The sequence below is a fragment of the Dipteris shenzhenensis genome, chromosome 2 (genome assembly GCF_047967505.1).
Source record: "Dipteris shenzhenensis isolate YYH24624 ecotype China chromosome 2, Dip_SZ_1.0, whole genome shotgun sequence".
NCBI classification, from domain to species: Eukaryota; Viridiplantae; Streptophyta; class Polypodiopsida; order Gleicheniales; family Dipteridaceae; genus Dipteris; species Dipteris shenzhenensis.
Window position 1 is genome coordinate 44,090,331 of NC_141597.1, and position 72,089 is coordinate 44,162,419.

A 72,089-nucleotide genomic window follows, 5' to 3' on the forward strand; every position below is an offset into this window, starting at 1 on the left:
CATAAAGTGGCCTTTATAACATCATTTTAAGATTTAGAGTCTTTGGTTTTGAATTCAAAATCCCTAATTAGTGCTTGCCCCTCACGATAAAGTGCCCATTTTCATATTTTGCCTACTTCCTTTACTTTGGTGAGTTCACTATTTCGTTGTTTGAGCTAGATAGAATTGAGATGCTTTGATGTCCAAATCTTTGTATCCTTCAACTTATGTGTTTGTTTGAAGATCTTAACACTCGATGCCATCTCTCTAAAGTAGACTTGTGCTTATTTACCATCTTATATTATTTTTGTCCCATTCAACTTGTGTTATTTCTTTCATAAGGCATATGATTTTGTCATCTATGTCTCTCTCTTCATCCTAAAGACAACCATTCTGCAACCATTCAACGTGTAAGATCAATGTATTGTTCACTCTAGATTTCTTCTCTTACTTCAAAATGAAGATCATCTTCACTTGGACTAACAGACATAGGATCAACGATTGACATTGACAAACATTGTGTTTGTTGAGCGTCCATCCTGTGACCATGAAAGGGGATTACCCAGGATGCACACAGGAGCATTTTTAGCAGACATTCACTAAACGGCATCCCAAAGTAACAAAACAATTTGTACTTCTAGAAGAGAAATGCCTCGTCAAATACATTGCTGCTGCTACTTAAACACACACGGTTTTTCATCTCATCCACCCCAAATGGGACATAAAGATCCACACGAGACTGCATATCGTCCGGCCTGACATTCTTTGATACCATCTGGAAGTGCAGTTGTCCCATGTCCTTTAGACAATATCCCAGCATAACGCGATACGTATGCATTTTCTTCGATCTCAGTCCTCTACACATAATCACTCCACATGGAGGCCTCTTCTTATCCCAACTGATGAACTTCTGAATGGCCTCTGTTTTTGGTGAATTGAAGGCCAAACTACAATGCTAGGGAGGCATTACGACACTATACAACTTCAATTTTCTCCACCACTGACTGGACACTCTTTGCAGCTACTCTGCATACCATTTGCGAATGCAGATGATAGAGAGCCCCTCTACCGAACAAAGGCTAGCGATGCAAGAATACTACAAAGTTTTATTAACACCCTCTATTAGATTCGTATCCATGCCTTCTCCACCACTCCAATTGCCATGTTTACTACCAGCACCTTGGAACCTCCTAGTACCATCCATGGCCTTCCTCTCCCCCTCTTCACGAGCTGCAACCTGCATGCAAAGAGCGACCATAAGGCCTTGACCAACAAAACGATGGATTACACCACTGACTACAATTGTCAAGCTTACTTTTAGCACCTTGGAACCTCCTAGTACCATCCGTGTCCTTCTTCGCCCCCTCTTCATGACCTGCAACCTGCATGCAAAGAGTGACCATAAGGCCTTGACTAGCAGAACGACGGATTACACCACTGACAACCCATACCTCTCCTCCACTTTCGTATACCCTCCTTTGCCCATGCCATGCAATTCCTCCTCATCTCCTTCATGTTTCGTGTGAGCAAGCATCTTATCCTTCATCTCAACAACCTCTATCTTCCTTCCTGGCATCCTCCCTGTTGAAAACTACATCGCAAATGTGGGCGTAATTTTCCAACATCACGCTGTTTTAATACACCAAACCTCCTCGTTTCCAACTCCTCGTGACCTTCTAGTTTCATTCTACTACACTCACCTTAATTAGTTAATTTGCCTTTACCACCCCACTACCCTTATACCACTCCTCCCCCCAAACCTAAACTAATTATTAATACAACTCATTGGGGGGCCCTATTTTACTTTAGTACTATGGAGATATGTTGCATTTGTTAAATACTCTTTCCATAAATTCATGTTTTCCAATGCTTTCTATGTCCTCTACCTTTCTTTTGAGAGCTAAAACTTGAAGCTTGAGCTCTAGATCTACACCTATAGGTGTGAAATGATCCTTCACTTTGCTGGTGGGGGGGGGCACTACAATGGTCGACTAAGAGAGAGAGAGAGAGAGAGAGAGAGAGAGAGAGAGAGTCAATCTTCATGTTACTTGTATGCCTTTTACTTCAATTGCCATTGTCCCATAGAATTGATGCAACCATTGCATGCTTCCTTTCACTTATTGGAGGGGGGAATGTGTATATGAGTATTCATTATAAATATTCGATAGTAATGCTAAAATATGAATTTGAATAAAAGCTTAGTAGGGGAACATATAATGTGTATATCATAAACATCAATATGTATTCATTATAAATATTCAGTAGTAATGCCCAAAAGTGATAAATGAAACTTTATAAGCCACCAATCTCCTTACTCCTTGACCTTGTAAACTAAACCTCACTTGAGATAGAGGCTTAATCAACGTTGAGGCGTATGAAGTGGTAAGCTATGCCCACTTTCTAGCTTCTATTACTCTAAGTATTTCTTCTTTGGAAAGGGCCAAGGGTTGCATTTTTACATCGCATCATACCACACCCAAACCCCTTTTCTCTTGCTCCTCGCCACTCCTACAAGGCAAAGGATCTCCCTCCCCTTGTGTGTGTGTGATATATATATATATATAGAGAGAGAGAGAGACACACACACACACACACACACATAGAGAGAGAGAGAGAGAGAGAGAGAGAGAGACATTCTTCTTATTACATTTCTATCTTTTGATTCAATACTCGGAGTCATTTTGATAATAATGCATTCTTTTCACTTATAGGAGAATTATTTTTGACAACTTCAACTAAAATAATATCATAGAGAACTTCTGCTTGCTCCTTGACCTGGCAAGTAAACCTCACTTGAGAGAGGCTTAATCAATGTTGAAGTTTACGAAGTATCCTGGTAACATACATTGGGCTAGAGATTGTTGTAGGTGTGTGAATTAATTGCATCATATTATGAGTTGACATCAGGTTGTTTAGGTGTGTGATAGTTGTGCTTCTTATGTTCATGTCAATGTTGAAGTCACCCACAATGTATGTTGGAGTTGGTGGGGGCAATACCGAAAGTATTCAATGGAGATTTTTGAAGGAAGGTTTGTGGTCTTCTGCCAATGGATTTGTAGACGTTGAGAATTGTGAGGTTTTTCATTCCTTTGGATTGGAATATAATAGCAAGAGTTCAATGCAGGAGTACTCTCCCCTTAACAATTGAAACTCATCTTTGTAATATGTTGCAAGCCCTAGCCCTTGTTTTGAAAATGCAATGAAATTGTGGGAGAGATGTGGGATCTTTATGTGGCATGTGCAGTTCTTGCAAGCAAAAGATGTTTGTTACTAGAATGCTCTTACTTGAGAGATGTTAGCCTTTTGTTTTTTAAAAGATAGTGTTGAGGGATGAGAATGTTTTTTGTTGTATGTTCCAATGGAGAAGTCATGTTGTTGCAATGGCTAAGGGCAACTTGTTGACCTTAGGTTATAAATCCCTTGGAGCACTAAGATGTCCACCTTGATCTTTTTACTTTTGATTGGGTGTAGGGTCTGGATATGTGATAATGCAGTGTACACAAGGCCGTGTTATTTTATGTATGATGGGCCGAAGGCCAAGGAGTTCATTGAGAGGCCCTTGGCTCATTGAATGGTTTGTGTTGTTGCTAGTTGGATGGGGAATTGAGTGTGACATACTGCATTAAGATGGTTTTTACAAATTTGAAGCTCACGACTTATCTGATAGAGTGATGTACAAGTAGTCAGGGTGTTGCTTGAATGCAAGGAGTTGTTGATGTATTGAGTTTGGCTTATGATACGTGTCGAGGAATTAAACCCGAATGATGGGCAGCTTTCCACCTGCTTCCAAGTTTTTGAAAAGCCACATTTACGAGGCCATTGATGATGTCAAGACTGATAAAGAAAATCTCAATTATCATTGTAGGTTTGATGCTAATTCATGCATGAAATCCAACTATAGTTTTTGAGTCATTAGGGATTTTGATTGTCTTGATGTAAGTCTTGTATTGCACATATATAGCATCAAGAACATGAGAGTAGGATGTAGAATGTTGAAAACGTATTGAGTGCACTTGTCCTTTTCAACATTTGTGTAGAGACATTGTGCCACATTTTTCTTTTGGGGTGATGTTTGGACATAGAGCTTACTTCAGTGACTAATAAGCTATTGGTGTGCACACCGGTTCCTACCTTGTTCAAGGTGTCCAAAAAAACGTGTCATTTTTTATGGATTACTTACTTTAACTCATAGTATTGTATATGATTTCACTAGAATTAGGGTAGCATTGCTAGTGCTGAAGGTGCATTTGAGAAAATCCAAGAATCTATGGTGAGGCTAAAGTTGGCAAAAGTCTCCACAAAGAATGATATCCACACCTCTAAAGGGTTTTACTTGGTTGTGCTTGATTTTGTGGATTTGCATCAACAGTGTGATGAATGAGACTTCATAAAAGACAGGGAGCTCTAAATCTTTGTATGCAGTTGATTAGTGACACAAAAGTAGTGTGCAAATTCTCCCAAAATAAAAGAATCTTGCCTCAAAAGCTCCCTGATCTCTTAGAAATGATGTACATCGTATAGGTAGTAATGATAGGGCTGGATCATAGAAGGTTGCATCATGGAGTTGTCATCCCCACTATTAGTGGCAATTGGACTCAAAGCTTTCAAGTATGCAATCAAGGGACACCAAAGTTTTTCAGTGGCCATAAAAGTCACCAAAAATATGGGGTGCCCTAGCTAATGCACCATGGTGAAATGGTATTTTTTGAGCTTTAGCTAGTACTCAACTAATGTTCATAGTGTAGCAAGTTGAAGAAGTCGATGTTGAATATTAAGAGTTTCTCTAGGTTTGTGTCTAAGAGAGCATCTTTAACATACAAAGTTCTGCCTCTTAACTAAGCCTTTTACATGCAAACCTGTTGACCCCATGGGATAATGGAGCCGGTTCCTAGGATATTTTGCAAGATAAAGCAAAGACGAAGGAAAGGATGAGAGGAAAACAATGGAATCCTGCCTTGGCATAAGGCCCAAGTACTTTGTAAAATGAGAAATAGGGACAGTGGTAAGGAGAAATAGGGTTGGCCCTCCCTTCAAAAGGTGCTATGAATAAAAGACTAAAAGTTTTTCTTTTGTCTTTAGTTGTAAACTTGCAAGATTGAGAAATAGAAGCTGTCTCTCTTTATCAAAGGAGTGTTGTTTATGTTTCTCTTGCTCTTGCCTTTGTGAATGCCTCTCACCCCCTTTCCCCCTTCATGCTTCTTGTTTCCCCTTCCCTCTCCCAATTCCTCTCCCACTCCCTTCTCTCTCTCTCTCTCTCTCTCTCTCTCTCTCTCTCTCTCTCTCTCTCTCTCTCTCTCTCGTTCTTCTCTCCCCTTCTTCTCTTGAGGATTCACATCGCTACAACTCTGGAATCCATTGGTGTGACACTCTTGGACCACATGTGCTTGCGTTTCTCCCACAAGGAGTAGTAGGAAGAGAGTTTCCCTCTGCATCCCTTCAAGATCCCCACAACACTTGAGTCACCACTAGAGATTACACATTTTTGGCGCCGTTGCCGGGAGTTCAAGGTATGCTTTTTCTTGCGCATGCTTCTTCTGCTATCTCCCATTGCCAAGTGCTTATTTTGGTGTTTTGTATGAGGAATGAGCTAAAAAACTAGAGGGAAGTGAGAGAGATGAACGTAGGAACAAACTTGAGCTATTTTTTACAGATTTTTTAGGATTGAAGTTGTGAAAATCTAGGATTGAGTAGTTAGAATCATTGATAAACCTTGGAGGGATTCCCATCCTTCTGGGAAGGTAAATGATGATGATTGGGTGGAAGTTCCAAGGTATGGGGAATGACTAATAGTCCATTTTGGAAAGAAATCCTTCCATTTTGCTCCATAGTCACTAACTTTTTGTTATTTTTGGTTCCTTTTTGTTGCTTTGTGTTGTTTAGTAGGTAGGGTAGTTAGATTCAAGTCCCCAAGGACTCTAAACATTGCACAGAAGCCCCATAATCTCAGACATCCAAAAAATTCAGTCGGCCAAATAGTCTAGGAGAGAAGCGTTGCATTAATCTTAACGCAACACGGTGCATTATAATGCAACGCATGGTTGGTTAAAAATCTGGTGCATTATCGTTGACTCTACTATGTCAAAATTGACTTTGTTGCATTATCAGATTGACACTCTGACATCATCTGACATCCACTAACGGTCTAACACCGAATAGAAAATATGCTAGCTCGCATAATTAATGCACAAAATCTTGGCCAAAATAGAGGATGACCCTAACCCAACACACGTGGATTAGTAAGCCAATGAACCTATTGCATTAATAAACTTGTCATACAAGGGCAGTGTCTACTCTTGTACAAGAGGTTGTCATGATTGTATGGCAAGGTATAGTCAACCAAATGCAAGTACATTTCATACATCATGAAAGATACTGAAACCATAACTAAGACATCTTCAAAATAAGAATCATATTGGTTGTAGTTGAAACCTTTGTTCCAATCATATCCATTGGAAATCATCATGCAAGTCTTCACTAGGAGGGATACCAACTCTTCAAAGAGCAGACTGGTCATCATCTCCAAACTTATCACTTAATTCCTTGGAGAGGGAGATCCAGTGTCTCATGTAGAGAGGTTCGAGCAAATTTGGGAGACCTTTGGGAACATGGGTGACTTCAATAAGGTCAACGCATTCAGATTGAGCCTCGATGGTAAGGTAAGCCAGTGGTGGTATAGGGCTCTAAGCATTGAAGAGAAAATCAACTGGGAAGTATTCAATGCTCACTAAATTGTCTTTTATTTTTAGATATTGAACAAGGCTACATGTGACTCGATTATCTCCCATTTTTGTGTTTGACTACTAGAATATTTGTTCATCATGCTTCTAACATGTGAAATAAAGGCTTGCAAGGATTTCATTCAATGCTTTTTTTGTTTTGAGCACAAATGTATTTTCCTACAATGAAGTTCATTCTAGTACAACATATGGCTCACTTCATAAATGATCTCCATCCACTAGCAATGCTTCGATAACATCAATGGAGAGTTGTCATGGATGCTAAATGATAGGTAGTGTGGATTTGTGTGGCCTATTAATCCATCATCTCCATCTTAAAAGTGGCTCTATGAATGCTCTCTAATCTACCATCCTCTCCAAGATAGCCACTTTTGATTCTTTCTTTTGAAAACCTTTGTTTTTTCCCAATTCAATCTAGCATATCCTCCATAGTCAAAACATGCCTTGACTTTAACTCTCCAGAGATAACACCAAATATTTGGTATATGTCTTCGTGTGTGTGGCCGACAAGAAGAAAACCCACTTCCACTTCTTTGGATTTTTTCAAACCAACCAACCTAGAGCATAGACCAAATATGTATCTATGCTTGTTTTCTCTTTAGCAATTATTAGCTTGTATATGCAAGATGCAAGGTGAACATCCACATGCATCTTTGACCTTTCATATTGCCTTCATGATGGATGTCGCCACTTCGTTACTATCCTGTTGTGTTTAGGAAAACTATCAAGCCATACCCCACCAAATAGTCGATATCCATGTATCAATACTCCACAAGTGTGTCTTTAGTCCACTTTACCCTCCATTTTAGGTGAGGTGTGCCTGTACCTTGCAAATATTTTTGTGCTCTAATCCATGCCATCAATTGTGATGCACATGGACTTATTGATATTTGAAATAGTTTTCTCCCTCCACCACCAACATCATGCACATGATGTATCTGTGTGCTCACCATTTTAGATATCTTTCTCCGAGTTGATTCACAAATCTTGCATTTTGATGTCCTTTTCTTTGATGGCCTCTTAACATTGCAAAAGTATCCATGCCAAATTTATATAAGATTGACCTTGAAATTATGCTTTCTTCTCTATCGTGTAGAGAAGTGTTAGTAGTTCCAAGCACAACATTCTTTGTCATTCCCACGAAGATGATGTTGGCATACTAGGCTTCCATGCAACATTGTTTGTTGTAAATTGCGACAATGCATTGCCTTCAAGGATTTTCTTTAATGATGCAATTGCATTTGCAATGCTTCTGTACTGTTTAAGCATGTAGGCATTTCCATGAGTTTTATGAATCACTTTGTCTTTCATCTCTGCCCAAATGCTCCAAAATGGAACATGTCATCATCCAATTAATCACTGATATCCTCGATTTGCAAATGGCTATCAGATTTGCAAGTGGCTATCCCATTAGCCAAGTATTAATTTGAGGTTTATAGAGTCTTGTCTTCAAGTCTTGATGAGCTTGTTAAAGGAAGCAAGAAAACTCGTGAAGAATATGGTCGTCTATTGGCCCTATCTTACTCTAAAACACCCAAATGTATGGCCTAAAAAGCATCTTTGTAACTTTTCTAATGCAGAGTTTCCTAGAACAAATTTGAATGAAATTGATTTCCACGTTCTCTTTAGATAGCATTGCATGTCTCCTAGAATCAAAGATTTTTTGCCATCATTCATCGCCTCTGAGCACTCACATGCTTTCTTTTTTATAATAGTATGAGACCATTACCCATTCAATTCATTTCTCTTGAATCTAAATTATAAAGTCAAAAGATGAGTGGCCCTGAAAATTATTTGATGCTTTATAACATCTTGGTGCTACCCTCTTCACTGAGGACTCTGCTGGACTCTCTCTGGGTTTCACTGGTGGTCACCACTTTGCTGCTGGCTCTACAGACTGCTCTATTGGACCCTCTGCTGGACTCCCTTTTGGACGAAAATCTACTTTCTCTACTGGACTACGTGCTGGTCACTACCACCTTGCTAGACAGTCTTCTGGATACTCTTCTGGGCTCCATGCCCTGCTGGGCTCTCTGCTGGAATCCTCACTGGCAAGGATATTTCCCCAGGCACCATTGGTGAACGCTATGTCTTCAACAGAAAGGATAGTGATCAGTAGTTCCAGGTCAATGTTGAGGAGATGTGAGTGTGTTGTTGGAAGCTCAGTCCTTTTGGAAAGTTTACTTCTCTCTACCCCCCCCCCCCAAAATGCATACTTGCATCAACAATCCAAGGTCCACAGAACTCGTATCACTTAATTACAGTAAATTTCTTGCTGACCAAACATAAAATGGCATAATAATTCTAGTAAAAGCACATACTCTTTAAGATGTGCAAAAGTCTGCGAGTAGTGCACATAGTGCACATGACATTTGCAAGGAGGTAATATTGCCTGTTCTTAGTCATGTTTCACAAACAACACTTGGAAAATGATATTTGAACAATGTTTAAAACTACCACAAAATCCATGTTTGTCACAAGCCAGGTAGGTGAAAAAACGATTTTCAACCACAAATGATGGAATAGGCGGCATGGCAATCCATGTCAAGTTTAGGAAAGATAAATACTGGAAATGAAAACATTCATACTCAATTTCCTTGTAAAGAACAAAAATAACTAGCACAACTGCATGTTCACAATCCTCAACACTTCACATACAAGAACTTTTTGTTTAGGTCTCTAGGGACCTCTAAGAACCTTCAACTGCCCCATGTTGGTGCAAAAATTAGATTCCCACATAAGAGCAAGTCTTTTGTTTTTTCGCCATAGCACATAGAGCAGTTTTAGTGTTCTTGCAGGAACTCTGCTAAGCTGTCTCGGATTTCCTTTCCTTGGGGATCAATATATTGACAAATCTGCTGCTTGTATACCTTGTCGTGGTGTTCAAGCAAAGCAACACCAGCTAATAATTCATCCCCTCTATCTATGATAATGTTATGAAGTAAGCAGCAAACCAAGATTATGCGTGGAAGTTTGTGTTTGTCTGGGCGCCACATGACCCTGTGCAATATTCTCCATGTTCCTTTCAATCGTGCAAATGCTTTTTCAGCCATACTGGCAGCAGATGCATGCTTTTTGTTGTATGACACATTTGCATCAGTAAGGTCTTTATCCAGAAACGGTGTCAGTAGCCATGGCAGAAGTGGGTAGCCTACATCACCTGCAATATATTCCCGAACCTCTCGACCCGGAGACAATTGCCTAGGTGGTCCATTCAACCGCTGACCATTTTCACACAGCCGAAAGAACCCTGAACTCCACAGTAAACGAGAATCATTCATGCTTCCAGGCCATCCAGTCAGAATATCCCGGAATCTCATGTCAGTGTCCACAATGGCCTGTAAAACCATGCTGTAGTTATGCTCCCTATCATACCAGTCGCTTGATGATTCCACAGACGGCAAAGTCATAATAATGTGTGTCACATCAACAGCTCCACAGCAATTTGGTAGCCCGTTCTGTTGAAAGCCTGCTTTGATTTTCTCCATCTCTTGAATGTCAGGCCATTTCAAATGATGTCTACCCCTCTCCTCCATTGATTCCACAAATCGCCATGTCACCTGAGAAACTGTTGACTGACCCACCCCAAACTGTTCTCCAACTGACACTTGAGGATCACCTGATGCAAGCCTCCGCAATGCAATCGCGACTTGCTTTTCAACGGTAAGTAATCTTCCCTCGATGTTAATCAGACCAGATGGTGGCCTTGATACAAGGTCTTGCCTGACTAGAGTGCAAATATAGTCGAATGTCTTTCTAGAGACTCGAAAGAAACTTTTGAAATGGTCAGGATCGTCTTTCGAAAGCCCTGATAAACATTAGACAATCCGCCAACAACTTTGTTTCAAAATCAATCTCCAGCGTAGTAATCCTTTTGTTTATTGACTATAACCAAAAAATGATGATCACGCATCATCGTGCAGCAAAGTGCAGACGACTCTCTCTCTCTCTCTCTCTCTCACACACACACACACACACACAATCATGATCATGCATCATTGTGCAGGAAAGTGCAGACAATCCCCCCCTCCCCCCCCCCCCCCTCTCTCTCTCTCTCTCTCTCTCTCTCTCTCAGAACTGACAGCAGACATTTCTCAAACCAATCTTTCCAAAACTTAACTCAAACAATTAAAAAGTTCCCCCCATAATTCCTCATTCAAATCTGATTCCTGAAGTACAACGAATGCCTGCAATGCCTCATGACCACTAGCATATGTGTCTACAAAGATCCGCCTCCCTTCTTGCTAGAGCAGTACTGTCCTTTCGAAACACACTGACACAGTACAATCTAGCTATTCAAGAAAGGATCCACATGTTACAAACAATTTCACTCTCAAGCTCTAGAAAAGATGCTGTAAGTTCAAGACCTTGTCTATGCTCTTGTAGGCTGTGTTCAGTAAGGTGATTGGCCAATATCTGTCCTATCCCTTCTGTTGGGAATCAAACACTTCCACCCATGCGAGAGGGATGGGGGCATCTGCCTGGAGTCAAAGATCTCCTATAGGCCATGCAAAGAGAAGCAATAATCAAGTCCCAATGCTGACTGAATAAGACTAGAGATAGGCCATCCTCTTTTTGGCATTTTTGCACTATGAGCCTGAAGCAGCTCCGTATCTGTGAGAGGCATCTCAAACTGTCACATCATGTGGAAATTGATCATTGAAGGAACTTGTGCCCACATCTCCTGTCACGATCTGTGATGTATTCCTTTCCCAAAACCTTAGACTTATGGATGGTGGGATGAATGGACACTTGTGGACAGGCATGCCCTTTCGACTGGAAACTTCCTATGAGGCACAACTCTTCACAAAAGGTATATACTTTTGAAGAGGACACTTTCATTGTTACATTGTATTTTACCCTCTCACTAAGGGTCACACCCTTCACAAGGGGTACACACCTCTTCTTGCACATATCTTTTGGAGCTCAAACCTTTTCATGTGTGGCTCTGGCCTCATTGTATGCATCATGCACTCCAGGCATTTCAAGCAATACAATTATCCATGTTCTCTACTATCTCATAGTCTCCTTTCTGCTCCTTAGTACACCAATCATCTTAAAGTACTAGGATTTCTTACAGTGCTATCAAAGCAAAATTTGCTCCTGCCTATAGGAAATGCCCCTCATCTCCTAGCGCCTATCTGATTCCACAACTTACAATAGAAGGCATTCCACGCACTGTTCCATGGAAGAGATGGAGAGATGCAGTGAAATTCTTTTCACCTACTACCCCACATAAATTCCTAGTGGCCTATTTATCCCCTCACGTCACCAAATGATGTGAATGGACATGACTAGACTTGTGCCCCTTTGTGCGATTGGACTGTCCCGGTTCAAGGGACACATCTTTTCACCTACCAGACATACCTTGTCAATGAAGAGTCTTGACTCTTCACTGACGAGTAAGATGCCATTAGGTACCTTTTCACATTTAGCGACCCCCTTTCATGAAGGGCCATACCCCTTCATGTGATTGGTCACACCCCTTAGGGACGCCAAGCGTGCAAGTCACCTATATTAAGGGTCTCTAGGGTATATCAAGAGGGCATACTACACCAACTTCACCCAAGGTTCCAATACCTTACCCAAGGCAACCGTAACCTGCAAAACGGCCAACCCAACATCAAACAGGCTCCAATGCTTTGGAGCAAATCACAACTGGCCCCTTCCATTAGTTGTGCGATTTGCTTCGTGTATCTGCCACATTTCAGGCCTTATCCATCACCTGCAGAGTACCCACGCGCTGCATCCCTACATTGGCTAATCTACATCCACCAGGATCATCCAGCACAGTGCCAATCGGCCACGTCAACTCCTGCCCCATGCATCTGTGGTTGATGTCATTCTCTGTTCACTTGCCTATCCGCTTCAGCCACACCAATTGCTGTCATTGCACCCTGCAAATACTATGCTCTACTTGGCCTTGCAACCTCTACAGCACCCTGCCGTACAAATACTGCTTCTGGACGCCATTCTGATTCACTGATCCTGCCCACAGATCGTTGCTGCAATTTGCTGATTCAGGCTATCAGAAAGTGGGGAATCTGCTGTATCACCCTGCTGATTTCTCTGAGCGCATATTCCTCTCCACAGCATCACTGTAATCAGCTAATCATGCTCCCTTGGATTTCGACATTCAGGGTCCCTGATTTCGTTTAGGGTTTCCATCATCCTACAGTGCCTTATACGTCTCAAGAATGCCAATTCTGCTTTGATAGCAGAACCCTCTTTGGATCAAATTTCATTTCGGCATCACAATCATCAGTTTAGACAATTGGGACACTAGTTTCAAAGACACGATTTGACACCAGGACAGCACCTCCAGGCCCCTCACAAACTCAACAAAATGGCAGACATTACCTTATACCTAGATGAATCCAGGAACATTCCCAAACTCATCCTCTAAAAACACAACATAGTGCAGTTTCAATCTCACGAGAGTCACTCATAAGATTGAGAACCATAAACTCCATCATGCATAGCAGGGACTAGCTACTATGACATCCCCACTGACGTCATCAGCGCCCAACAGTGGGTGTAGACCATAGTATAAAAGTATGCTCTCACACATACAAATCCACACACCCACACATACTTGAGCATCCATTTATACAAAGTCTTCGTACTGAGTTTCTGTCGACACTCCGGAGGTGAAGGGCAAACTCAGCCATGACGAAGGCTAGCACTAAAGGAGAAGGCTAATCAAAAAGTAGTCCAAATCTCTTCATTCAAGCTACAACTGCTTGTGAAGTCTAAACGATTTCATTTTAGTCTCTCCCAAACGAGCATTACCTTATGCCAGGTGGCCTCTTTCCACCCTTTTCGAGGATTCTACATCACCATTATAATTTGCTGTTTTTCATAAACAATATTACAGCAAATGACCCCCCACCCCCATTAAGGAATCAACCTTCAAGGTGAAGCTCTCACCATCCCCTACAAGGACACGGGCATCCCCAATTACACAATATCGAGTTCGGATAGCTCGACCCACCTACTTGCGAGCATTTGCCACGTGTCACCTGCCCACCCGAGGATTTGGAACACATACTCTATTTGCTGCGTGAGGCACCTGAACACCACTATTTCCTCTGCACGGTTCAAGTTGTGTTCCACAAGACTGATGCTATAGATGACCTCTCAGTAGAGTTTGCTGTCCAAGAATTCTATCTGGCTCCCTCAGCCTCTCCAAGGTACACTCTTCCTCAATCAGCCCCAAGATATCCCCCAGAGCAGGGCTCCCCTTGACCAGGACATTTCATTCCATCTGAAGGCTCCCCTTCTCCTAGAAATTCTCCCCTTCTGACAGCAACCCAGTACTCTCCGCTGCGTCAGGCACCTCAACACCACTATTTCCTCCACACGTTTAAGTTGTGTTCCACAAAACCCAACGCTAGAGACGACCTCCCAATAGAGTTTGCTGTCCATCCCTGCAAGAATTCTATGCAGCTCCCTCAGCATCTTCAGGGTACACTCCTTCTCAATCAGCCCCAAAATATTCCCCACAACACGCCTCCCCTCGACTAGGACATTTCATTCCATCCGAAGGCTCCCCTTCTCCCGGATATCCCCCCCCCCCCCCCCTCTTCCAACATCAATCCAGTACCTTCTTGATCCATGGACCCTGTAATCGACTCCTATCCCTTCAAGAGCAGTAACACCCACTCCACCTTCAACAGCGTTACTCCCTTCAAGACCTCCTCTGCCCGAGCTTCCACGGTTGGTTCCGCCCTACCTTCCCTGCCCCATCCAGAATGAGCAATTGCAGGGAGCATCCCGGACCCTCATCACACAATGGTACAAACTGGAGCACAGCAACTCCTTGCTCTCCTCTCAGGAAATCCTGACATGTCGACCACACGATCACATGCAAACTCTCTAGTTGTCAATAAAGCAAATCTCCATATGTTTCTCAGCATACACAACTTCTTCTGCAACAACAGATCTCTCAACTTCAGGACAGCATAGCCAACCTCATCAACAAGGCTCAACAGTCACAAACCAGCTCATTATAGAGAAGGACTTGCCGCCCCTCGGCAACTACACGGATTTGATTCCCCAAGGTAGAGAATGTTGAACTCTGAGCTCTATATTGTTTACTTCAAGCTTCCAAAACTAAAAGAACTGACATAAAATTGCCAGAAGCCTATGTTGGTCAACGCAATCGCCGAACAGTTGACCAATGGATGCAATTGTACTTTGACATTGTCGATCTTATTGAAAGCAAGTAGATTTCCCTAACTGCCTCTTTATTGAAGGATAATGCATTCCTCTAGAGGCAAAGATGCCTTAAGGACGAGAAAAGTGCATTATATGGGAATATTTTGAGGTAAGCAATCCATACCTGCTAATGTGGATTTCCAAGCACGATCGAATTGGAGCAAACTGGACCTACATGTCCCCGTTCAACACATTGGTACTGAAGATAGACAGCTTGACTGATGATGATCAGCTTCATGCCTCCTTCTAAGGACTAAATCCCTAGTTAGGCATCCATGTACCACAACCGACATTGCTACTTATGCAGAGCGTATTTGTAACATGCAACGGTTAATGATCGTGTAATCGCAGCGAGACCTTCTTTAAACGTATTGTGAGGCATATCCATATGCACCACAGAGAGAGAGAGAGAGAGAGAGAGAGAGAGAGTTTTATGGTTAGCGAATTGTAGACGACACCAGATTGGGTCACTGTACCCACTGAGGGCCCCCTTCCCCAAATAGGGAAGAAATTGCTTTACACTTGCAGAACTGTGAAAGACAAAGGACACTCCTTCAGAGAGTCCTTCAGAGAGCACGGAATGCAACTCTAAGGATGACCCTTCAGCACTGAGAGCTGACCCACAAATGCTTGAGAAGAAACCCATTCTCGACCAAGGCCAACGCTGCCCACACCGTCAATGTAGATCACTATGCAAGGCTATAGAAGAGGCTTGTGCTGTCCCCAGGCATGCAGCAGAGCTGCGTGAGTGAGAGAGGTGAAGGGAGGATGGAAACTGTGTGAAAGCTGAGGGATGTGGAGCTAAAGAGAGCTGAGAAAGAGCTAAGAAAAGAGCTGAAAACTGGAAAGGAAAGCTGCTGAAATACAACCCCAAACCTCTACTCCAAGCCCGGGCTATGGTGCTCCATAGGCACCCTCCTGGAATCACCAAAGTGCTGCTCAGTTTGCTGCTGTCCTGCAGGGAACTTTGGAGGGGCTAGAGGCTGCTCTGGGCTGGAGACAGAGGCTGAATTACGGAGGGGAACTGGACGAGAAATGAGGCTGCAAGACCCCCTTTTTATAGGGGCTGTAGGGCTTGGTTGGCTGGCCCCAACCAGCAGTAAACGGCCGACCTGGTTGAGCCTTAAAGCCATCCCTAAAGCTGCCTAAGGAGGAGAGAAGGGAAGCCTATAAAAGGTGCCCTCCCCAGCCCTTTCCCTTTTACTTGAAGCTTGGTTGGCTGGCCCCAACCAGCCAGTCGGCTGGTTGGCTGGCTGGCTGGTTGGGCCTTAAAGCCAGCCCTAAAGCTGCCTAGGGAGTAAGAAGGGAAGCCTATAAAAGGGGCCCTCCCCAGCCCTTTCTCCTCAAGGGGCCATTCTAGGGCTCCTACCTTGGCTGCTCCTTTCCCCTTTACTTAGTCCAGCCCTTGGGGCCTTTCTGGGCTCCTCGCCTAGGCTGAGACCTAGACCTATCTAAACCCTAGATGGAAACACTAGCCTATTGAGTTCTCCAATGGGTACCAATGAACAAGGACTGATCTAAGGCTTGAGAGACTGACCTGCGTAGCTCATGCCTGATGATCCCTGGACTAGGGGGTCACAATGGGGTCATGGCATACGACCTAGATTCAAGATCTGCGTAGCTCATGCCTGACGATCCCTGGACTAGGGAGTCACAATGGGGTCATGGCATATGACCTAGATTCAAGATCTACTAGGGCGAGATCTACTAGCCCTAATGCTAACGAAAACTTGTACCCACTGAGGATCCCCTTTCCCAAATAGCGAAGAATTTGTTTTATACTTGGAGAACTGTGAAATACAACCGACACTTTCTCAGAGAGCACAGGATGCAAGCCTTTCTCAGCTCTCTTTAGCTCCACATCTCTCAGCTTTCACACATTTTTCTCAAGCTCCATATCTCTCAGTATTCCGTTCCCCCTTGACCTCTCTCACTTACACAGCTCCGCTGCATGCCTAGGGATAGCACAAGCCTCTTCTATATCCTTGCACAGTGGTCTACATCGACGGTGTGGGCAGCGTTGGCCTTGGTCAAGATTGGGTTGCTTCTTAGGCATTCGTGGGTCAGCTCTCAGTGTCGAAGGGTCATCCTCAGGGTAAGAAAAGAGCTGAAAACTGGAGAGGAAAGCTGCTGAAACAGAATCCCAAACCTCTATTCCGAGCCCGGGCTATGGTGCTATGTAGGCACCCTCCTGGAATCACCAAAGGGTTGCCGAGTTTGTTGCTGTCCTGCAAGGAACTCTGGAAGGGCTAGAGGCTGCTCTGGGGGAGAGAAGGAGGCTGAATTGCTGAGGGGAGCTGAATGAGAAATGAGGCTGCAAGGCCCCTTTTTTATAGGAGGCTGTAGGGCTTGGTTGGCTGGCCCCAACCAGCAATGAACAGCCAACCAGCCAGTCGGCTGGTTGGCAGGCTGGTTGGGCCTTAAAGCCAGCCCTAAAGCTGCCTAGGGAGGGGAAAGGGCAGCCTATAAAAGGGGCCCTCCCCAGCCCTTTCTCCTTTGGTTGGAGTGCCTCAAGGGGCCCTTCGGGGGCTCCTACCTTGGCTGCTCCTGCCCACTTTAATTAGTCCAGCCCTTGGGAGCCCTTCTGGGCTCCTAGTCTAGGCTGAGACCTAGACCTAGATAAACCCTAAGATGGAAACACTAGCCTGTTGAGTTCTCTAGCGGGTACTAGTGAACAAGGACTGATCTAAGGCTTGAGAGACTGACCTACGTAGCTCGTGCCTGACTGTCCCTGAACTAGGGCTCACAATGGGGTCATGACATACAACAAAATCACCTAGATTCCCACGACTGTTAGACCTCGGGTCAGCAGGCTAACATGGGCAAGGTTCAAAGTATAGTTACCGAGTGCCGACTTGCTTGAAAGCGGTGGAAGATTCTAGATCAAGCACCGTTTGCAGTTAAGGTGCAGGGGATTGCAGCAGATCAGCCAGTAGCAGATAGCGGCATGGCGCACTAAGCGCTACGGCTTTTAGAAGGCAGTTTTGCATAGTTAGAAAAGACGTGGTTGTGATAAGGAGAGCAGAGAGAGAACAAGAGAGCAGTGTGCCGAGTTCTCTCCCTCTCACCTGAGCTTGCTAGGTTAGGAAGCAGAGTGTTCATTGCAAACCGAGGTAGCTTGGTTGTAACAAAAGATCAATATACGTTGATTTCCTTTATTTATAGTCTTATCCTTTATGGTGTATTGCACTCAATAATTCTTTCCTAAGTGTATATGAACTCGGAATTCTCAAGTCATCATACGGTTCTCCTATGAACAACTAACCCCGAACTCTGAGTGTTAATGTTGTCACATGTTCTATCACCCTAGCATGTTGTACTTAAGATTGCAACAATAAGCATCTTCGCCGAGCACTACATAGAGCATCTTTAGTTAGCCACAAGTGAGTGAATCGAAGCATCAACATTTTGGCGATCTTGCTAGGGAAGGGTCAATTGAATTGCGAGTTGACGAGTTGTTAGTTCACGGGATCTAGAGAACGGAGGAGTAAGCTTAGTGGAGGTCAGTGAGGTTCATGCTGACCAATGACGAAGTGAAATAGTTGCTGGGACGTGTGGGCTACTACAAGAAATTTCTCCCAGCAGACCGGTCTGTGGGATACACAAAGTATTCGGATAGGTACTTGGATACTTTCTACCTTAGTCAATGGTTGACACACGCTCGGAAAGAAGACAAAGATACACAGCTAGGCGTGAAGAGTTCCTAAGCCAAAGAAATTAGCTACATCGTGGAGTTCAATGTCCGAAGGAGACTGGCAAAAGCATCAACTGTCCAACAAGAGCGACGAGCACAAGAAGAGAGACTCGGCCATGCTACCCCAGGGGTGGAAGTTAATTACTCTGCAGAGTCATAAGGACGGAATGCTGGTCATAGACTGAGGCGTCCCTGGAGAGTGGCAAATGAAGGTCCATCATGGCAAGTGATCATTTATCTATAGAAAGCTTGGATTTTGAGCAGATGGCCATTTCCTTTGTGTAACCTCAAAATAAACATGAAGACTTAGCTTAGAGAACGACTTCGACAGTACTTGACTATTATTCCAGAGAAATTCCGTTGAGAAAAATTGAGAAAAATATAAAGGAAGAAGGCCAGCTATAGCAGATGGCCGGAGAATCAATCAACAAGAAGAGTGGCATGCTTCTGGATTGCTATGGAGCAGCATGCCTATCCAATACTATTGGGATGACCTTGGCTAAAAAGTGCAAAAGTACTCCATGATTGGGGTTCAGAAGAGATGATCATTAAAACAGATTGTCAAGATGTATGCATTCCTACAAATCCTCGGAAGGTTCCGAGTAGTTGTTGACCAAAGAAATTTGAAGGGACAGATCCGGTTCCTCAAGATGTCGATTAATGGCTGATGAAATGACAAATCCTACCTGTGGGTTGAGATTGATATTTTTCAAGTGGCTGCAGATATCAAACAGAAGCTGAGAGCCAAGCAGATTGCTAAGCAAAAAGATCTCTTTCCGAGTAACTTCACTGAAGATATTGAAGGGAACGAGAGCTAGCTGAAATGTCGATGACTATTACCAAACTCGGTACTGAGCAGCTAGTACCAGAGCCAACACAAGAACTAAATCTCGAAACAGAAATTAGCCCTGCAATGGTAATTGTAAGTGCCAATCTTTCTTCCGAGCAACTAAGGGCTACAAAATATTGATTTGTCAAGTATAAGGATGTTTTTTCCTAGAATTACATTGATCTACGAGAAGTTTCTCGAGTTGTGTCAACATAAGATACCTTTGGTGCCAAATGCTAAGCCAATTCGACCGCAGAGGTATAGAATGAATTCCAACTATGCTAAATAGGTAAAATCTAAGTTGGATCAACTTTTGCGTGCTAGTTTTGTCTATGCTATTGATCGCAGTGATTAGTTGTTTGATGGAATCTTGGACCAAGTTGCAGGACATGAGATGTACTCATTTATGACCAATTATAATCATTATAATCAAATCACCGTGGCTCCAGAGGATCAGTCTAAGACTGCCCTTATCACGGAATGGGGTGCTTATGCAACCCGAGTAATGCCCTTTAGATTACGAAATGCCCCATCAACCTTCCAGAAGTTTATGGTAGAGACTTTCCGAGATTATCTCACTGAGTTCATTGCCATTTACTTAGACAATTTTTGTGTTTACTCGGGCAAAAAAATCTCGGGTTTCTTGAAAAGATATTTCTGAGATGCAGACAAGCGGGTATTTCACTAACCCTGTCTAAAAGTGTATTTTGTGTTCGAGTGGGCATATTGCTTGGTCATGTCATTTTTCCAAGGTGGTATATGAACCGAGCCAAGTAAGCTTCGAGCCATACAACATATGCTTGAGCCTCAAAATCTAACTCAATTGCGTTCTTTTGTGGGGTTTATCCGCTTCTATGGACGCTTTATCAAAGATTTTGCCAAGATTGTTGCTTCATTGTATGAGTTGACAAAGAAAGATGCCCAGTCCGAGTGGACTACCGAGTTGACTGTGGTTTTCTATGATCTTAAGAGCTAAGCAATGACTACACTCCTATTTTTAGGCAACCAAGGTGGGATGTTATTTTCCATATGCATGTAAATGCTTCTGGGTATGCCTTAGGCATTATTTTGGCTCAACCGGATGGTCAGCTAGACTATCCAGTATATTATTCCAGTCGGATGTTTACGCCTACTAAGTCCAACTATAGTACCACCGAACAAAAAGCTTTGGGGATGATATTTAGTGTGCAGAAACTAAGGCATTCTTTACTCAGCAATCCTTTTGTGTTTTATGCGAGCCATGAAGCATCATTTTGTCTAATCAATAAGACTGTTATTCAAGGGCGCCTTGTGCGTGGCTCAGCCGGATGGTCCGCTAGACTATCCAGTATATTATTCCACTCGGATGTTGACGCCTACTAAGTCCAACTATAGTACATCAAACGAGAAGCTTTCGGGATGATATTGAGTGTGCAGAAACTAAGGCATTCTTTACTTAGCAATCCTTTTGTGTTTTATGCGAGCCATGAAGCATCACTTTGTCTAATCAATAAGACTGTTATTTAAGGGCGCCTTGTGCATTGGATGCTTCTTCTCCAAGAGTTTGACTTTAAGATTATCCATATACCCGGGAAAACCCATGTAGGAGATAACTATTTATCCATACTTCATGCACCCGAGGATACTCAAGGAGTTACTACTAAACTTCTAGAAGCTGAACTCTTTGCAGTTGACTATTGTGAGCATGAATATGCCAGGATACATTTCCTCATACAATGCCTCATGACAAGCGTAGACAGAACCGCTTATAAGGTCACTACAAATCTTACTCCTTTTCGTATGACCTTTAGCTTGGAAGCAATTGTTCCCTTAGAATTTATTGTACCCAGTCTTCGTATTGCTACCGAGCATTATTTGGATGAGTCAGAAGCAATCAAGGGGCAATTGCAACAACTAAGCCACGTGGATGAGTTACGCCTCCGAGCAACTTGGTCACAGCAAGCGATACAGCACAGGAGAAAGGCATGGTATGATAGGCCTATTGTGCTAAGAATTTGAGGAAGGGTATGCTCGTATTATTATATAATGCCAAGTTGGGACCTCTCAAAATGAATTTCGAATTGGGATGGATTGGTGCCTACTGGTTAACTGAATTTTCTCCAATGGGACTGTTCAGCTTGAAGATCTACAAGGGAATGTATTCCCCAAGTTGTATAATGGAATTAAGGTGAAGCCGTACTAATCAATGAGTTTCTTGGTTAGGTAGGACTAGGATGCAAACTCCTCGGTCGACAATGCCTTGGTGAACTTTATGCCACCAAGAGGACCAGTTAGCTGTTTAGTGACATTGGAAGAGATGCATCGTATATCGACACGTGGCAGTTTAAACGTTATGGACACATTAATGCATGATAATCATGCCCAAAGAAAGGGAGACTCTACCCTATCATGTAGCCAGTCGTTTGACGGGACGTCCAATTTTACATCCCGTTTAGCTACATTGGGTTGGTCATCATCTCCATTTTCTTTTGCAACCTTCTACTGCTCTCATATCTTCATTGTTTACAATAGCTCTCTTCTTTTCGTCGCACCCAATAGTTTGCTATGCTCTCCACTCTTTTCTTCATCATTCTCATCTATAATCAGCTTCAACGCAGTCTTCATGGCTATGGAGAAGCGTAGGGAGCGATCTGATCGACAGAAGAGGCGAAGAGCACCTTCTCGTGTGCCGCCTCCAAACCCAATCAAGAACTTCAAAAACGACATCCTCAGAGGGATTTTGAAGAGCAATAAGCTCCTAAAGTTTGCGCAACTTCCATGGAAGTCTGAAATGAAGCTTTGATGGAGGAAATCTTGGATTCCTACGATGAAGACAATCATAGTGTCGTGATCGATGACATTCATGTCCATCTCAGCTAATTTGAATGCTGATCGGTTCTCCAATGGGAAAGAGCGCCCTCGTGAGAGTACTTGTTTCTATTTCGACCTACATGCAAGGTGGGAGAGAGATGACGAATGAATGGAATGTGGTAGAGAGAATGCAACGTGAGATTCACAATGAAAGGGTGATACCCTTTCACTAATGTCCCTTGAGATCACTCAAGTTCCATCTTCCCATTTACACGTACCCTTAGCCTATGACCCATGCATCTACCATTCAATGCACCTTAATGCACCCTTCCCTTCCTATTGCCCCTAGGACCTAGACACGTGTGTGCACATTTTTATTAATAGAATAAGTATCACATGTCCAAATTCGATGCCGTCTAAAGCAGTGGCTCCAGCTCAACTAGTCCTATCTACTCAGATGATCCACCGCCATAACAAATCGGTCGGTGTCTATCATAAATACAAATACATGTTACAGCATTGGCGTATAACATAATAATAATGTTTTAATGTCTACTAATCACAGATTAGTGATTTCTCTTGTCATGACACTCCCTCCTGCTTGAATGGGAAGAAGTCCTCTGCTGGATCCTCTCGTCTCTTTCTCTTGCGTACGCTTCTCTTTTACTTCTGCATTTGCATCTCCTCTTCATAATCTGCAAATAATCTTCTCCTGGTAGTACACGATCTCTTCTGAATCCGAACTTAAATCTCATCTTCAAGTTCTGGTTCCTCTTGATGCTGAATATTCAAAATGCAGAAGTACCACTGCAGTGCCTCTTCAGTATCTCTTCATGCTCAGAATCCTCTTATGAATACTTAGCTGCTGAAATCTCTTTACAGTAACCTGCTCAATAAGCTTAAACACATTCTCAACAAATTGGTCAGTATTAAAACGATTCTCTCACCCAAATGTTTTCATTGAACTAGGTAGACCTTGGCTATGGATGATTTTGCGATGGAGAGCTACTTAGTCTATAGAAACTATAGACCTTCAATCTTTTTTTCCAACTCTTCTATTTCAGCCCTATTTATCTTATCAGACGCTCTACACGAAGGAGAAAAATATTTATTCTCTGTCCATACTCTACAATGAATATGCCTACTCTCTATTCAGTTCACACATCCATACACAAGTGTTGGCTGAATGGATAGCATTTACTCTTGGTTCTATGTTCATCGTAGAGTCTTGAGATGAGGAGGTAGAAGCCTCACCCTCCTGCTTGGATGCTTTGCCTTTCCCTTTTACAGAATTGGTTTTGACAATTTTGGCTAATAGAGTAGGACATTTATGCCATGGATGCCCTGGCTTATGTTTCTTACATCCGAAACATTTTCCCTCCTTAATTAGCTTTTTCTTCTCATCGTCAGTCATGGAAGGAAATGGTATCCATCCAGGATGTGATTGGCTGTTAACATTTTGTACAATAGCTTTCTCATTTCCTTTGTTGAAGGGTTTACGCGGATTCAATTTCCTCTCGGCTATTTCAGCCAGCTTAGTGAGGTCCTTAAGCATGGTCGGGTTAAACATTTCAACCTCGTACCTTACTTTTGGGCTTAAGGCTGCTAAATACTTCTTTCTCCTATCTTCCTCACTCTTTTCGGGTAACTCTAGAGAGAGTTTCCAAAATCTGGCTGTAAAATCTGCATTACTCTCATTATCGAACTGCCTAAACCTCTCCCAACGAAAGGTTAGGTTCTCTTCATGCCTTGGTGGCATAAAAGTGGCTTTCAGTTGCTCCACGAACTTAGCCCATTCATGAATAGGCTCTTTTCCTGTTTGTGACAAGGACCACCACATTAGAGCATCCTTCTGCAGATGCAATGTGGCAAGAGCAAGCTTCTCTTGCTCGGTCTTTGTCTTGATGGGCAAAGTATAGCTCAAAATGACGAATCCAATTGAGGATTTTGTCAGCCTCCCTTGCCCCATCATATTTGGGGAACTCAATTCTCTCTCGCAGTTGGAATTTGGACCTCTTAGAAGGGGTACTCAACTCTTCATCCCCGAAGTTTAAAGTCCTCTTAGTCCCTAATCTTGTCATAATGGACTGCTCAATCATATTGCTAAGCTAGAAAATCAGCTTATCAACAGGAGTCTCCTCTCTTCCTCTTGCACTTGGATTATAATCCATGTGTACTGGGCTTTGAGTTGAAGGCGTGAACTCATCACCTTGTTCTTGACTGGTCTCATTTCTTCTTTCATTACGAAAGGAGAACTCCCTATCAAGAGGTTCTTGAAGGAGAGACTGCTGTAAATCTATTTGTGGGTTATCATACTCAAGATGTGTATAACTCTCACCTAATCCCTCCTCTTCAAGAGGGGGTGAAGGTGTTCTTTCTCTCTCTCCTTGGGGTAATGGAGGAAAGGGAATAAGTTCATTGTTATATGTCCCTTCCCCTTCCATTCTTTCCTTTTAGTAATACAAGAGAGAAAATGTCTTGCTGTAATTTCAAAAAAAAGAGGTTTATTTTATAGCAAAAGTCAAGTGTTGTAGAGTTCGTTTGGGCTACTTGTTTTGAGCGGATTGGAGCTCTAGATACTGTTATAGGGGGTACTTGATGGGTGGATCACCCCCTTAAAATCTTATTCCGATCTGACTTTCCGTTGGGGACAACGGGGGATCCCTTTTCCTCACCGTTTAAGGCTTTTAAGGGTACATTCACATTGGGGGGGGGGGGGGCGCAATTCACCTTGTGAGGACACACCATTCACCGTCCAAGACCAAGAATTTTCAGAAAAATCCCTTGTCTCAGAACCTCGGAGATCGGTCGGTCGTGATCCTCTTCCGCAACTTCTCTTGCGACTTCCGTCGTCCGCAACTGTCGCCCTCTTCTCGCCCTGCTCGTGGATCGTCACCGCTCTGATACCGAATGTGAAAATCCACACTTTTCGAGAATGCAAATGTGTGCAATGCATGCAGAATTTGAATTGGCCCTCCAATGGGGAAGAGCGCCCTCGTGAGAGTACTTGTTTCTATTTCGATAACACCTTAATGCACCCTTCCCTTCCTATTGCCCCTAGGACCTAGACACGTGTGTGCACATTTTTATTAATAGAATAAGTACCACGTGTCCAAATTCGATGCCGTCTGAAGCAGTGGCTCCAGCTCGACTAGTCCTATCTACTCAGATGATCCACCGCCATAACAAATCAGTCAGTGTCCATCATAAATACAAATACATGTTACACCATTGGCGTATAACATAATAATAATCGGCCAAGAACAGGAGCAAAATGACAAGGGTGGCAATGAAAAGGCCTAGGAACAAACATCGGAGGAGAACAACGGTAAGGGCACCTTCGAGGAGACAAAGCAGGAACAAACTCCAGAGGGGAACAGCGGCAAGGGCACCTCCGAGGAGCAGTTGGCTCAAGAGTCTGCAAAGGGGACAGAACAAAGTGAAACGCCCAGGGAGCAAAGGGAAGAGGAAGCTGCCGAGGGAATAGACAAAGGGAACACCAAGCAGCCCTCGCAGACACCCACCGAGAAGCAACCCGAGCAACAATATGGTAGTGCAGAGACTCAGGCCACCACAATTGCATTACCTTTGCCTCCCTCTCCTCTATGAAATGTGCCAAGTGTAGAGCCATTTTATCTTTATCACTTGCTGACGCAGAACAACTATCACGATTGGAATGCCACCAAAACCCAGTGGCAGATCCTAAAGGAAAACATGGTGCACGTGGCACAAGCCCTCGACAACTTAGCCAATCATTGGAACATAATCTCTTTCAGCAGATGTGGTACCGGGAGGAGCTAGCTAAGTTTTTTAAAGACCAAACAGCTAACTTGAGACAAGCCGAGGTGGATCTAACGACAGAATGCAAGAGTCTCCAGGAGCAAATGGATAGCAGGAGAGCGGTGTATGACAAGCTACTCCAGGAATACTCTCAGCTGAGCCAAACTCACGAGCTGAAAACAGACTTTGGCAATCTTCAGTGTGAAGACGACAAACTAAAAAACGATCGCTGCCAAGTCCCGGAACGAGCTCATGGGTGTTACAGGGACCAACATTCAGCTGCAACATGCGTTGACAAAGATGAAGAAAACAAGGGTCGACACAACACTCTACTAGGCTGCCAAAGCGAAAGTGGAGATGCTCGAAAAGGAGAACGTTTGGCTACAACAAGCAGCTACTGACACCGAAGAGCTAAGGGAGGAGAACACCCGATTACAGGCATAATTGGAGCAATATGCTCAACTTCAATCACTTATCCGTCTCCTCCAAACTCCAGATGAACGCTCCTGTAAGCTACCCCAAAGACAGCTACCAGACCAGGACGATTCAACAAGTCAGGCTGGTGTGCGCAAGCTCTCATAGGCAAACTCCCAGGCAAGTACCTCGAGATCAAAGCTCCTAGAAGGTGGAGGTACATCAGGGTCTAAGGGAGTAGAGGAGGTAACGGCCCAAGCTACTACTGCTTGATCCAGTGGGCCGAGTGAAGTCTAAGAGTATGGCCAACCAAACTTGCTGTGATTTTGTAGATGCCGCAATTGAAGTCACAATTTTAACAAACACATGTGATGTGGGAGTCCAGAGGGCCAAGCAGGCCTTGGATGCCAAAGTAATTTTGCGGAGGCAAGATCTTCCTAAGGCTATGCCAGTTCCCGAAAGGGCTTTGCATTCCCCTCGGCTTCTTTGGCTGTAACTCCACCTTTAATTTCCAGATAAGAGATAGAAACACTTGGCCAATGATCACTTGTACCGATACTTGAGCGCATTAGGCTCTAAAGACTTCTCATTCATGAATAATGTTTCCCAGAAACAAATTCATGAAAACAATCCATTATTCTCCTTGCATTGTCATACAAGGGTTAGATCTTCAAAAATTTATCAACACAAACGAGATACTTAGTCTTAATAAAACTGTTTCTTGGAATCTTTCCATATCCTCTTTCTTTGAGAATCCTCTCAAATCTTTCGAATGAAGTGATAAACTCCATACCGATACTCTTCCAAGTATTGTAAAGCTCAACTAGGAAGTTCCTTCGGAAATAACTGTGCATTGGAGAATATCTGTAATTCCATTCACTGATCTGGTGCTTCCTTATACATAAAATATCTTCCTACCAAACACTCACCGTGCTGGTCAAACATAAACTGGGAGGGTTCTCAAACTTTCCAAAAGGACATACAACTGACAGATGAACTGTAAAACTCTGTCGCTTTGGCCATAATAATCCATGAGAAACCGTAAGAGTTCTGTATAAAACAAATTCCAATAGAAACTATTGAATAATAAAATCCTAAAGAAAATACTGGGTCAATAGTGACCAAATAGAATCCCGTCATCATATTAAAAAATGTTCTTGAATATATCATGCGCCCTCATAAGAACTTCTGTTTATTCAATACACAATTCCCAATAAGGGAGCTGTGGAATGATAATAAAAATCCTGACTTGGTCAATGATGACCATATTCAATACTGTTATATAGAGAGTTGGTACTTGAGCATGTCATGCTCCACAAGAAAACGACAAAACTGAATTTCATAACTGAAACTCTTTTGGAACTGAGATAATATAACTTGGAGCTGGTCAATGATAAAATTCTGCCATAAAGAAGATCTGATATCTGAGCATATGATGCTCCATGAGGAATAACATAATTTGATACTATGTCTGGATATGATGACTAAATATCATAACTGAGATATATGATAACTGAGTATCATATGTCTGTAGTCTCTTGAAATAAGATAACTGAGTCATAATAGAGTCAAACCATGCTCATGACTGTTAACTGAACATACTACCCACAAATAGGGTCTGGGCTTGAATCCCGGAGATGATGATTACTGTACAATTAGATATACCATCGCTCTTAAACTTGGCCATGTATCCACAAGCCACCATAGTTTGGATATAACTTCAAAACTCAAAGAATATTAGAGTCCTGATCTTTGCATCACACGCACCTCTGTTCCTCATTGAAAAATACTTATCTTCTTTGGGGAAGATCTCCCGCTTATCTTTATCTTTTCCTCTTCGGCTTCTTTTGTAGAAAGTCCCCTTTCTTGCTTGACCATATAAAGAGCTGGTACTTGAGCATATTATGCTCAAGTACAAAATAACTGGATATCATAACTGAAATCTTCAGAATGAGATAGAATTGTGTCAAAATGGATTAGAACCATATTCATGACTGAGAACTAAGGCTGAACTTTGCATATCAAAGATAGTTGTTTCCTTATAAAATAAATTCTTCAAGCCATGCTTGAATCAAATATATACAAATATGTATTCCCTGTTCCTGAAACATTCAAGGGAAGAACACACTTTTCTCCTTGTAACAAGATACAAGGGTTAGAAAGATAAACAAACATTATAAGCATAAACGAAATACTTAGCTTTAGATGTTTAATAGCATCTTTGAAATCACTTTGTCCAATGACAAGCCTCCACTGAGAAGTGCTTCTTAGCAAATCCATGCCATTCTATTTCTCGGGTTGACAACCCCTCTTTCTCTAGCTTATACAATTCTTGCCAATTGCAAACACCCGGGGCTCTAAGAAGTTGGACAATGGCCTAGAAAGAGGCGCCCTGTTGTAGATGGTTGCCCACAGGCAACAAGTACACTTAGTCGGTAATCCGCCTAACTGAACAATGTTCAAAATCTGTCCAACGCGCATATTTGTTCCATGTGCATGAACATTGACTTGACATAGAAACTCAGCGTTCAGCCAAAGGACAAACACCGTCATAGCTGCTGCGCTTCTCTTCTCACGACCAATCTGATCTTGGTCGTCATATTCCTGTCGTGAATGGTGATGCATCGTGGCTATCTGATTCTAGATTGTCCTGAACGGAGCTCTGTTAGCTAGTCTGTTCCACTTGCGTACAAGTCCTCCCCTACCAATGTCAAATGACCTGCTTATGAACTAAATCGTTCAGCCTTCCTAGACATCAGCTTCCGGCTGTAAACAATTCGCTTCACAGACACTTCTAAGTCATTCGCTTGCAGCAAGAATCTCTTTCGTTGACGATGCGCTTACTCCTTATTGCAGCAAATCTGCGCTCCTTTAAATTGGGATCATCATCACCATGGAAGGTGATGATGCCATGCTCCGATACCACTAAAACCGAATCCAGAGCTCCAAACCCAATCCTAGAGCTGAAGCACAACAAAAGAAAAGGTGCAGCAAATATACTCTCTCTCTAGAACAAATCGCACATGCCCAACTGAAGGGGCTGGCGCTGGATTGACCTTAAAATGCTTGGGGAATGCGTGCTCTTGCTTTAGGAATATTTTGCAACATAGAAGGTGAGCTGGGAGAGAAGGGCAAGAGAAAACACACAGCACTAGGGCCCAGAAACAAGGGCTGGACCCCCCTGGAGGGCTTTATTGCAATAGAAAATACTTTGTACGACTGGCTCTGAGAAGAGCATGAAACTGAGTACAACTCTTGAATGAATCTGGGAGGCTTGGGGCCTTTCTTTTATAGACTAGAAATAGCAAAAAGCTAGGGCCTGCTTTCTAAAAGCTACTTTTACATAAAAGGCAAACTTTTTAGGTTTTATTTTTAAATCAGGTGCTTTTGGTGCCTTTTTTATCTCATGGGTGCTCCTTTTAAAGAGGCACCCCCCTTGTCCATGCTTTTAGGACTCGTGGGACCTATTTTTTGTGCTTTTCTCCCCACTCTTGGGTCCTTTTTGCACTCTCTTAGGTCTTATACATTACACAAATAAGTTCCAACACTATAACCCATTAGAGGTTAGCGAAAAGCATGCATTCCTAGTTCTTGGACTAATCCTAGTCCCTTGTGGGCATCCCCACAATTCTCTTTTACTAATGCAAAGAAAAAGTAAAACAAAGCTTATTCTAGTCAACCAAAGTCAACTTTCTTGACCATTGTCAATGCAAAAAAAGATTCCTCTTTATGTCTTGGTAGAAGTACCAATTTGGTGACAGCCAGTAGAGCCCATTATATCCATATACGACCGGGCTATAAAAGTCTTTAACCATTTTCTAGAAAAGCGAGCCTTGCACCAACATAATATTTTCAAGACTGAGCGACAGTTGATCGCTGATCGGATCCGCTAGCTACCTAAACCACCAATGCCCGAGCTCCCTTCCTACTATTCCAAGGTTTTACATGAGCTTGACAAGCTAATCAGTAGCCATGTCGTTGAGGCAGCAGGAATGAGGAATAATGTCCGCGACCTTATGTAAGGGTCCGCCCACCAAGTGGCAAGAGAGGGTGACCACGGTCTGCCGCTACGTGACCAATTTTGAGATGGCACTGGACATCCCCGATCCACATGAGGATCCAGTGGCCGAGATGTGGACTATTAACTGGCTCACCAAAGGGCAACGAAGTTTTGACACCGAGCCTCCAGCCTCTCCTCCTCAAGTCTCACCTACAGATGCAGCTCATCCTTCCAGTCAACCAGCTCGCCCCAATCCACTACGCCAACAAAGACACCATCCTTTGCGGTGCCCCTGTGGTTTCAATCCAAGAGCCTCTGCGTTCGACTCGTCCCTACCAGTCCGTGCGGACATGGCTTAAGGGTAGCCTAGGTGAAATGTTAGCCCTCGGGTCAAGCTAACATGGGCAGGGTTCGAAGTACAGTTACCGAGTGTATACCATCCATATGAGCCTTCCCAGCAATCCCGAAGTTGCCTCGGCCACCCAAATTCTTTGTGACCAAGGATCGATTCGCGGTATAGTGGTCACTCTTCTAATCAACAGTGTTTGTTCCTTGCTAGTTGTTTGGTTCAACGGCTTCATCTCATCACCATTCTCCATAACATAGACTACCAAATAGAGCTTACGTACAGAACTACGTTCTTGTGCAATACCAGGGTCAAAAACATGCCCTTTCGATACGATGTCATCTTAGGACAATAGTGGCTCTACGACTACGATCCATCAATCTGCTTTCGCAGTCACATGATGGTTCCAGGGATGCCCCTACAACACCAGTAGCCTCATCACGACAAGTCAAGAAGTGGGTTCGAAAAAGGAAAGTTAAAAGTGCACTTCTATTGGTTACCTTAGTAGAAGAGACACCAAAGAAGAATCCTCCCGAGTATCTCAACCAATCACCTCGAAAATTGATCTACGTTTCTTGGATGACATATTAGACCCTTGATTGAACACAAGCAACACCTACAATGAATCTTTGAAGTTCTCCGAGCCAATAATCTCTACATCAACTTCGAGAAAAGTGAGTTCTTCAAGACCCCACTTGAATATTTGGGACATGTTATTTCAGCACAAGGCATCTCAATGGATCCCAAAAAGATCAAGGTAATCCGTAATTGGCCTACTCCAAGGAACGTTCATAATGTACGCTCTTTTCTTAGCTCGGCAAATTTCTACTATACCAAGGTCTATCAATTTGCTAAGATTGCAGCCTCCATGTCCAAACTAATTGAAGAATATGAAAATATTTCAGTGGCTTCCCGAGATAGAGTACAATTTCCAACAATTCAAGCAAGCACTCACTACAACAACTAATATGGCTATTGTTGACCCAAATGTTCATTTGAGGTCATGACCAACGCGTCCAACATAGCTCTACAGGAGCAGTCTCAATACACACAAAGTCATCACTCTCGACAATCATAAATATTATAATATCCAAACCAGATACCACTTTATGATAAGGAGTTCCTTGCTATTGTTCAATCCTATCGCATATGGAAACATTATATCATGGAAGCCGACTTCATGGTGAATATAAAATAATCAAGTATATTTTTACTCAGCCAGTTATGAATGCTCGTCAAGCACGTTGGGTTGAGCTTCTTTCCAACTTCCACACGACCATTGGGTGCATTCCAGGACTACACAATGTAGATGCAGATGTTCTTCACAGGTTACCTCTAACCTCTGACATGGTGATCTCTACTCTCTCTATTACACAAAATTCGTACTTTGAGGCTCAAATAAAGATAGCAAGAAAACCCTTAATCTCACAAAGGTATATGTTTTAAGGGTTCCCTTTCATGTCTTTTCCATTCACAACTCAAAAAAATGAAAAAGCTCGCATGCAAAGCTCACAAAAAAATATCCCCCGACATTGGAGATTGGCACCACTACCATTCTCCATTTTTTTGTGGAGATTGGCACCAGTGCCATTCTCCGGAAACTCACATGGAGATTGGCATCAGCGCCATTCTCCACAAACTTACATGGAGAATGGCAATGGTGCCAATCTAAATGTGAGCTTGCGGATCCCAGATTCTTTCAAAGGCAAATATATTTCAAGATATAGACTTCAGCACAATAGCACAAAAAAGTGATAAGTAAAAATACTTATAAAGTATGCACAGTGAAGTGTCCTTGTCATTGCTTTGAAGGTCAGAATATATTGTCTGCCAAATTCATAGTGTAGGCTCATCAATGAGCTCCTCATCACTATTCAAATCATTTGCATCAAGAACAAGAATGTGGTATTCCCAGTTGGGAACATGCTTTCTATTGGTGCAGTTTCTCCAAGACTCTTCGATACAAGCATTGTAGTAGCATGACCTTTTCATTGCTATTGCCCTGCTAGTCCTTTGTATAGCTCCTCTTACACAGTGCATGGATTCTATCTTGGGCACATGTTGATAATCCCACTGTATAGATTCATTAACATATTGTTCCTTGACCTCCCAAAACACTTGTGCTACATTCTCTCTTAGATGTATAGCTGACTTGAGACCCATGAGACAAGTTGATCCTCAAGAAATCCACGACACCCATTGCATATTTTAAGGTGACTCCATTTTTCTTTTGTTGTTCATGTGTAAAATAATCTCTTTAAAATAGCCCCAACACCTATTCTTATGCAAATGACCTTCTATATTACCAAGATTGCATTTGTGTTCCACACGACAAAAATGTCCGATGTCTTTTGTTGGAAGAGCATCATATAGTTCCTTATGCCCCACATCCCGGCACCAACAAAACTTACATGTTACTACAACTTACTACTGGCCTCAGATGAAAAGTGGCGTCATCAAGATGGTTGCATCATGCTTATGTTGTCAACAAATGAAAGCAAGCACGCGACTTCCACAAAGACTTCTTCAACTGCTTCCTATTCCACCTAAAGATGGGAAAGCATCTCCATGGATTTTATTACATCATTGCCAAATTCCTCCAAAAGTAACGCCTAGACTATGGTAATCGTTGATTGGTTGTCTAAAACAGAGTATTGATTCTTTGCAAAAAAAGTGCTCAAGCTCCAAACATCGCACGGTTATTCATTCAGCATACTTTCGGACTCCATAGTTTGCCAAAGAACACCATCTCAAACAGAGATCCCAAGTTCATGTTAGAGTTCATCTCCTGTCTCCTGAGTGAGGGCCTTGGTTGTGGGTCTGCCCGCCCATGTGAGGGAGAGTGAGGGCCTTGTTTGTGGGTTTGTCTGCGCCAGAGAGGCAAAGGGGGTTCATCATGGAGGCCTACGTATGCCCGGACGTGTTTGCTCCTGTTTCGAGGACGTGGAGGGGTCGGCATACATCACAGAGGGGGCTGCCATCCGCCAAGCAGGGCATAGGGGTCTGCAGGGCCTGCTCGTCGGCTGTGTAGGGGGCGCCATCAGCCCGCCTAGGGGCTGCCACCAGGCCGCACATGTGCGCCTGGTTGGTGCCTTGTTTGGCAGGCCTCACACCAGCCCACAACAGCCGACCCTGCTGGTCGGCCCTGGTGGTCAGCCACCTACCCCCCCTCTAGTCGGTTCATTTAGGGCAGGGGGTGACCCTATAAATAGGGCTCCCTCCCTCCCTTGTTTCTCATCTCAGTGCACACTTGTGCAGCCACCAGTGGAGGGTTTTTCTCCAGCAGTTGAGAAGGTTTTCCTGGGATCCTGTGCAGTCTCTCTTGTTCTCTGGTTCTCTCTGGTTCTCTCTGGCGAGTGTTTGCTGTTTTCTCTCCTTCATCGCTCCGCACCGCTGCACTTCTCACATGGTATCAGAGCCTAAGGCTGGCCAAAAGACCTCAGTGGTGGAAAGGAGATTCAGCAAGCTTGGGAAGCTATTCATAGTGGAAGATACAGGCTGCTGTTGATAAGATTTGAAGGGTGTTTTCAGATCGAAAGGGTAGTTTGTGTGAAGGCCGGACGCTCGGAGGTTGAAGGAAGCACTTTTTTCCCTCAGCCTCTGCAGCCCTCTCTCCTTCCTTTCTTCTTTCTTCCTTCATTGCTCTTCCTTTCTCTCGATCTTCTCCGTGTCTCTCACCTTTAGTCTATGGCTTCCCTACAAGGATTAGCGGAAAACAAGGTGAAGATTCTTGTTCTACCCACGTTCCCTGTTGATCAACAACTGGACGGAAACAATTATGGCGTGTGGTGTGTTATGATGGAGTCAGTATTGCAATCTTATGACTTGGCAGACTTCATCCTAGTAGGTGTCACAAGGCCAGATCCTCTTTATGAAAGTCTGGGCATTCTGGATCAGCAAACGGCGATGAATCTGGCCCACATCTGGGACCGTGTCAACGCCAGGGTCCGATCATTCATTTTCTTGAACTGTACTCCTCAGGTCATTATCATGTAAAACACATGACAGCATCCAAGAGTATCTGGGAGCATTTGGCTTCCCTCTGTAACCGGACTACTCCTATGAAAAGGGTCTCCCTTGAGATCCAGATGCATATATTAGATCCTGCTAAGTCCTCTTCTATGAGGGAACATATCAGTAAGCTTCAGAAATTCCAATAGGAGATATTGCAAGCAGAGAAGGAGATCTCATATGAAGATATGGCCATTACTTTGTTGTCCCATCTCACATCCCAGTACTCTGCTTTTATTTCTTCCCTAATTACGAGTGGCAGGATGAGTTCTCTCACTTGGGAGGAATTAGTGCCTATGGTGTTGGATCAAAGAGGACCGGTTTCAAAGTTCAACCCATTGCAGTGGCTCCAATGCCCTAGCAGCCCCGCAGTCGGGCAAGTCTCAAAGACGCCATTCCCCTGATACGAGGACTGTAGCTGAGAAAGAGGCATTGAAGGCGGAAAGGTCGTGTAATCATTGCCGCGAGAAAGGACATTACTGGAGGCAATGTTCGGACCGGGCTAACAACAAAAGCTAAGGTTCCTCCAGAGGGTCAGGATCTTCCTCTACTGCTATCACTCCTGCTTTTGTGCATATTGAAATGCTTGATTCTCTTGCATCCTCTATTGGAGAGGGGGTTTTGTCTCTCCAGGCCTCAGACATCCGAACCTGGATCATTGATAGCCGGGCATCCCGGAATATGTGTCCTTTTGCACCTGGGCTGAAGGATTTTGCGATCTCCAATGGTGATGTCTGTATTGGTGATAGCTCCACTATCAAAGTTCGTGGTGAGGGCAACCTCGACATCATTCTCAATGGAAAAGGAGTGATGCACTCCTCTCGAGTTCTGTTCATTCCTTCTCTTGGATTCAATCTGTAGTCCGTCTCTGAGACTTGCAGCCTTGGAAGCACAGTATTGTTTGATGAAAATTTTGTGGAAGTTCGAGATAAGGCTACTGGTCAGGTGATCCACATTGGTACAGCTAGTCATGGCATTTACACCTTGTCAGCACTATCCACAATCATGTCATCTCGTCAAGGAGATCTCTGGCATTTTCGGTTCGGTCACTTGAATGTTGATGCTCTCCGACCTGCTGCTCGAGAACAAATGGTCCTCGAACTATCGGATGTGGGCAACAAGCACAGAGTGGCAGTCATGTATTCAAGGCAAGCAACACTGAGATGCGTTCTCGAAGCAGGCCTCACGGCGGGCTTCCTTCCCATTAGAGTTGGTCCATGTTGATCTCTGTGGACCCATGTCTATTGCCAGTCTTGGTGGGGCTCTCTACTTCATGCTACTGGTCAATGACTTCAGTTGGTTTATGTGGATATACTTCTTGCCCTTAAAATCTTTGGCATATTCTCACTTCCGGCTTAGTTGAGAATGAATCTAACTTTCATGTAAAAGCTCTTCTATCGGACAAAGGTGGTGAATTTTGTTCTCATCCATTTGTGGAGTTTTGTGTGACAAAGGCATTCGACAGAAGTTTGCACCGGCACAACTTCTAAAGCAGGCATTGTTGAACGTAAGAATTGTACCGTGGTAGAGATGTCTCGATCCATGCTTACTCATTGGGAAGTTCTTGTGGGCTGAAGCCACTGCCACGGTAGTTCACATCCTGAATCGCTCTCCAACTTCTGCTGTCCCCAAGGTCACTCCTTTTGAAGCCTATTTTGGCAAGAAGCCTAACGTTTCCTATTTCTGCATATTTGGATGTGATGCCTTTGTCCACATTCCCAAGAAACAAAGAGGGAAGTTAGATGTAAAGTCCACTCAAACGATCTTTGTTGGATATAATTCCCAATCTACAGGCTATCGACTGTATGAGGAAGGAGATTATTCTAAGCAGGGATGTTATTTTTGATGAGCAGCTTCCATTTTCCGTCATTGATCATACCCCACCCTTTCTTCCAGCACCCGAGGACAATGATAGTAGTGATGAGTCTGTTCCCCCCGTACCCCCTGCTACGGCAGTCCCTGAGTCTTCTCCCGAGAGTGACCCTGACAGTAATCCAGATGATTCCCCACCTCTCCAGGACGCTGGGGATTGTTCCAGGGCCAATTCTCAAAAGGTACCTCGTTGGTTGATTGAGCCTCTTCATGATTCACGTGTCACTGATATTCCTTCCTCATGGCTTCGAGAGGAGGATGGACCCGGGCGATCCCATCGCAATAAGGAAAAGGTTCTGGATGTAGTTTCACTTCAAGTTAACTATTCCTTAATGTCCCGTATCCTCAAAGACACAGAGCCTTCAAATGTCCGGGCTGCCCTCTCTCAGCTCCACTGGAAGCAGGCCATGGAACGGGAGTTGGATTCCATTGAGCGGAATGGCACCTGGGAGTTGGTACCCCGCCCACAACGACATTCCGTTATTGGTGTCAAATGACATTCCGCCCGCAACCAACACCGTGGGTATCTTCCGATTGCGCACTTGCATTGTTCCTCGGTCCAAGATTCCTATTGGTTTGCGTCTTGCATTATCCTCTATCTCCTGAAACAAAACAATACCCTCGATTAGTGAGTCACCTGTATGCAAAAATTTCTTTAAACGAGAAACATGAAACACTGGGTGCACCTCACAACCCTGTGGCAATTCTAATTTATAGGCTACCTTGCCTATTCTTTTTAGAATTAACCATGGCCTACAACATCGAGGTGATAACTTAGCACACTCTCCTGCAGTCAAAGACTTAGAGTGCGAAGGAACTCTGAGAAAAACTTTTTCTCTTTCCTTAAATTCTCTAGCGGATCGATTTTCATCCGCATACGTCTTAGCTCTATCCATAGCTTGGCGGATGTTAGCTCTCGCAAGTGCTAGCATCTCCCGCATCTGAACCACAAAGTTTGCAGCACTAGGCACTTTCTGAGGTGTTCCAACTATAGTTGGCTTCGCTGGTCTATAACCATAGTTCAGCTCAAACGGACTGAACCCTGTAGAGGAATGTTTTCTATCATTGTAGGCAAACTCTAACAATGGCAACCACTTGTCCCATATATGTTGCCTCAATGACACATATGCTCTAAGCATATCCTCTAAAATTTGGTTGATTCTTTATGTCTGACCATCCGTTTCTGGATGATCCCCACTACTCATTCCCAACTCAGTCCTTAGTGTCTCAAATACCGCAGTCCAAAAATGACCGGTAAATTTGACATCCCTGTCTAATACTATGGATTTAGGTAATCCATGCAAACGAAATATATGTCTAATAAACAAATCCGCCACTTGCGGGGCACTAACAGACTCTCTAGTTGGAATGAAGTGAGCCATCTTGGTAAGACGATCAACCACCAAAAGGATAGAATCATATCCACCTTGTGTCATAGGCAAACCTACAATAAAGTCCATGGAAATGCTCTCCCACTTAGTGGTATCTCCAGGGGCTGTAAAAGTCCGGGTGGCTTCACCCGTTCTGCATTACTTACCTGACACGAAAAACAACGTGTCACATATTCATGAATATGCTTTTTCATCTTTGGCCAAAAGAAATCTCACTTCACGAGATCATATGTCTTCTCGACTCCTGGATGTCCCGCACATGGGCTATCATGGCATTGTCAAATGACTCTCTGCCTGAGATCATTCTGATTAGGTACTACTACCTTGCCATTTCTTTTCAGCATACCATCCCTTATGGCATATCTTGCATAAGTTTGGCCTTTTCTAGATGCCAGATCATCCTTTTCCCCGGGTTTTAATACATGAGCCTTAGGCCAAAGGCTCTGGACAAACTCGTCCACCTTTTGAGTTTCTCTTATCTCGGTCATTAGAGCACTCTCTATTACCGTGAAACTCATATTATGCATAATGCGTGACAACGCATCAGCAACTTTATTATCCTTCCCTCTTCGGTACCAAATCGTCAAATTAAACTCCTGCATGAGTTCTGCCCACCTAGCTTGGCGGCCTCTCACGTCAGGTTGTTTACAAAAATGTTTCAGAGTATCATGATCAACATCCACATAAAACTCTGATCCATATAAATAATGTCTCCATGTTTTCAAAGCATGGACAACAGCATACAACTCTAATTCATGAGTTGGCCAATTTCGTTGAGAGGCAGAAAGCTTCTTGCTTTCAAAGGCTACTGGCCTTCCCTCTTGGAGGAGAACTGCTCCTACCGCAATGCCACTTGCATCGGTTTCAAGGAAAAACGGTTTCTGGGGATCAACTATTTTTAACACCGGTCCTGTGACCACAGCTTGTTTTATAGTGTTAAAACTTTCCTGTTGATTCTGTCCCCATATAAAAGGTACTTTATCTGAGGTCAGATCAGTCAATGGCGATACTATTTCGAAATATCCTTTGATATGCCTTCAATAGAATTGGACAAATCCCAAGAATGATCGCAAAGCGGTCAAACTCTGAGGGATTGGCCAAGTCAATATCGCAGCCACTTTCTTTGGATCCATTTCTACCCCCTCAGGAGTAATTATGAATCCTAAATATTCAAGTCTTACCATACACAGTATAGTTTTCTTTTTATTTACATAAAGAATGGTTTTCCTCAAAGTATTGAACACTATTCTTAAGTGTTCATAATGCTCAGTAATACTCTTACTGAATACCAGAATATCGTCAATAAAGTGTACTACAAACTTTCCGATATACGGACGTAGTAAATCGTTCATAAGCATGAAAAGGTAGCTGGAGCATTGGTAAGTCCAAAGGGCATTACCAAAAACTCATAATGTCCAAACCTGCTTCTAAAAGTGGTTTTATGCACATCCTCGGCTCTAATACGGATCTGATGGTAGCCACACTTAAGATCTATCTTACTGAAAATTACGGCCCCATGTAATGCATCTAGCAAATCATCGATCCAAGCCATCGGATACCTGTGCTTAATAGTGATATTTATCAATGCTCTGTAATCTATACAGAGACGAAAAGTATCATCTTTCTTCTTCTTTAATATCACTGGGGAAGCAAAAGGTGAGAAACTTGGTTGAATCTGCCCCGACTTGAGGTATTCTTACAGTTGTCTTCGCACATCCATCTCTTCAGTAAAACTCGACCTATAGGGAGGTCTATTTACAGATTCTGCCCCCCGGATTAGTTCAATCTTATGCTGAACATTCCGCTCTGGAGGTAACCCATAAGGTAGCTCATCCCTAAAACAATCAGAGAACTCCTCTGTTATTTGATCAACCAGCTTGGCCATCTCCCCATTTTGAGCAACATTAGTGCTAACCGAAGAATCATCAACCGGCTCTACCGATGCTGTACAAAGAAACAAAAACTCTTCTTGAGCTTTTTGAATTTCCATCATGGAAACCAACGGTCCTTGAGGTATATCCCTTTCACCTCGTAAGACATACAGCACATCATTCATCTTGAATTGATAAATGTGCTTTTTCCAATCTATGGCTGGATTCTTCCTAGAATGCCAAGCCTTACCCAGGGCTATGTCTGCATGAGCAAGCTTAGTCATTTCAAAATCAAGCTTCTAAGCATAGTCCTGAATTTGAAGCTCCAACTGGATAACCCTTTGGCCCCATACTTCAGTTGAACTTCCATCTGCCATCCTGACCGTATATGCATAGTCAGATGGGCTAGTCTTTAGTTTCAGCCTCTTTACGAGCTTGGAGTTAATTACGTTGTGCGTTGACGCTGAGTCAAACAACACAATGACCTGATGATTAGCTACTTGCCCTTTCATCTTAATTAACTCCGTATCATTAAAGGCTGTATATCCCGTTGCTGCGGGCTTTGACAGGATATTATCAGCTGCACTAGTTACTAACTTAGCAACAGACACACATAACAAAAAAGGTACTGACCTTTAAGAAGATCCCGCTAGCTGAATCTGCATCTGCTCTGCTCTGGGACTTCCCTCCATTTCCACGTCGCATTCTGAGACCATCATCTCAGCCATCCGACGATCTTTGTTCCGTGGACAATCTTTCCACTGATGAGGTTGAAGGCAATCAAAACAAGCCTTCTCTCCTCGCTTTTTTCCTTTGCTCTAAGTTTAAAGAGGACTTCGACCAAGCCCAGGCTGCCATTGGAGTTACTTTTCTTTTCATTCCAATGGTGGTACTTGATTTAGGAGTCTCAACTGGTTTCGCCTGCTTGGCTTGACCACTAGGCTGTGAGGCACTCCCTTTGCTAATCCACTTCTTCTTAAACCCAGTTTTCTTCGGGTACCCATACTGAGTCCCAACCTGCACAAACCCACTTGGTATGTTCCCTTTTGCATCCTCATAGTTCAGGGCTATGGCAATTGCTTCATCTAGCGTGTTCGCATACTTAGCCCGAACTTCCATCTTTATCCGATCATTCAATCCAAAGATAAAATCTTTTACTTGAAATGACTGAGGTAGGGGTTCATCAACCTTCATTACACTTTCTCTAAACTTATCAGTGTATTCTGACACTGATAAATTTCTCTGACGAAGGTTTTGATACTGATCCCAAGCTCGGGATGCTTCGTCAGGAGGTAGGAAGTGTTTTCTAAATTCCTTTTTAAACCCCTCCCAGGTAGTGGATGCTACTCCATCTTTCTGTTGTTTTATCCACCACCTATCCGCTGCCTCATTAAAGATATGGGTGGCCTCGCGGATTTTCTTCATATCATTCATGATTTCACAAATGGCGAATGCCTCGTCCCATTTGTGTAACCAGGTGTCAATGATATCGGAACTACGGTTAGACATCCGACCAGAATACTTTTCTGGCCTATAATTGGCAATATTAGGCACCTTAGCCCTCCTAGGCTCGACTGTACGAACACTCTGGACTCCGATTCCATCGGAGATTTACCTTTCTCCTCAAGAGATGGTCTGGCAGACATACTATGCACCATTTTCTTGAGTTCAGACTGCCCCACATTTGTTTGTAACTGCTGCGCTAAAATCTGTTGCAAGGCATCCTCTAACATTGCAATTCTGCCAGACAGTGTATGGCCTGCTGGGCACGACACCTGCGGGGTCGGCCGGACTCCCGACTCTACGGGATCCATCCTGGAAGCTTCTTCTTCTACTTCCATTCAGGTCAAGGGGTGTTTTTTTTTTTAAATAAATAATAAATAAAACACCGCTTGAAACTGTAATTACACTGAAACCAAACCCGCTTTTCCCTATACTAGGGAAACTCCTGCAATTCTAAGTTGACTCAAACCCTTGAATCCAAAAGCATAATTTCGCCCCCAATCCAGTTAACACACCTCGAAGCTTTAGAAATTTAACCAAATTAAAGAGGGAATAAAGAAAATTGAAAACCCCCTGGTCATTCACGCAGCATCAAAAGATCATGTTGTTCTTGCTGTGGCTCAGCTACCCCCTCATCGGAGATCCAATTTCTCCACGCCTCTTTTTCTTGGTTGTAGCAACTGTAGCAGCTTTCAATTCCACTTACAAGTAGTAAACTGCTATTGGAACATACCCTCAGGTATCAATTCAGCCACAAATGAAGTCGCCCATTTATACGATTCCACTTCATCTATCAATTGAACCTTTAGCCCTTCCCGCTTATCGGTCGGACTTCCCGTCGTGTGCCTCCCGATTACAGCTTTGTAAAAAAGTTCCCTTGATTCTGCGAATTAAGCCAGGGATGGGAGCACAGTCCCGACCAACTTCGTTGAGCCAACGAACACCCAATTCTGTCACCCGTCTTGTTGTGTCCTCGCCGTACCTCGTCGAGCCAGTCAGCCACGCATCACCGTCAAGCCAATCAAGTAGCCATGACGCTGCCCGTGCGTCACCCATCGCCACGCCATCGTTACCTGTGGGTTTTTTTTTTTTTTTTCAACCAACTCCACTCGAGGACGCACACGAACAATATATGGATCCTAACGAGAAGCCAGGTCCTCACGCCAAGAAATCCCGCGCCTGCGATGACGTCCATGACTATCAAGCTGCGCTATCACCTCCGTACTGTCCGTCGTCACACATCCCAAACATTCTGCACTCTGATACCAAATGAAACATTACAAACTGATTTCTGCCTTCCTTTTGTGGAATCACGGGCACCGGCACTTGGTTTCTCCTCCCAGCCAACCTCGTTGGTAGCAAGCTCACGGATAGATCTAATTACGTAAAAGCTCATGCTTGCTTTTTTTTCAACGAGCCCCAAAACTCCCTAGATGAATCTAGTATGCCACGTCATAATTGTAGGGTCCTTCCTTAATGCATTATTTACCCCTCTCTTGGGATATCTTTAAAACATTTGCCCCTAGGCACATTTAATGCATTAAAGTCCCTTAGCCTTAGATTCACCTAGTCTAGTGCCATGTCACCCTCACCAAGGACCTTGACCTTTATTCCTTTTTGATCATTTACATGAAACCCAAACAATTATAATACAAACATTGATCCTTTAAAGGAAAATGCCGACTGACCCTTCCGAGGTCATGTTACCTCGACTTGAGCGTAACAAGCAACCGCCTGGGTTTTCCAAGACTGAAGGAATGGTTTACAAGCTCCAGAAAGCTTTGTATGGACTTAAGTAGGCTCCTCGAGCTTGGAATCAGAAGATTGATGAGTTGTTTGTTCGCAAGCATTTCCGCCGATCCCGGGCTGATCCCCACTTGTACATGTACGCAGCTCTCTCTCAAGCCTTTGAGATGACAGATCTTGGTCTTCTACACTTCTTCCTAAGATTGGAGATTTCACAGGGACCAGAGCGTTACTTTGTGTCGTGGTGTTTCATATGTCCGAGTGTCGTGCCATTTCCTCACCAGTACCAAGTTGACCAAGTATGATCCCAGTGATCCCGTGGATGCCAACAAGTACCCCAAGTTGATTGGATCTCTAATTAGATCTATGTTACTCCGTTGGTCTTCTCAGCTCTTTCATGCAGACACCTAAGAAGACTCATTGGGATGATGGTCTTCGAATTCTTAGGTATCTTCAGAGGTCTCGCAATCGTGGGTTGTTCTATCAGAACAGACAGCATTCTAGGATCCAGCTTTCAGGTTAGAGTGACTCCGACTAGGGAGGTGATTCCGACACTCGCCGCTCCACCATTGGGTACTGTTTCACTCTCGGCTCGACAGCCATCACTTGGAGCAGCAAGAGGCAACCGAAAGTCGCTCTCTCTTCTACAGGGGACAGAGTATCGTGCTGCATGTTCAGCTACTTGTGAGGCAGTTTGGCTCCGTCACCTACTTAGAATCGGTTTCCACAGTCAGCCCCGACCGTCATCACAGTGACGATCAGAGTTGTATCGCTCTGGCCAAAAATCCGGTGTTTCATGCTCGTACCAAGCATATCGAGATATAGTACCACTATATCCAGGAGAAGGTCCTTGACGACATAATCCAGTTGACGTATTGCAAGATGGAGGACAACAAGGCAGACCTCTTCACCAAGCCCCTGGCACAGCAGCTGCTCAGCGATCATTCCAGCTCTATCCGAATGATTCATGATCCAGGAGCTGAGAGGGGGTGTTAGAGTTCATCTCCTGTCTCCTGAGTGAGGGCCTTGGTTGTGGGTCTGCCCGCCCATGTGAGGGAGAGTGAGGGCCTTGTTTGTGGGTTTGCCTGCCCCAGAGAGGCAGAGGGGGTTCATCATGGAGGCCTACGTATGCCCGGACCTGTACGGACCTGTTCACTCCTGTTTTGAGGACGTGGAGGTGCCAGCATACATCATGGAGGGGCCGCCATCTGCCACGCAGGGCATGGGGGTCTGCAGGGCCTGCTCGTCGGCTGTGTAGGGGGCTCCATCAGCCCACCTAGGGGCTGCCACCAGGCCGCACGTGTGCGCCTGGTTGGTGCCTTGTTTGGCAGGCCTTCAGGCCTCACACCAGCCCACAACAGCAGACCCTGCTGGTCGGTCTGTTGCAGACCAGGTCAGCCCTGGTGGTCGGCCCCTCCAGTCGGTTCATTTAGGGCAGGGGGTGACCCTATAAATAGGGCCCCCTCCATCCCTTGTTTCTCATCTGCACACTTGTGCAGCCACCAGTGGAGGATTTTTCTCCAGCAGTTGAGGAGGTTTTTCCCGAGATCCTGTGCAGTCTCTCTTGTTCTCTGGTTCTCTCTGGCAAGTGTTTGCTGTTCCTCTCCTTCATCGCTCCGCACCGCTGCACTTCTCACAGTTCACAAGTCACTTTTGGATTTCTCTCTTCAAGTCTTATTACTTTCAGTTCAGCTTATCACCCAGAATCAATGTCACTCATCAACTTCGCTTACAATAACTCTTTCCACAGTGCTATCAGCATGATTCCTTTTCAAGCAGCCTATTGACACACTCTAATAGTACCAACTAATTTTGTACTTCAACATCAAGTGACCTTAGCTGATAAGAGATGCAAGATATCTTGCTCAGTCAGGGACCAAATGAGCAAAGCGCAAGAGTGGTATCAACAGTTCACCAATAAAAGCAGACGTCATCTTGAATTCAATAATGGTGACATGGTTCTGTTATTCGTAGCTCCATATGGCTAATAGACAGTAAAGTCTGGGTTTCCTAAACTGCGGCAACAATACTACAGATCATAACGGAAAACTCAACACTAAGTTATAAGTTAGGTTTATTCATCCTATATTTCACATTTCATGGTTGAACACTTATATACCAGGTGTTCTAAAAATGATTATATTCCAAACATTGAAGACGACTACATTCTCCTATAATCAAGAAATATAAGTTTTCCAAATGATTATATTCCAAAAATTGAAGACGAATACATTCTCCTTATTCCTGAGCGTATTCTGGAACATCGACAGTGAGAGGCACGGCATTGACTTATGATAGCGTTTCTTGTTCTATGGCATGATTTGGCTGATTCCGTGCATGTCAATCTGAACATTTGAAATGACTAGTGACAGTCAAAGTTTGACCGAAAAGCCAAAATTAGGGCTCTGACCATTCAAGTCTGTCTGAAATCAGACCATGATGTACTGCAGTGTGAGCTAGAGTGCATGTGATGCCAGAAACAGAAAAAGGCCCAAAATTCGACCAAAATTAGGGCAAAAGCAGGTGGAGCTTATGAGCTCGCTCGCTTGTGAAATATGATACCACTTATGAGCTAGCTTGAGCTCATGAGCAAAGGTCAACAAAGGGGAGACTTTCCAGGAGAACCAGTAAGAAAGGATCTCATGTGTTAAGGATGTGTATCAAGACGCAAGGTCACAATTCCATGTGTAATGGATATGTATCAAGATGCAAGGCCACTATTCTATCCTTGGTTACAGTACGTATGAGGTATAGCATGTGAAAATGGAAGTGAGTCGTGTTGCCATGGCAGAAACAAGAAGAGAAGTGTTGGAGAACAGTGGCTAGCTGTCTTAGAGTCTAATCTCGCAGCAAAATACTGCTTCGGTAGATCAAGACTAAGGCAGCACTCCTATACAACTAGGTGACGTGTGTAAAAGAATAATTAAGGCAACCACTCAGAGCTAGGCAGACATAACAGTGGTCGAACATACCAATCTTTATTGCACCATAATAGGTCAATCTCTTACAAACAGTTGCACCCATAGATGCCCCAACACTTGCAGCACTTGCTGCTGCCTTGGCTCCTCAGTAGAATGCTCCAGATCTGCTCCAAAACTCTTGCCTATCTACTCCTTGCTAACTGCATGCTCTGGTGAGTTTCATTGGCTGTCAGCAAAATGGAGGCAATTACAGTACGCACCTTGATCCATGAAACCTGTACAGTGGGATCCTTGTGGCTGCCACACATCTACCCGACAATTGGCCTTGTCTAGAAGCCCTAAAATTTCTCCCAGGCTCTCAGCTGTCTCCAGAACCAAGCTCTAAGTGAGCTTCGCTCAAGTCTGAATCCCAAGCCCACCAAGGTTCTCTGTAAAATCTCCAAATCACATGGCTCCACTGTCTCTGACACAACCAAGTCACCATCAAATCTGTCTAGCAATATGCCCTTGAATCTCATGGCATCAGTATTAAGGAGTCCATGACACGAAGACAGTCAACCAACATGCAAATAGCTCTGAATACCTCTGCAATCAGATTCTTACAAAGGGTTGCACCCATGGAAGCAGCTGTTCTTCAAGAAAAGCAAAGGTGAGCAGGATGTACTATCTGTCAGTTTACTTTGTGGCCTACGGTTCATTGAGAAGACCTGCTCGTAAGCCCTCAAATGAGGAAAGCATGGGGAGGGAGAATTAAAGATCAGGAAGAGGGATGAAGAGGCTGCCTTGTGGGACGCACACAGGCTGCACATGGGCAGCATACCACCATTCTTCTTGTATTTAATGATAATCCACCCTTTAGGGCAGACCTGTCCTTCAGTGGACAGCCAAGGTGTTGGCCATCCTTTGGGCCCACGTGGGCATTGGTTCAGGGCAGGGATGCGATTAGAGGGGCACTGTTACATCCCCCAAGGAACCTGCAAATAAGATTGAATACAATTACAAAACCGAGAGTGGTAGGTCTGTTATCTTGGGAACCTGCAAATAAGATTGACTACAATCACAAAACCAAGAGTCATAGGTCTGTGATTTTGTTGAGCAAGTTGTTGAAAACGGTATGCTGTGGGAGACGGGCCTTAATCATGCTATAGCTAATTGACTGGTTCAGTGCTTTATTAGCACTGCCTTGCAAGGCAGCGCTCTATGACCTCCCAATCAATTTGGACACTCTTCCCATGCCCATGCCTTCACTCCTTTCTATTCTAATTTTGCTCGTGAGTGAGCTACTCATATTTTGCATGCTCTTGTTTGATCTCTCTCTCTCTCTCTCTCTCTCTCTCTCTCTCTCGATCAATCAATCAATCAACTCGTCACCATCCTGCCTTTATTATTTCCATGTTTTTATCTTTTATGGAGCGTTGGAGTATACACATCATGCGCTTTCTTGTTATTCTAGAGAAACAGTTGACCATTACACGATCTCAACGTCCACACAATCTTACTAACTGACCCACGGCATAATGACAGTCTGTGAGTATGCTGACCGCAGAGGTAATGCTTGTTGAAGGTATGCTGCCATTAATACAGCAGTCGGCAATATATGCAGAGCAAAGATCATGTGAAGGTTGGAAGCCAATGTCAAACACGCAAGGAGACGCTCTCTTCGTTTGCAGAACAATGGAGGAACCGCCGTACGTCTAATGACGGCTTCAAACGAACAAAGTGGCTAGGACGAAAAATAAAGTTCGGAACGACGAAACTAAAACGTTACATACCTGAGCCTTTTGACGAAGCGGAGAGCCTCTGCACCAAGTCATGCCACCAGTCCGATTCACTCAACCGTTGCGAATGAGGTTCTGGAGACTCAAGGGAGGCTTCGCGCTTGTCGGGCTGCGCCCTCTTCCGTTTCCTGGGCACTTCCTTCAACGGAGCCATGAGTTGAAGATCATTAGTAAGTCAGTACTAGCGCTCCCCGGGAAGGTACAGTTTCCTTTGCGATTGAATTTGAGGACGGCAGCGATCCTATTCGCAAGCACCGGGAACTTGAATTGACAATCTGAAGCGACCCAATTGAAGACGAAAGTACGAGATCGGTAGAATCGAAATGAGGCAAGCTCCGCTAGTAAGCAAACGGGTTACGGAAAGCTAGAGAGCAGAGCCCTCTCTCTCTCTCTCTCTCTCTCTCGTGCGCGAGCGAGGGTGCTCTCTCTCTCTCACTCCCTCTTTCTGTTTGCAGCAAACCGACGAACCGGCCAGAATTTTTCTGTCGCTTATTCAAGATGTTACAGTGGGATAGAGTAGCATATGGTACGGGGAAGGACCGCTGCCGTCTCAAAATGAGTCAAAACGGCGACTTGGATTTTGATCAAACGCTAGCCATGGTCAGATTCCTCTCATAAAACCATATTCCTCTCCCCTTCCCCTTCTCCGTTTCGATGTAGCTCTCTCTCTCCGGCTTCTGCAGCGAATTCTCTCTCCTCCCTTTCCAGCTTTAGTTATGATGATGAATCATGACAGCGCCATCACAAAGCCTGACAAAACAAGAAGATGAGAGTATAATTGCGATCCGGGAAAGAAGAGGAGTGCGAGACAATTCAGAGGGACCCTTCACCCCGGGCCTCGGGAGTCGGGGCTGCGATATCCACTGCCTCGTGTGCCCATTCTGGAGTTTTCTTTCACATCACATGCGATTCTGACCAACATCATCCTCAGGACATTGGCACAATCCTGTTCAACCACCCGCACGCCGAAGACTTTTCCGAGCAATTACAAGCTCGTTTTGAAAAAGATCTTGGAAAATGGACTCGCTTTCTCGGGCTTCCTTTTCTGCATGGGGAAGCTTCACCATAGCTCTCTATCAAAACAAAAGATCTCGCTTGCCAGCAGAGCTGATGAGAGGATACTGGAATTCGCCATAGCTGTCTATCTCAAGATCTAGGAGCCCAGAGCATACACGCCATAGCCATAGCCACGCTCGATCAATGATCTCTCTGACCAGCCTCGGCAATCCCCGACCCTGCTTCTAGAGTGATTTCACTGCCGATTCCCGAACAGTCACCCATCATAATGGTATCATTGATCTCACTACAACGAGTACAATCTATAGAAACTCCATAGCTCTCCTCAAAGAGTACAATCTATAGAAACTCCATAGCTCTCCTCCTCCTACCTATTAACTCCATCACCCAACTCCACATAGAATTTGTCGAGAATGCTGCTTGTCCGAAGCTATCGAAAGCTGTCCCAATAGGGCCCTTCATAATCTGAGGTTGAGGTTGTCACATTAGTTTGGCAATTATGAAGGTTGAGGTTGTCACATCTAGTTTGGTAGATCGGAGTCCCGACTTTACCGGCACAACGTTGCCCGATGGTGATTGGACAGCATCAGATAGAGATGCAAGCTCCTCGAAATCCCACGTGGCAGCTTTTCATTCACTATCCATTGCTTGCCTGAGGCTACCTGCCTGTGCAGTTCAATATGATGGGTCACGCCTTCCAGTCGCTTTTGCAACCACGTCTCCGTCTGCAAGCAGATCATCTGCCCAAGGTGAGAGCTCTTCTTCTCCTCCTCATTAGATACTCTATAGGCCCAATCTTCTTCAACGTAGATCCTCATGCTCAAGCTTGAAATACTACTTACTCCTCATGTCGAAACATAACATCAAGCATTTGCTAGTCCATTTTGGAAGACCGGCAAATGCCACTTTGGCATTAAATATAGATACCACATCACCAACCCCATTTCCTTTCCCAAAAATCTTTGAAAGTTGGAGCACCTCTATTTCCTTCCCCAAAATCTTAGATGCTCTTAAAAGTTGGAGCTCAGAGTCTTGAAAACCTCTCTACCTACTAACCTCTCTAATTACTCGAAGATATAAAACGTCGGTAAAGGCAGTCAAACACCACCACTCGCACAAGATTTCTTGTAACCCATGCTTATTTATGTCCTTTAAATAAGCAACAAAGAAATGCTTGTCTAGTATTAGCTCCATTATCCATAATTCTAAGAGGTGGGGATACCCTCCTGTTGCTCTTAACAGACATTGGCTTCCCATTAGGAGTCTACATTCGTGCAATATGGGTGCATGGGGCCATAGTGGAAGTCTAGTTGCCTTTTGCACTATGTATTTCATTCAAAATACTTGTGTTCCTTAAGGACCGCAACAAAGGCCATCCTCTCCCAAACCATGTTGATTCTATATATATTTGTAACCAAAACTTTGACACCTTCCTATAGAAAAAAAGGGTGATGGAAAAAGGCTTCTTTCAATGGAAGTACATCATGTGTATCATCATGATGTTCTTGGATGAAGACTTTGTGGTACACAAATCGATATTACCAAGATTCATAAATGGATGAGTATGTTTTCCTATTAGTTACTTCACACAATGTACACCAACCAAGAACAAAGGGGGATTGTTGCCCTCCTTATCTTATGGTGTGACTTGGACCTATTGTGACTTAGTGGAATGGTCGTACGTGTAGGCACATAAAATAACCCCCCCACACACACACACACACGAACACACATGTAAGCATGGACATGCCCACACAGACACGTGCACACATGCACATGCACATGCATGCATGCACACACACACACACACAATTCCATAACTTGGACTTCTATATCCTTCTCTTACACCAGTAAAGTGCAAGTTGCCCCCATTAAAGTGTAACAATTTGGACATGCCATGAATTAGTTGCCCCCATTAAAGTGTATTGATTTGGACATGCCAGTACCTCTACTATGCAAAGCTCTAATGTTTATTAGCTTTTCCACTAAAAATGTTGAACCCCTAGACTTTTATATTAGTTTAGGTCTATTTTACAGACAAGCATGGATTTGTAGGTATTTATTTAGGCTTGGATTTTCTTTCTTTTGATATAAAGAGCACCACTCAGTTATGGCCTAGTCATTGTTAACCCTTTCCTTTGCCATGGTTTCACTACAAGAAAACCTGGTAGAAATGGTAATGGGAAATGGCATCCAATAGGTATGAAATGGCAAGCAACGTGCCATATATTTGATAGAAATGGCAGTTGGAAATGACAACCACACCTTGACCTACCATTTCTTACAAAGAAATGGCAATAGGAAAGAGCAAGATTTTCTTGTTTGCCATTTCTTAGGAATAAATGGCAACACAAAATGGCCAATATTTATTCACTGCTATTTCCTATGAATAAATGGCAACACGAATTGGTATTCATTTCTTGGCTGCCATTTTTCGAGGAAATGGCAGCACAAAATGGCAACAATTTCTTCATTGCCATTTCTTATGAAGAATTGGCAACACAAAACGGTAGCCATTTTTTGACTACCATTTCCTATTAAGAAATGGCAGCACAATATGGCAACCATTTCTCGACTATCATTTCTTACAAAGAAATGGCAAGCATTTCTTAACTACACTTTCTTACAAAGAAATGGCAATACAAAATGAAAATGTGTAGTGAAAGTACACAACAATCAAGCATTCAAGTACTGCAAAGTATTCGATTGCTGCCAAGCATTCACTACGACCATTCACACCAATATCAATGCTTATCAATCATCAACTCTGTTTCCTTAGTTTTTTATTTTAAGGCCATACCATGAATGTTAGTGCAAGAGTTACCTTCACTGATATTTGCATCGTGTTAGCATCTCTAAATTACTGCTAAAAAAACTCTAGGAAGCATCGATATTAGTGTCCAAATTTGATTCAATAATGCTCTAGAATAAGACACAACATCAACAAAAGAGTCAAAATTGCATTGACAATTTCGGCAACGTGTGAAGTTTCACCCTACACCTTGCAACAATGAAATTGTTTTTACAAATGAAAATATTTTTATCAACGGTGTCCTCCATTCTCTAATCAATTGAGCCCTCTTTGAGATCTTCCAAGTCTCCCTTGCGATATTGATTATAAGGGTAAGAGTTTAGAGACTAAGATCTAGGGTCTAGGGTCTAGGGTCTAGGGTTTAGGGATTATTGGTTAGTGTATAACGTGAAGAGCTTAGAGTCTTGAATCTATGGTTAGGGTTTGAGGTTTAGGGTCTAAGGTCTAGGTCTCATACATCTTTAGCATGTAAATTGAGTTCTCCTAAATCATTTTCTAAGAAACCATTTGACGAACTCAAATTATATTCACATTCCAAAACTCTTGTAGAAGGTCCATTGGGAAGTGATACTTTGCAAAGGCGTCTTCAATGTCCTGGTGACCAATATAGGTAAGTATGGCATTGTCCTGTGAAATTGAACATCTATTTTAGTTAATAGGGTAATGTCAACTGCTTATCAGCTCTATCCTCTCATAGTAGAAGTAATGATGAAATATATTTCACATGTTTGGCCATGTGTCTGCAAAGTGTCCTTTTTTATTGCATCAGTTCCTTAGTGGCAGAGTTGTAGCCTGAGTTGCCTTTAAAAAAATTCAAAATCAATACAACTAAAGTTACCAAGTATCTGTTTTAAAAAAAACTTATTCCAATCTCCCATGTGGATTGTATGTGTAAGTGTGTCATTTAGTTTTCCTACCATGACATCACTCTCCTCTGTCCATAGAGGTATAGAACCACAAAACCATGGACTCAATAATGTCTTTCGAACTATTAAATCCTTACATTCATATGCAATCACAATATTAGATCCCTTAGTCAATGGTATGGACTTGTGCAACAAAGAAGCTATAGGTCGTGTGCAATCCCAAGTCAACAAAATGCATTTCTTTGTAGGATGCTCATTCCAGTCACATCATCTGCTCATAAAGTCTCAATCCCACCTTTAATAACTCCTTTCCAATTTTCCACACTTGATAAGTCTTCAACACTCTCATCTAGTTTGACAAATATCTCATCTCCCAACTTATCAACTTCTCCCTTAAACAATACTTTCTTGTACGCTATGAAATTTCCAAAATTTCCATGATTCCTTTGAATACCCAAGAACTGCTCTACAGAGTGACATTCTTCATCTTTTAAGCAACAATAAGTTTTCTTCTTCTTAGATATTGCATGGATATCCATGACCATATTGAAGAAACTCTCGCATACTAAAGAATTTGAAAGTATGCATGCTCAACCATGTAAATGACAAATGATCCACATCATGATTTGCAAGGACAAGGATATTACTCTCACTAAATCTTATTCAAAGCATCATATCCATTGGATGCACGTGCATATGCTAGAAGCACATCGATCCATATTTTAAGCACTCATGCACAATGCATGGTAAGAAATGTGGAAATATGCATGCCCAACCATGCAAATGATATTTGATCCACATCAAATTTTGCAGGCACAAGGATCTTAATCATGATACTCAATGAAGGTATTTAAACGCAAATTTGGTATGGAATCTCTCAACATTTATATCTGACAAATTATCAAAAGTAGAAAGCCATATTTTTTTGAAGTTATACAAAAGCCTTTCCATAATTTTCTAGTAGTCTTAGTGTCCACATACATGTCAATATTTTCATGAAAATTATCAACATTGATCATGGCATATGAGTGGCATATATAAATGCTATTATGGTATTTATATTGATGCACATTGTGATGGAAAATTAGCTAATAATGTTCCTCAAAATTTTTAAATGAAATGACCTTTATAATTTGAAGAAAGAACAACATTGCAAACAAGAGTTCATGTATGCATGGGAGCACTGGCTCTTGTTTGTGAGCTGCGTGGGTCTCTAGATACGGGGAAGAATTATTAGGGCATGTAGTTCCAATCAAATTGAATAGGGTACAAAGTTTTTTGTTAAAGGCTAATAAAACCGGTGGTTTATATTTTAAAAAAAAGGAAATCTAAGTTTTGGAAGGTAATTGGGAGCTATTTTGCTTTGAACATTGGCAATCGACATGGGAATTAGTATGCAATGTAGACAGGGTCATGATCAGACTAGTACGCTTGCATTGTTCTGAAGAAATTGCTCTCGTCAAAGGTGCGTTTGTCCAAATGTGGTCAATTTGAGACCCATAAATTGTAGTGAAGGTTTTGTTCACTAATAGCAGGTGATTTTCTTCCATGAGATTTTGTAGTTGCAATCGCTTTTGAGAAGGTTGTAGCATATTAATGTTGAAATCCCCCAGCATGAAAGTTGGATGGTGCGATTTGTTCCAGGAAACTGTGGAGGGTGCATGCTTCGATAAGGTATATTGCCACTATAAACATCGCTTTCCTTGGGTTCAGTCGAAAGTGAGCCATGATCACCGAGCATTGTAAACATTTCACGTGAAACCAAAGAAAGCCTGCGTTTGTACAAAAGTGATGTACCCATTCCTGCAAATGCTGTAATAGTAGCGAATGTTGTTGTGTTGATATAGTGTTTTGGGTCTACGGTTCTGATTTCATTAAGGCAAAGCAAGTCCGAGGCTTGGATGTTGTAGTCTGCGTTAATATCCTCAGAATACAGCTCTAAAGAGAGTATTTAAGGTTGGTATAGTTTTTGAGACAAGGGACGTCGAACTGCGAAGTTGCAGTTGTAACGAGTCTTTCCATTTCAGCGGCCACAGTTACATCCACATGGAAATGTTTGCTATCTAAAGGTTTGAGGAGGTAAAGGTTTTCTTTAGAACGTACTCTTAAGAGTGTAGTATATGTGATGCCATGTTGTGGACGGCTTGTAGGATCAAAATACAATGTTTCTAGTGTTGAGTCCTATGCATGGTGGATGGTTCTTGTTGAAGCCGGTTGAATTGGGAATTGTGTTCGTGAAATGACATAGTTGCTATTGCTCCCTATTTGTATTTCCTTTGTGATGGGCAATATTGCAGTCCAGGATTGGTCAATATGATCTTCGTAGAAGTGCCGAGTTTGCTGACATGTGCATGCTCTAGTGGTGGGGCTAGAGAATTGCAACCACATTTTGAGTTGGACATTGTTACAACCTTGAAGTGGCCATCGGCCCCATTCACAAGACCATCGACTGTGTTGTAGTTCCCTCCATATAGCTTGACAACGATATTTGGTTTTAGCTTTATTTCTTTGTGCAAGCCAGCAGTCTTGCTGGGGTCATTCGGTAAGGAAAGAGTGCCGGGGCAATTGCCATGTCTATTATCCACTACTTGGAAAGTGTAAATGTTACCGGCCGTATGGTAGAACACCATTTTGTTATGCGCACGCACCAGTTTGTTTGTGCAGAATAGGTGAGGTATCGTCAAGTCTAGTGGTGGCTTATGATAACATACCGAATTGATTGTGTCAATGTCTTGTTGACTTTGTGTGATTGTCTGGAATTTGTTCGAGATGTTAGTGAACATTAATCATTTTGGAGCATGACAGTGTTGAGTTGGTAACACTTGATCCGTTCTTTCCAAAAATTTTGCTTTAAAGGGTTTCAATGTTGGATAGGGGATAGCTGGTATACCCACTTGTCACGGATAAGTTATAGCTGGTATAAGTCTCCTATTATTATGATGTCCAGGGCCCTGAACGAGATGTTGTGAATGTGCTTGATGGCGCATAACCGCTTACCCACAAAGTTAAGTATGTGTTTCCCAATGAGCGATAGCTCGTCTAGGATAACAATTCAAAGGTCCAAGTATTGTTTTGTGAGCCTATCTAGCTTGTGAGCTACCAATTTAGGCAAGTTTTTACAGTTTATCTGTATATTCAACGTAGAATGGAGAGTAGCACCGTTCATATGGCAAGCGGCCCTTCCTGTGTAATCCATTTTTAGTATTTTCATAGTCAATGGGTTGGAGGTTGAACCTTTATTATATAGACACAGTAGCTCTTGGTAAAGAGCGTAATATGTAAATTGGCTCATCTAGTCTATTTTTCTTTTTCCACATTATGTCATCAAACACACACCTTTGTTTTGCATTCAGGCGTCGTACTTGGGAGTAATGCTCTTCTGTGGAGATTAATCCTGCTTGTGGATCTAGATACAGGTAAGTGTCAGCACGTTCTCTTTTCTTTTCATTCCTTGTTGAGAAGGAATGTCAATTGGTTTATCTTCGACACAATTGTAACGAGTCACGTCCACCATATCAGATAAATCTAGCAAAATAGCATTGTTGAATGTCTCAGCCCATACATTATCATTTGCATTCATAGCCATCTCATGCACGTGTTGCTCAAAGTTTGACCAAGCCTTCGCATTTTGATCATCCGCATCTAACCGAAAATTGAATTTTTTTATGCACGTCGTCAATTCAATGGTTGTGTTTGCTGTAAGCGTCTTGCCATGTTTCGTGTGACTGTTTCAAGGTTTCTTCTGATTCGCATTAAGGAATGTAGAACATCAACTGTTTTCTATAATAGTTATTTGGATCTCGATTCTGTTCAAAATGTGTGAACCTAATCACGTACGATTTCTTCAACTTTTGTACGTTAACCTATTGTATTCCGATACAAATTCGGTAAGCGAAATTAGCTCAGACTTGCTAGTTGTGCAGCGTAGTGATCTGTAATTGAAGCAATCGAGTCATCAGGTAATGTTTGTAAGACTTTATTAGTTTTAGCACAACTACACGCTGCTACAATGGTGCTATATTTATGAACTGCACTGTACGAGAAGCGTGGTACATCAGTAGACTGCCTGCTGTGCCGACATCTGTTGCACATTTAAAAATGCAGCTCCCATTTTCTTGATTCGTTCAACCATGTCATCGCTATCTTGGTTTGATTTCTTTATTATATCGTTAAATGCTCTAGTTATTATGTTGTCTATCTTTGTGAGGTACGAAGTGCAATATGCCGCCACTGCATATGGGTCTAATATGAATTCAGCGTTAGCGTTGGCATCCCATAACGGTGCTAGCAACTTTGCAAATGGGATTGTCCAAGCATCCGATGGATTCCTCTATAGAAAGAGCATTGGTCGCTTTAAATTTGCTCACAAACACAGCATATATTCTTCCTTGGTTAGTCTTAATTTATTTAAAAAGTCTGTGAAATTGTGCAATGAAGCAGAAGTCAAGTCATTCAGGTCCCTATACACGCTCGCAGGGTTAGATGTGATATTGGTTGTATTGGAAAATGAAACCTGCAAATCGCCTTGCCTTTTTTTGGCACATGCGTGTATGTTTATTGCGTTGTGCTGCTTGCAATGACTCGGGGGGCAACGCCAGATCACAGGATATGTATTGATCCACAAAGCATGTTACAGGCTCACTTGATTTACGATAAAAAATAGGGGCCCCTTCCACCCAAAGTAGGGCATGATCATGCTCACTACCACGGTTTTGAAATTTGATCGTAAAGTAGAAATCTGTGATCTTCCCAAAAAAGTGTGTACCAACCTTCAAAAGCTTTCTCAAGGCTTTCATTCGGTGATCATAATACCGCGCGCAAGTGACGGGGTCATCACAGACCAGCTTGTGTGTTGGAAGCTAGGTTTTATTACTGTTGCGCTCAGTTGACCGCAACTCCCTCAGTCCATCCAACAACGCTGACCAATTGCTCTCTCCACTTGTAAACGTCACAAAGAATGTCGGTGGGCCTGGTTGGCGAATCATTGCAAACAATCTTTTTGGTTGGCATTGAAAGTAGTGCGGAGATGTCCGGATGCTTTCAAGTTCTCGGTAACCAATATTTGATTTCAAGAGTACATCTAAGTTGGGTCTAGTTTTGACATCCTTAGTAGTTATAACCCTACCGTTCAACTATGCCTTTTGCATACGAATCCACACTGAACTAGCAACAAAGTGTATTAAGATCTTTACTACTTTGAAGAAAAGGTTTTGGATGTGTGTTGCAAAGTGTCGGTCCCTGTGCAGGATCTCCCATTGGGCAACTTTTTGGTGGCTGAGCATATTGAGCATATGCTCATACCTTGGCTAACCAAAGAACAACGTTGGGTAGTTTAGCTCCTCGCAATGCTTATCTCTATATATACCCATTGGCTTTTGGTTTTTGCTGGGAGCGATCGATGTGATGGTTGAGATTGTATCAAAAATCTTGGCTATGTCGACGTATCCATGTACTAGTGTGTCTGTGAAGGGGTCTACCTCGTGTTTTAGAGTCATACTTTCCTCTGTAAAGCAGGTGTCGCTATTGCGTTGAGCATTTATCCTAAGTTGGAAATGTGGAAGCCATAGTTGTGAGATTGAGAGACCCTCTTGCTTGTACAAGGGTGTTTCAATGAGCCTTTTTTATACTTTCATTATTTATTACTAGATTTGGGCGAACATTACCAGTAATGTATGGAGTTTGATACTCTAGTTTTTGCTTTATTGTGACTCCGATTGTCATGTTATCATCTTGCTGTTGCAGAAGCACGGTTTGAATACTCCCTAAGTTAGTTGCAACGTTTATGATACTCCTTTTAGCAAATACTGGCCAAAGTGTAAATATTGTCATATTTGGCCGAAGGTTTGCCCGTGGTGCAATGAGCCTTTCTTCAAGTTTAGTAAGTAGCTGTACTTGTTCAATTGGGCTATTTAATCTCATATTCATGGGCAATGCTAAAGTAGACACTTGGCCATGCTCAACTTGCTGCTTACAGCTAGAACGGATAGAATTACTGGTTGCTCTGATACGGTTCTCATCTATGGCTACAGTCTCTACTAGCAGTGCAATGATTTCTTTAGTTGCTTCTTTGATCTAGTATTTGAATAGTAATCTTTCACAACAATAGCAAGGATGTGTAGGAGTGTCTGAGATAAGCGATAGAAATTTATTGGTTGGCCCGCTACGCTTTCATTTGCTTGTCCCTTTATGTGTTCGTTCATAGAATCTGTTTTCAAGATATTGGAGACGGCGAACTATCTGGGCTACTATTTTCCCTTCCACCCACTGCTATTCCAACATAGTTCTTGCTACTTGGGTCCGTGTTGATGAAGGCATGGCTGCTGCAAGCGATAAGATTTCTTTGTCAAATGTATCAAGCCATTTTCTAGAATGAGTTTGTGGTCATTGTTCATTAGTAGCTTCAAGTAAAGTTTCTACTGGAGCCTTAGTAAACTGGTATTTTCTTCTGAGGTACCGTATGTGAGCCATCACCTTCTCTAGAGGAGTGTTTTGTTTGTCATTGAATTTTATGTAGTTCTCGGTGATCATTCTTACCGTTCGATTAGGCATAATGCTCATGATGAGCTGTATTGCCTTGTCATCTTTCTTTGACCAAAGATGTCGTACCTTTTTGGTGCCTATGCTGTGCATGTTAGCTTGGAAAATTGTCTCGTTGTGTGTAGTTTTTCCATGTTCACAACATGGATTTAAGTGTGTTACCTAGTTGAACAACTGGCTTGAAGTGTGGTGCATCCATTGGACCATCATGGCAAAGAATTTGTAGTGGTTCTTTTTCTAATGTGTCATCGCATTTTATATAAACCTTTCTTCCAGACAGCGACCATACGTAAATTGGCCACTGTAGGTACTTAGAAGCCCAATAAATAGCAAAATAGTCCCCCCAGAGTCCACGCTTTGATGCGGGTCTACTCATATGTGCTAGGTATTCTTTGCAACTTTGCACGCCATGGAAATCATGCAGAAATCTACGTATTAGAAAATTTTCCAAGAAGTCTTTGGCATCTGTGTAGTCCATGGTCAAAGAATACATGAATTGGTTCACTATTGTAGCTCGAATTTCTTTGGTTGTTGAGTTTGTATTTAACAAGTATTTTATTGTGTTAAATAAGTAGTCATTGAGTGCATAGGCATAGTCTGCAACACGTGCTAAGTGTTTCTCATACAATGCAGCATCTATTAGATCAAGGTCTACTCGCACAGGAGAACGTGCAATTTTGGTAGCGAGTCTTGTGCATATTTTGGATGGCTTGCTTGGATTCTCAATGATAGACGGTGTATCAATGTGCATTATAGGTTCAAAGTGACCCACATGTGATGGGCGATCATCATAAAGGACCTGTAAAGGCGTGGCATTGAAATTCATGCCATGTCTTATATAAACTAGCAACCATACGTAGATTGGTATTTGTAAGAATGATGATGCCCAGACAATAGCAAATTGATCCCCCCAAAGTCCCCCTTATGCTACTGGCTTGCTCATGCACTCTAAATATTCATCAGAAGTTTGGACATCGTGCAAATCACAGAGAAAATCTAGAGAGAGCAAAGTGCATAAACACCTTGTAGCTTGTTCCTCTCCATTTTGCAAGCTTGTGAGAAATTGTTAAATTATTGCTGCTCAAATTTTGGTAGATGTCAAATCTATATCAACCATATACTTTATTGTATCAAATAAACAATCACCAGGGGTGTATTTGTAATTTCTTTCACGATGTAGTTGTTGACGTTGCAAAACAGTGTCAATTGAGTGCTGAGTTTCAATTTTTGGTGCGAGATCTGTAACAGTTGTTACTGCTGCAAGAACCATGGCTTCATCATCAAATTGAGTTGCAGCCAGGGTAGCATGCGTTGCTGCTGTGAGTTTGTTCTCATCTTGCGTTATAGCAGGGACATGGTTGACTAAACCAACATTAGATATAGGAGTTGTTTCAATAATTGGCTCAAACTGGGGGGAGTGTGCAAGACCATCGTCATATAAGATCCGTAATGGGTTTGACACATCTCCTTCACCACATTTCATACATATCTTTTCGGTTGTAGATGACCACACTTGTATTGGTCTTTCAAGGAATTTTGAAAGCCACACAATAGCAAATCCATCTCTAGAAAGACCACTGTGTGATACTAGAAGACTCATACATGTAAGGTATTTGTTGTGTGTTTCAACTTTGTGCTGCTCACGTATGAAGCTCAAATCTAAATATGTGATGAAGCGGTCTATTGCTTGCTTATCATTGCTGTGCAAGTTTGAAATAAATTTTTTGATGGTTCTAGTTCGAAGTCGTTCAGAGGTCATTCTATTTTCCAACAAGTATGCGACCATGCCGAATAAAGAATCACTTGTTGTATAGTCATAATGCCTGACACCGCTCAAGTTCTATTTGTGTAAGATATTATCAATTGTTTTGTTTTGATCCATTCTTGTTATTTTGAACTCCAGGCTTATCTTTGTCTTTTGTTTTTTGTATTTTGTTTTTTTAAAGAAACGAAGGGGTTTATACTATGCCTTCTAAAATGCTTGCATAACTCGAAAATTTTAAAAATACTATGAGAAGAACTAAAACATTGAAGATTCTTATAACAATAGTTCCTTGACCAGTAGTTCCATACAAAGTTTAGATGGCAATCTTTTTTTGTCTTTTCTTTTTTGTGTCTATTCAGTAAACAGGATTCTTTTATTGGTAGGCGTGAAGCCCGTTAGGCAGGCATAAAGCCCGTTTGGTTGGCAAAACGCCCTTTTGACCGGCAATCAACACTTTCAGAAAACTTTTTTTTTTTCCCAAAATATAGAAAAATGAAACAGCCAATTGGAAAACATGTACTTGGAAAATGGCTTTTTCTTTCCAAGAAAACGGCTTTTTCTGGCAAACAGGTTTTAAATAACAGTTTTTTACCCCTCGTGCTAGGGAGCAGCCTTAGTAGCAAAATTGTCCTCTGTATCTGAATTGTGCACTGGATCTTCATCTTTTAGATCTGTTATTGGTGTGTATGAAATCAGTACATTGCCAGACCTTAGCCCGAATTCTCCCACAGTCCGCACCGTACTAATTTTTCATCAAAAATATTTCTTGTTCTTATTGAAGTATTGATCAATAGTGGTAGTTATCCAAGGATCCTTAACGTTGACCCGCACTTGATTGCCATCTTCTGTTTGATTATTGCAACCATATGATTGATGATTTCGGGCTTGACATGACATTTGCAGTGAGTACAATTGTAAGTGTTCTTTGCTATTTGTTGCAACCTAGCCTGTGTCTTGCAAAGAATACAAGCAATGTAAAATGGCCGAGCAGCTTAGATGAACGTTAATTCACCACAAATTTGCACAAGGATCAGCGTTTTAGTAAATGGGACAATGATCGATAATAACAATTAGGGATAAAAACCACATGTACTATACTCTGCATCACTCATCGAGTCAATGTTACTCTATTGGTCTTGGTAAAGTTCAAATACTTTGTGTGAGCCTCTTTATGGTGCCCTCATCGATTGTTGGCGTTGCTATCAAGTAGGCAGCAAACTACAGGTGCTTCCTAGTCATATATCTTCCAGTTGTTACATTCGTAATCACATATATAGCGGGACGGCCTTCGTTTAGTGCACACATCTCGTCCTTGATGTGGTCATGTTCATTGTAGAATGCCAATTGCACAAAGAAGGCAAAGAATGCACGACAATAATAATGTAAGTAATGGTCCCGATTGCAATTGGAAAATAGGCATGACTACAAGGCTACTTACAATTGAGTAGTCATTTGGACCCATTCCATCGGCCACCTTTAAGAAAGAATTTGAGAGTCTTTCGCTCGTATGTATTCCAGCGTCTTCTAAAACCACAACTACAATGTCGCTAGTTGGATATGTTTCCGAACTCTGTAGCAACTCTGCTATGGTAGTATTATCATAGAAATTCAATTGGATTGTAGGGACTGGCAATACCATGGTGATTACTATACTCGTTGTCACTTTGAATATCAACTCAAAATCCCCTCTCTCAAATTCTGGCTTTTTCTTTGAAATCCAAAAGTTCTCAATTCTCACATAGTTACCAACCTTGCATCCATTTCTGAAATGGCAAGGATCACCTCCCGCTGTATATAGCTATATAATTTTTTCCATTCTCTTGTTTCACTCCCATTCCCCATACCTACATCATGAATTGAATACCTTAAAGATATGTTGAACAACATTTCGAAACAAAGAGACAGTTATGTAAATCAAATTATAGAACTTACAAGAACAATATCCTTAAATCACGGCATGGATCACAAAGAAAGATAATGGGACAAGGACAAGGAATGCCATACAAAATCAAAGATAGGAGATGTAGCATCAAAAAAGTGTAGAAAACACCGTTTAACCTAAAAGGGCATTGTACTTTGCTTTTAAAAAGACATATGAAAGCCGTACATTAGTGTTGGAATCCTATTACTTTTGCATATTTCCCTTTGTGGTTGGTAAAGCCTAAGTTTTTCCTTAGGCAGATGTGGCACAAGTGCATTCTGAGCCTTGGCATAATTGGGCTCCCCCAAACCCATGCATTGATCACTGACATCTATAGTCTTGACAACACCTAAATGGCATATAGCCACCACTATATCTATATGCTTCTTTATCATTGGCTTGTCCCAAGTCATGTTCCCAGACTCAAACAATATCCTCTCATCACGATCATCATATAGTAGACGAGGATAGTCCTCAACCAAATACCTTGCAATATTATGGGCCACCCCCTCAAAAGATTGTAAGGCTTGGCAGATGCCCATTGCCCCTCGCGAGCATCAAGACAAGTCACGTGTCGTGTCTTTCAAATCGTCCCAAGTTAGTGCATTATCAAAAGAGTGTTTCAATTTCTTTGCTTTGGGCTCATCTTCCTGTAAAAATTTATTTAGGGGACTCTATGGATGCGTGGCCCTATCCATATGGAAACCTAGGACTGGCATACATTTAGTGCCATTGAAAAACCTCAATTTCTCCTTTGGTACAATATTGCAAAAAATATTTTGACAATGCACAAAGTAAGGAGCGGACTAGCCCAAATACGAATAATGCGCATCAACCCATGCAACGATTCCCAATTTGCAGATAGTAGCTATTGCATTTAAGTATGGCAACGTCTCTATGCCCCAGGGGACTTCATCACTGTAGAATGATAGTATCTCTTTTCTAGGTAGATACCATAAGTAGGGCAAGTCTTCGATGATATAAAGAGCCATCATAATAGCCGCACTCCAGCATTGTGCATTTGCGGATCTCTGAATGAGACTTTGCGGCATTTTTTGATTTACCCTACAGAGTAGAGTAAACACAAATCAATGTCTCAATCTCACACTGCACTGTATATTATCCATCATCCTAGTAAATAAAGAGCGAATCCCATGAGCAATTCTAGTAAACAACCGGTCATTAGTCATTGACAACATCCACAAAGTAGTTGGGACTAACATGTACTCTTTAATTAACCGTTTGGAAGAAAAGAACTACTCAGAAGAGAAAATATTGAGGAAACCTTTACAAGAATACTCCAAAGCAGATGGAAGATACATGCATCTTCATACAATTACAAGAGACACCATATAGCAGATCATATGCATATGGACCATCAATGGTATTGAGGAGGAGCAGCATCAACAAGGACACCTTTTGTAAATCTAGCACTTGTGTTCTGGGGACAAAATTCATTTGGAAGAGAAGGATGTAATAAAATATTCTACTTTAAGCCCATGTAGTTATTTACTTGTAGCTTGTATACTCTTCATCTCCGTGCCTCCTATGTGCAGGGGGGAAATTTCTCCAATTTTATCCAATCCATAAGCACTTGGTTCAGCCCCACTTCATCTATTACAAGGTAGATATTAATTTTGGAATCTGATTATAATCACGGATCAGTCTTTGGCCTGCAATGAGTACCGAGAGGCTTGTGAGGATGTCATCTAGCTCTTCCTTCCTACAAAGGTTTAAGTGTGTGCGTATGCATGCGGACAACATTGTCCTTGATCTATAGATCGTGGTAGAGATTCTACCAAATTGCCCTCTCTTACACACCGTAGCACTAAGTGCTCCTCGTCCCCATTGTCGAAAGCTCTGCTGGCATCGTTCCTACTTCCTTGCTCTCCATCATTGATTCGTCCACCCTCCACAACTTTGCACTGCATCCTACCCCAGAATTGCACTATCCTACCATTACTAGCTCGCTCTCAGAATCCACTAGATGTGAGGAGATCACCCCTTGCAGCTGAGCCTATGTTGTTGAGGTCCAAAGCTTCTTATCCACATGAAAAGTGCACAAATATCCTAAATTATAGAATAATGCAAACAAAATAGCGGAAGCCTACCAGTAACAACACCGAAAGTAGAAAGACAAACACAAGGGAGACCCCATTTACTCTCTTTCACGCCTCTGCATACCTCATCTCATTGCTCCCATCCCTCCTTCAACCACCTCAAATCATAGCTCGATGCACTCTGGACAGAAGCAGTGCAAGCCCAGAGCCTGGGCTCGAGGTTTGTGGGTCTTTTTTAGAGTGGTGCACACTCAATTCACCTTGAGCAATTAGACACAGTTGGGGAGCGTCCTTGAATCTGAGCTAGCCTACTCTTACTAGGCAAACCTGATGGATGCAGAGGACTATACTCGTCCACAGAGGTTGATGCGCTAGTCCATTAACTCAACAACCACTACAGTCCATGAAAGGAGCAAACCAACAAATTTGAGGTAGATGAAGGCAACCCAACTACAGTTGAGGGATGTATTTGAGGGGATCAAGCGAGTGTCTCTGTGTGTGCATGTGTGAGCAAGAAAAAGAGTTTTCCAAAAAAACGTTATGAAGAGGTAGAGAGAGAGAGAAGGATTTCACAAAAGAGTGTGTTGTGAAAAGGGAGAGCGAGAGGGAGTATTCTTGATTTCACAAAGGACCCAGTGAGTGTATGGGGGTGGGAGGCGTCAAGCCAGGGGGTCATGGGACCAAGCGAGGGTGAGGAGGGAGGAAGTCCAAGATAGACGTGGGTTGACAGTGGACAATAAAGCGAGGGATGTTCAAGATGAAAATCATGGGGATAGTTAAGGTGAACCTGCCTTCATTTTCCACAAACTAAATGTCAAATTCCCTCTCTAAGGTGTTCATATGCTTTGAGACTCCGCTGTTGAGGTCCCCCTCACAAAAAGAGGTCCACTCTCACTATCTCTTTTCTCTATTAACAGGAGGTTTGGGAGGACAATTGAAGAAATATTGTCCATTGGATCCAAAGATGAAATATTGTCCATCGAACACATGTGGGATCCTTTGATCCACATCTCTCCTTGTGGATATCCTTGATCCACATCTCCACATCATGTAGTCCACATCCTAGGGTGGCTACTTCAATTCTTTCCTATAACATACCTTAGCCTTTAATCTATGTGCTCATGGCACCATATCTCAACACCTCCCCTTGGTGTCATGATCCATTGGCTACTGCAAGGTGGTTAGATATGAGTTTACATTCCATCATCTCCCTTAGTGCATACATTTCTAGTTAAGGTGGTCAAGTGTGGATTTTACATGTCAATACCTCCCCTGGGTGCTTTCATAGCTACTCTCAAGTGGTGAGGTTTGATTTCCAAACATGTGGGCTGAAGGTGGCAAGGTTTTTTCTTCTCAATACATGTTGTTGATGGCATTCTCTTCTTTGCTTAACGTAGCTTGATGCATGAGACTTTGTTCTTTCATGTGCCTTAATGCTTTATGTGTGGATGCCATGCTTTGTGATATGGTCATCTCATACACTTGTGCTTTTGGCATGATTTGTGCATTCATGCGTCGCTTTTCCATTTGTTGCAAAGGTCTTACCATGAGCTTCGTTTTGCTTCAATGGCAATGTATAATTGCATACAACGATTCTAACTTGACAGGCGCATAGATCTCAAAAAGGTGATCACTTTTCCTTTTCAAATTCCTCCTAGATTGCAAGTTACGCCTTGTCAAAGTTTTGATAAAAAAAGGGCCATCGATGATGTGGCACTAGGGAATCATATGCTGCATACAAGTTCTGCTAGGCAAGAGGTTACTATGCTGAGGTGGCACTATGCCATGTGGCATTCCTTTGGTTGACCTTAGTTACTTGAACAACCTTGGGTTGTGAACCCTAGTTATTTCAACAACCTTGGGTTGCCTCCAATCTACCTTGGGTTAGTTTAACCAACCCTATCCCTTAGTTGGACCAAGGTCAAATACACATAACTCTGGTTAGTATCTATCTTCTATGTGGCAATGCACAGGGGCTGAGGTGACGTGATAGTAGCTGATCCACATGGCAGACACGAGTGGACACGTGTCAAATGCTTGACCACAAGCTTGGGCTTTGCGATGGTTGTGGCAAAGGAGCTTTATCCTTCCTTGCTTGTTTCTTCATTGCCCTGACTATGGCTTTGGCTTGCATCCTTGTGATGACCTTCAAGGGTACCGCTGCTACCTGACCCTGTTCAATACTTAGCAAGTTAAGGTTGGTGCTCTTAGGCGGGTGATTAGAGTTGCTGGTCTTCTCAAGGGACAATCCTTGAATAACTGTTATATTCTACAACCAACACACAAGGGTGTAGGGCCTGTCATGGGTGGCACCACTTGGGCAAGATCCTTGTAAGGGCAATGCTTTAAGAAATGCAACCCCTGGCACTTGAAGCATGACACCGGAGTGTTTGCGGATTTCTTATAGGGGCACTCACTTGCCCCGTGCGGACCCTGGCAAGTATAACACTAGATCAGAGGCCTTTGTGTAACAGAGTTCATGTCTCTCGCCCTTGTGGTTAGGGGGGCGGTCTGGAACACTGGGACTTGTTGATCCTCATGTAGGAGGTAGTGACTTAGGGTGCCACTTCCTTCCTCGTAAGGGTAATAATCGAGGTGACCGTGGTCTGGATCCGGTTCCTCTCAATCATTGGGCACTTCCTCTACTAATACTTGATTGATGGGAGTTATACGGGGTGGGGGAGGTTGGGGACCCAATATGGGCGGTGGTAGGGGAGCTTGTTGTGCTCTGTACTACCTTGAGCTAGCCAAAGGGACACCTTGTGCATCAAAAGGAAAACATATATAATAACTACTCTTACATATAACCTACCTTTCTCTACATAAAATCTAAAATGATAAGGGCCACATACCATGCACAGAATGGAAATCTTAATGTACCCTCCAAAAATTATTGTGCTCTGTTTCACCAATCATGCCTTTTTCATTGTTACATCAATTGCTTCTATAATTTTGGATGGATTCAATTTCGACCTTAGACATTTTAATTAAGAATAGGCTTGTTATATATCACCTAATACGTAGCCTTGCAAGTCAAACACTTTCTTGCCATATGGAAAAAACTAAGTTTCTAGCTTGACAATCATTACCAAGCAGGTTATGAAAATAGGTCACAAGTGCAAAGATCTAAATCTCACTTTAATATATTAGCTCCTTTTTCTACAAAGATGAGCTCTAGAAACATAACACATTTGTCAAATAATATAGCATGACACACTCATAATGTCTGTATCATACATAGAAAGTTGTCTTGAGGATATTACTTTCTCAGATTCTTATTTGATGATAGACATGTCTAAGATCAAGCTTTGAAAAGATCTTGGCACCATGCAATTAATTAATTTGGGATACGGGGTACTTATTCTTAGCAGTTACATAGTTTAATTGATAACAGCCAATGCCTAACACCAATAGGTACCATCTTTTTTTGTTCTAGGATAACACAGGGGCACCACATGGAGCCATGCTAAGCCTTGCCTTAACAAGATATCTAACTGAGTCTTAAGGCCTATGGATACTAGAATAGACAATTTATTGAGTAAGGCTATGCTTCGAGCACCACTTTAATTACATGATCAAATCTCGAGTAAGGTTGTGCTCTCTCTTTCATGGTTATTCAATAGGCACTCATTCTAAAGGTATATCATCATATTCTTTTAGACACTCAAGTTCTCCATCATTCTCCACCTTCTACTACTACTATTTCGATCATTTATTAGCACTAGCTCTCCTAGAGACACAGTGCTTAAGAATTGAGTTGGGGCAAAGTTTTGTGATTATTCCTATTTTTGGGGGAATTTTTTAAATTCAAAAACTCTCTTTTGGGTGAGTGAGTTTCATAATTGGCTTTGTAGCTTTTTGGGTTGGCTTTATAGCTTTTTGGGCTTACCATGCCTATTAAAAAGAAGATTCGCCACTCCATCAAAGTGCAAATTAGAAATCATGTTTGAACTGGGAGCTATGCATCCTATTGAGATTGGAGATCGTGTTCAAACTGGGAGCTGTGCATCCTGCTGAGATTGGAGATCGGGTGTTGAGATTGGAGTTTGGGAGCTTGAGCTATGCAAGAGTGTGTAAGAGAGAGCAAATCCACTAGAAGGTATGATCCTTTCTTAAGTCTGACTTATCTTGTTGAGGAATTCTCCGTTCTTTTACCTTCTCCTCCTCTTCCAACCCCTTCCTGTGCTAAGTTATTGGTAGAAGTACAACTCAAGGCTATGGCTGAAGAAGTAGATGGGGTTTTCATGATAGGTACATAAGTAAACGAGCTCAAAGCTGAATTGATTGAGACATCTTAGACTTTGTGGACTAGTATAAAAGGCAAGATGATGGTGGTAGTTGAGAGACCTTATGAGGCCTTTGCTTCAACAACATACACTGTGGAGACTTTCATGCCTGAGAATGCTAAACTGGAGACAAAATTGTAAGCAGCACAAGAGGAACAATCCGATAGATTGGGAGATGCAACAATTTTTACTACTAACTTTTATTCCAGCAAATTTTTGTTGGATTTGCTGTCAAAGTGCGGATTATACTAGCCTAATCTATCACTTGATGAGCATAAAGATCACGGAGGATCAAACCAAGTATGGAAAGCCATGGGGAGAGAGATAGGAAGTATGAAACACTCCTATAGCCACCTGCTGCCTTATACTGGGGCACACTGCAAAATTGTAAGGCCTCTATTAGGCCTTCCCATGGAGTGGAAGAGGTGTCGGTGGTGAAGGATGTTGTCTCCTAAGGGGTGGTGGAGACTGAGATGTAGGGTGCAGCGGGGGTGGTCGATGTAGTTTCAGCTCTTATATGGAGGCTAATTTCGATTGTCTTATTGCCCTGGAGGTCTTCTATGAGAATGGGCTCCCCTTAAACCCATTTGCCCTTATCTTGAGGATTCACCCGCTGGAGGCACAGTTGTTGTTGCATGAATTCGTGCAACTAGCGGTCCTCATATTGGTCAAGCAGCCGACTTGTTTTCGGTTGCACATGAATTACTGGAGTGACACTAGGCATTGTCCTTGCTCTCTTGGGCTTCACCTCCATTTCTTCTTGCTCGGTCTGTACTGGGCCGGTGGCAGATTTCTCTGCTAGGTTGAAGCCGACTGGCAGATGTTTACTCCTTAAGTAATAGAGGACTGGCATGTATAACATGGGATTGTCATAACATCCCCGTGGGTGCCAAGATCATCTCGCATCTGGCTACAGAAGTAGTTAGCCCAGTTTGTCTCTTGGAAGTCCACCATTCGTAGCAAAAATATTGGGCACAATGGACTGATGATGGTCAGTGTGCTTAACTTGAGTGAGCCATTGCAAGGCTCTTGCTGGTTGCTCCATGTCAGGCTTATAGATGGCTATGAATTGGAGGCGGCCCCTGCACTTGTGGTGGTCGTAGTGACAAACCGTTTTGAGGGCATTGAGCTTTTTCTTCTACTTGGAGTATTTCTCCCTGACCACTTGTAGGTTGAAGGCTTCCTGCACCGTGTCCTGATTGATTTGGTAGTGGTGGGGATTGCCTACTGCATCTCGCAAGAACCAATGTTGGTGTTCCTATCATATGCCTTGAGGAATTATGCTAGCAATGTCATGTCCAAGTGGCATGGAAGATGGGCGGCAATTCTACCCAAGCTTGCAAAGTTGAGTGCCTCCAGGGTTAGGGTGAGGGTAGAGTCCTAGGTCCGTTTCGAACTCGAAGAAGTCATGTTCAGTATCCATTGCAAACAGGGATGGGAGTTGAGTGACGAGGGAGTCAGTGGATGAGGAAGAGAAGGACATATACTCACTGTTTGGATTGTAGTGGAATGGGGTAGGAAACTGTCAGATTCTTGGGCAAATTTAGCAAGAGTTTTGGGGCAACAGCTATGGTGATGACCCAGCCAGGTAAGCCTGCTTATATAGATTTCCTATGCCCTTGATCGTCGGGATAGAGGTATGGTGACGGTCAGTGCTGAAAATCAATGGTGGTGATCAGTGCTGAAATTCGATGGCGGCGGTTGGCGGGATGTGGCCACCCATGATCGGTGTGGTACGGGATGAAGACAGGCGGTGCAATCTAGAATGGCGACAAGCGGTGCTGTCTTTCCTTGTCATCAACCGACGGGATGTCCGAATCACAATGGTTGGTGGGATACTTCTAATATGACGGCTGACACGGTTTGTCAATGGTGATGGCAATAGTCGGTGGGATGTTGGAATCGCGATGGTCGATGGGATGTTGGGATTGCGACGGTTGATGGGATGTTGGGATCGTGATGATCGGTGGGATACTGACTATGTAAAAGAGAAAAAGAAAGGAGTGGTGTGTGGGGGGGGGAAGGGTGACTGAGGAGAGTGCACTTGTGCGGGATGAACGTGATAGTGAGGTCAATGTGCAAGATTATGAACACATGTAAAAAATGCAAAAATGGATTCTAATCACCTGGTGCTGACTGTGTGTGTGTGCGGTGTGTTTGGCATGGACTAGTGGGCTGCGAGTGTGTCGGGTGAGATGCCTATCATGCTGACTCACTTAAACCTGCTGGACGCAATGATTATGATGAATGTGATGAAGGCAGGTGCCATACTATGGCATAGCATGTAAGGACCCATGTGGAGTAAGTGTTCAATTTGGTTTTTACCTTGGATGCTAGGGGCACATTTGTGTCGGACTTCGTTGTTGCTCCATGGTCCATCTTCTTGGGAGAAGTGAGCTTGCATGAGTCTACCTGTGGGACCGACCCTTGCTTCCGTGAGTAGGACGGTACCATTGGAGGGGGAACGTTCGCCATTACCTTTGAGTGTTCGCTTCCAGAGGGAGGTTCTTGTGTAACTCTTCGTGGGGGGGGGGATTCAGTTTCTGTAGAGTTTCTTGACTAGTTGTGGTGATACTTGTGTTAATTCAAACCACCCGTGGCACTAGTGCATATTTGGTACCTTGAGGTTGGTCTACTTCGTCATGTTCGTCGGCAAGCTCTTGTGGTGCTGTATCTCGAGAAGACACTGGTTCTTGTGGTGCTGCCTTTGATGCCTTCAAGGTTTGTATTGTCGACTTCTAGACCTAGGCGACTTTCTTGCGAGTCGCCCAAGCGGGTGGTGTTGATCGAACTATTGGTGGTGTGTGGTGGTGGATGAGGCGGGGGCACAGGCAAGCGATGCGGCTTTCTTCTGGTAATGGATGGGTACGAAGGAGGCTTTCTTGAGGCGATCGGAGCTATCATTGCTACTTTAATGTTCTCAGGGCATCGGTCCCGATCGAA

The 72,089-nt window shown here is 43.0% G+C and overlaps 1 protein-coding gene across 3 annotated transcripts; it reads right to left on the reverse strand.

Moving 5' to 3' along the window:
• Positions 1 to 9,207: 9,207 nt before the first annotated feature.
• On the reverse strand, positions 9,208 to 49,170 carry LOC147904808 (nuclease). Of its 3 annotated transcripts, none has more exons than XM_087388462.1 (2): positions 47,877 to 49,170; positions 9,208 to 10,524 (listed from the first exon to the last, which is right to left on the reverse strand). In XM_087388462.1, exons 1-2 carry the CDS (start codon positions 48,034 to 48,036, stop codon positions 9,500 to 9,502), a joined length of 1,185 nt encoding a protein of 394 aa, XP_087244588.1. In that variant the 5' UTR covers positions 48,037 to 49,170; the 3' UTR covers positions 9,208 to 9,499. The 3 variants fall into 3 exon arrangements, with proteins under 3 accessions (XP_087244588.1, XP_087244605.1, XP_087244596.1); XM_087388479.1 differs by lacking the exon at positions 47,877 to 49,170 and adding an exon at positions 46,365 to 47,015; XM_087388470.1 differs by lacking the exon at positions 47,877 to 49,170 and adding an exon at positions 46,156 to 46,344.
• Positions 49,171 to 72,089: the final 22,919 nt, after the last annotated feature.

Bases quoted from the DNA above. Each gene is read 5' to 3' on its own strand.
- LOC147904808 (XM_087388462.1), bottom strand. From the start codon at position 48,036: ATGGCTCCGTTGAAGGAAGTGCCCAGGAAACGGAAGAGGGCGCAGCCC. The intron at 10,525-47,876 runs GTATGTAACGTT...AATGTTTATCAG, and splicing joins CGCTTCGTCAAAAGGCTCAG to GGCTTTCGAAAGACGATCCT.